The sequence below is a fragment of the Littorina saxatilis genome, linkage group LG4 (genome assembly GCF_037325665.1).
Source record: "Littorina saxatilis isolate snail1 linkage group LG4, US_GU_Lsax_2.0, whole genome shotgun sequence".
NCBI lineage: Eukaryota > Metazoa > Mollusca > Gastropoda > Littorinimorpha > Littorinidae > Littorina > Littorina saxatilis.
The window spans coordinates 58454269-58515216 of record NC_090248.1 but is presented as its reverse complement, the minus strand read 5'-3'; the positions used below and the strand labels follow the sequence as shown (position 1 = coordinate 58515216).

General features: G+C 41.7%; 2 protein-coding genes across 5 annotated transcripts; one reads left to right on the top strand and one right to left on the bottom strand.

The window, feature by feature from the left end:
* The first annotated feature begins 2966 nt into the window (after positions 1 to 2966).
* On the top strand, positions 2967 to 20991 carry LOC138965653 (muscarinic acetylcholine receptor M2-like). The gene is made up of 5 exons (XM_070337828.1): positions 2967 to 3149; positions 12849 to 12888; positions 14225 to 14555; positions 16463 to 16661; positions 19039 to 20991. The coding sequence occupies exons 1-5, from the start codon at positions 2967 to 2969 to the stop codon at positions 20389 to 20391; spliced, it is 2106 nt and encodes a 701-aa protein (XP_070193929.1). The 3' UTR covers positions 20392 to 20991.
* Positions 20992 to 28560: 7569 nt separating this feature from the next.
* Positions 28561 to 51802, bottom strand: LOC138965204 (protein sll1483-like). 4 transcript variants are annotated; one of them, XM_070337336.1, is made up of 7 exons: positions 50857 to 51802; positions 44545 to 44730; positions 43636 to 43841; positions 41222 to 41408; positions 40506 to 40604; positions 32495 to 32608; positions 28561 to 30658 (listed from the first exon to the last, which is right to left on the bottom strand). In XM_070337336.1, exons 2-7 carry the CDS (start codon positions 44711 to 44713, stop codon positions 30501 to 30503), a joined length of 933 nt encoding a protein of 310 aa, XP_070193437.1. In that variant the 5' UTR covers positions 44714 to 44730; positions 50857 to 51802; the 3' UTR covers positions 28561 to 30500. The 4 variants fall into 4 exon arrangements, with proteins under 4 accessions (XP_070193437.1, XP_070193435.1, XP_070193436.1 ...); XM_070337334.1 differs by lacking the exon at positions 50857 to 51802 and adding an exon at positions 48091 to 48160; XM_070337335.1 differs by lacking the exon at positions 50857 to 51802 and adding an exon at positions 47576 to 47745.
* Between the last annotated feature and the right edge of the window lie 9146 nt (positions 51803 to 60948).

The following is a 60948-nucleotide window of genomic DNA, read 5'->3' as shown; positions in this document are numbered from 1 at the left end:
TGACAGTGCCGCCTCAACTTTCACGAAAAACCGGATATGACGTCATCAAAGACATTTATCAAAAAAATGAAAATAACATTCGGGGATTTCATACCCAGGAACTCTCATGTCAAATTTCATAAAGATCGGTCCAGTAGTTTAGTCTGAATCGCTCTACACACACACACACACGCACACACACACACACACACACACACGCACGCACATACACCACGACCCTCGTTTCGATTCCCCCTCGATGTTAAAATATTTAGTCAAAACTTGACTAAATATAAAAAGTACACGCATTTCAACGATTAAGTATACTAAAGTATGCCAGTGCAAGGCAATCTGAAGCACTGATTCTGATGACGCAAGAAGCAAGCAAACTGACGCTTTAGAAATCATTAACTTTTGACCGTGAGCGTATGATTTGTAAATGACAAATTTAGATGACAAACAGACGGTACTAGAGGCGCTAATACAAATCGTGGGCCAGCGTCAGCGTCTCTCGCCGCTGATCTCTAAATACACACCAAGGGCTAATTCTCTACACTTATATATATTTACCCGACCCTTGGTCTCTGCCGTCCATTACACAGACAAATGGGTGTATGACAACACTGACAGGCCTACTTTTTTCAGGTCAGTCTCCATCTGTACCGCCTTCTGTCCTATCATTTGTCAATTATTGATGGCACTCTATCGAAGACAAATTGATGCATTACAACAATGATAGGTCTACTTTAAAAAAAATCTCAATCTCTCCCCTCTTCTTAACTATCTTTTGTCCATTTCTGCTGGAAAATGTAATGGCACTCGACCAGCCTTGCAATTTTGTATCGATGTTAACCTTGACGCATTCCATTTTTCTCTCGCCCGCTTTTTCACGGGAATAAACACTTCTGTCGCTCTATCTGTTACCATGGTTTCTTGGAAATTAAGGTTATTCTGGTGTGTAATTACAGCCTTAGCTAGACATTGATTTAATTTTTGTTTCATTACTTCATTCCTGTTGCTGGGAAATTCGGGTGTTTTCTTACAAGTGCCGGGACATTTTCTACCTGTAGCAGCTGTGTGCGTGTTCAGGTGTGGTCAACTAACTGTATTCGCACGCAAACCCATTTTCACTTCACTGTTTTAAGTGGGTATTCCCTCTTGTTGTTTACCTATTATTAAAAACTGTTGTTCAAATTCAACTATTCGTCAGTTCACTGATATATTGGAAACCCATGGTCGTTTCCGTGTGTGAGAGAGAGTGTGTGTATGTGTGTGTGTGTGTTGTGCGTGGTGTGTGTTGTGCGTGCGTCATGCATGTATTGTAGATCCACTTCAAGCCTTTTCCACCAGTGTTATAATTGGTAAAGCACTCTGTCCTTCTTTCCATATCTCAGTACTTTACACATTTCAACCATTATATCTTGACCTGATTTTTTTTATCCGGGCATCGTGTTAACATACAATAAACTGAGCCTAATAGCCTTGCTTTATAGCCTTTCATTTAAACTCAACACTGATTTGTATTTAAAAATATTTGGTATTGCTTGCTGCAATTTATCACTCACGACAGAGGATTTCTTTCTTTATTTATTTATTTGGTGTTTAACGTCGTTTTCAACCACGAAGGTTATATCGCGACGGACGACAGAGGATAGAGAGGAAAGGCCGCATGCGTACTGGCCTTGAAAGGCCTTCCAGGTATCAAAGGAAGAAAAAGTCATGACTTATTCAATCAGTCAATTATTTATGACAAACGACACACACCAATGTCACATAAAAAGAGAATAAAAGAAACTAAGAATGTATTTTCAGTAACTGTCATGCAGTCATTCATTAAAAAAAACAACAACATACTTCCTGATGTCCGTAAAAAAAAGTTCATTCATATTCTGAACAGGAAGCAGTCAAGATGTTGGTGTTTGATATGTGTCCAAGTCGATGAATGATCTTATCCATTGCAATGGCCTGGTTAGATCTGAGACTGGTGAGTCGAAATGTTTACACGGAATTGACTGTGCCGTTAACGTTTCTTCTCACAGTATCATAATAATACAGTCAGCAGTATAAACGCAAATCCAGACCCCCCGCGGGTTAGGGGGAAGAATTTACCCGATGCTCCCCAGCATGTAGTAAGAGGCGACTAACGGATTCTGTTTCTCCTTTTACCCTTGTTAAGTGTTTCTTGTATAGAATATAGTCAATTTTTGTAAAGATTTTAGTCAAGCAGTATGTAAGAAATGTTAAGTCCTTTGTACTGGAAACTTGCATTCTCCCAGTAAGGTAATATATTGTACTACGTTGCAAGCCCCTGGAGCAAATTTTTGATTAGTGCTTTTGTGAACAAGAAACAATTGACAAGTGGCTCTATCCCATCTCCCCCGTCGCGATATAACCTTCGTGGTTGAAAACGACGTTAAACACCAAATAAAGAAAGAAAAGCAAATCCAGAATGTCACTGTCCGCTGTTAGGTAAACTCACTATAACATGCTTTCCGAATTGTTTTCACGCTAACAGCTGTGCCTTTAATCATTCTCCTCACAGTAATAATCAAAGATATGAAGTTAGTAGAATAAACGCAAATCGAGAATTTCAATAAGTACGGTATAAAAGCAAATCTAAAATTTCACTGTCTACTGCTAGAAAAACTCACTATAATTAAGATGCTGTCCGAATTGTGTCACGCTAACAACTGTGCCTTTAACATTTGTATAGTCAGTAGTATTAACGAACATCCACATTTTTACTGTCTACTACTAGGAAAACTCACTAAAAATTAAGATGCTGTCCGAATTGTTTCCACGCTAACAACTACAGTCTGTAGTATAAATGCACATCCAAATTTTCACTGTCCACTGTTAGGAAAACTCACTATACCTTGACCGTAGTTGTTCCAGTCGACTTAGTGGATCCTCGATGCGTCAGTGGACAGGTACGTGTGTATAAAAGCTCGGGGCGATAAAGTCACTCCCCGCGGACAACACCGATGATGGCAGTGACAAATTCCACCCGGCTACCCGAGGTGAACAGTACGGGGTGGCCTGAGAACCACAGTGTTTCCTGGGATTCCCCCGCAGAGGGAGAAGGAGGAGGGGGTATTGGTGTGACGAACATCGTTATTGGAACGATTCTGTACATCCTCGTTGCGATGACAGTGACTGGAAACGCTATGGTGAGTTTTGCTGTTGCGTTGTTGAATTTTTTGTGTGGGGTTCTCTGTATCTTCTTCTTTTTCTTGCTCTGTCTGAGTGTCTGTCTGTCAGTCTCAGTGACGAGTGTGTGTGTGTGTGTGTGTCAGTGTGTGTGTGTGTGTGTGTGTGTGTGAGTGAGTGAGTGTGTGTGAGTATGTATGTGTGTCTGTGTGTGTCTGTGTGTGTGCATGTGTGTGAGTGAGGAGTGTGTCTGTCTGTCTGTCTGTCTGTCTCTTTCTCTATTTTTGTCTTTGACAGACAGACAGACAGACATACCGATAGACAGACAGACAGACATACCGATAGACAGACTGACAGATAGTCAGACAGACAGACATACAGCCATACCGATAGACAGACAGACATACCGATAGACAGACAGACTGACAGAGTCAGAGCCAGGGAGAGAACACATCCGTGTCTTCTTGCAGTTTACTTTAATTGGCAAACTATTTCCCAAAGAAATCAGACACGACATGGATTATTGGTAAACACGTTAGTCGAAATGCATCCACATCCATATATCATGGAACCATCAGACGTGTGAAGAGTAAACAGTGCTGTTCATTACAGGGGATTACCTTGGCTCAGAAAGCAGGAAGTGATTGTGTGTGTGTGTGTCACGTGTGTGTGTGTGTGTGTGTTACGTTCCATCAGGAATCCAAGATAGCAGGCATTGACGTTTTAAGTGATCAGCCGGTGAACAAATTAAATCGAGACCGAAGAGGAAAGTCTTAGAGGAGAAGATGCAATGCCGAGAGAGAGCGAGAGCAATCTGTTTGATAAACAAAAGACAAAAATAGCCATACGCAGCCTTTTTGGTTTGGTTGTTGTCTGTTGCTCTATTTTGAGAAATACTACCACGAACAAAAAGGGAAAATCAGCAAGTTCAGTTAATGTTGCATGCTTATGTGATTATAAGATGAAAGATACAGACAGACAGACAGACAGACAGACAGAGTTAGAAAGAGGAAGAGTACATGACAATGTCTACTTGCAGCTGACTTTAATTGGCAAAATGTTTCCCAAAGAAATCAGACACGACATGGATTCTTGGCTCACACGTTTGTCGAAATGCATCCACATCCATATCATGGAACCATCAAGCGTGCGAAGAGTAAACAGTGCTATTCCTTAGTGGGGATTTCTTTGGCTCAAAAAGCAGGAAGTGATTGATTGCTTGTGTGTGCGTGCGTGCGTGTGTGTGCCACGGTGTGTGTGTGTGTGTGTGTGAGTGTGTGTGTATGTGTGTGTGTGTGTTTGTGTGTGTGGGTGTGTGTGGGTGTGTGTGGGTGTGTGTGTGTGTGCACTGACTTGTTCGATTTCATTCTTTGATGTGCCATTATTTATGTGTTAAGACCAACATCTTTGATCCGCCCATGAAGTCTGCTTCTGATTCAAATTATAGAGATCGTTAAATAAAATCTTTTTGTGTCTGATATCTTTAATTTGTTCGGTTACTATGTATACGCAAGCAGGTGTCGATTTTCTAAAATAAAGAAACAAACAAACGGAATTTGCCAAGGACATTTTGTAATGTCAGTAAACGGAATCAAACTCATGTCATAAGGCAAACAGATTTTAATATCACAATTATTACATGAGTAAATAGAAATAAAAATGAATAATTAAACACAAACATATAAAATAAATACTTAAACGAATAACACATCAAGAAATGCTAAAAAAAAAAAGAAGGATATTAAAATACATCCATCGAACCGAATTAAAAGAAGGAAGAGAGAAAAAAAAACGAGGAATAAATGAACAAATATATGAACAAATATAAATAATAAACAAGTCAATAAATCAATCAATAAATACATAAATCACTTGACCATATTTTCAATTGAATATCGATCAAAGCGGTTTGTTATGCGTTTTTCCAGTTTTCTCCAATGCGCTAACTTACAGTACACTTTTGAAAATCCAACGCTTGTATCTCTTTTGTTGTGGACGAAGTGATGATGGAATTAGCAGCAATGAGAATTTAAGGACTTGTTTTGCAGACCGTAAAGAACGGCTGGTACGTCAATGGGTGTTGGCGCAAAGGTACAAGAAAGGCATGCATAGGCATTGAAACATGTAAAACTTTAATAAAGAATAATATCTTGTAGGGCACAGTCAGATGAATGGAGATGATAATTGCCGCCGGTTGTTCTTTTTTTCAAAACCGTTGCGAAATGTGAGTCCCGATTCACCGTTTCCCCAGTGGCCTCTCGATCCCCTTTTTTTTCTTCGCGATTCGCCGTTTCTTTGTTAGCCTTCGGCTCCCGATTCGCCGTTTCTTTGTTAGCCTTCGGCTCCCGAATCGCCGTTTCTTATTTCTCATTTTCGCGACTGATTCCCAGCTTTTTTTTTCGCTTTTTTTTTCGATTCGCCCTTCGCTTTTTTGCCTTTTTTCGTTTTGCCGTTTCACAAATGTCGCCTTTGTCTAATCTGCCTTTCTACCAGAAGCCGGTGCAGATGACTGATTACAACGAAACACAAACATACCTGGATAGCGCGACTCTGTTGCTGCTAGTTATCCACTGGGAGGAGGCGACCCGAATTTCACAGCGATGGGACATTGAAGTAGTTAAAATGTAAACAAAACGAAACAAAAAGAAATTCGGTGACATGAATGTTCAATGATACTTAATAGAGGTTTCCGGCCGGGAGAAGGACCAAATACTCGTCTTAGCCTTTGTAACATTCTGTTTGGCGTTACCAGCTCGCCCCCCCGGGAACAGATCGGGCGTTACACCGGAAGTCTGAGACCTGAAAATAGACGTCCTCTTTGGCTGGATTTAGGGGGGTTTCCTGTATTCTGGAACCCCCCCACCCACTTACCAAGCAAATGTACCTTTTTTTCTCTCAAAGAGAGACCCACAATATCCCTTTCAAATGCTAAATTTTAACGGCATCTGTGGGGCAATAATAGCTGTAGGGCAATAATAGCTGTAGGGCAATAATAGCTGTAGGGCAATAATAGCTGTAGGGCAATAACAGCTGTAGGGCAATAATAGCTGTAGGGCAATAATAGCTGTAGGGCAATAATAGCTGTAGAGAAAATTCGAGGTCGAAGAGGAAAAAGGAGAAAATCTAATGCCGATAGAGAGAGAGAGAGAGAGAGAGAGAGAGAGAGAGAGAGAGAGAGAGAGAGAGAGAGAGAGAGAGAGAGAGAGAGAGAGAGAGAGAGAGAAAGAGAAAAAGAGAGAGAGAGAGGGCGCACCGAGAGAGAGAGAAAGAGAGAGAGAGATTGACGGAGACAAAGAGAGAGAGAGAGAGAGAGACAGACAGACAGACAGACAGACAGACAGACAGACAGACAGACAGACAGGCAGGCAGACAGGCAGACAAACAGAGACAGACACAGAGATACACAGAAGAACAGAAAAACAGAGATAGAGACAGACAGACAGAGACAGATATACAGACATAGAGACAGAGACAGAGACAGATATACAGACATGGAGACAGAGACAGAGAGACAAAGACAGAGAAAGGTGTAAATGCATTTCCTTCGCAGGAAAGTTGCTCAGTGTAGAAGTCAGCTTCGTAAGAAATGGGAGAAAAGAAAGGTCCACACCCAGAGCAATTAAGCTGAAGGAGGAGACAAGAAGTACAAACATCTCAGGCATTATTCTACGTAATGTTAGTGTCTCTTCTTTCTTCTAGTTGAGATGAGTTCACGTCAGTGCATTAAGATCATTAACACTTTAAGCTTGAATCTATTTTTTATTCGAATTTTTTTTATATTGCGCAATTAAGTTACTTCCATTACTTCCAAATATACGGTAAAATTGTCGACGTAAACGAAAAATATCGTGCACAGAAATGGTCTAAGTGAAATGTTGTGAGAAAAATATGTTTACGATTATCGTTGACAGTTTTCACAAAGAACTCCCATTGATTATCCGTCTTCTTTTGCAAAGCAAAAAAGTAGTTTCTTTTGGTCCATCGACCTTTTTATGAAGAGCATGACAACGAAGAGGAAATTAAGGCTTTTAGAAGAAAACCCCACCAGCATCCTTCTTTCGACAAATGAACTACGACTTTAAATTACAATCATGTGCATTGCACAATTCGTTGGTTTAAAAAACAATACATTCACTCACATATGCTCAAAAAATGTCTCAACGGTCTCGTCCTTTCGCGAGAGATATACTCGATATTGATTATTCGGGATCTGACTGTTTGTGCTTGCCTGCGTGTGTGTGTCTGTGCGTGCGAGTGTGCGGACAAAATTAAACTGTAGCGGTTTCGCAGCATGAGTTTGTCTGACCAAGTTTGTTCTTTCCGACGAAGAACGCGTTAAAGACTAGAATGCCGTGTAAGTAGAAATTATAAGCTGATTATATTTTACTCGTAGTAAACCTTTTTGCCACTTTTTTTAATTGAGGTACAATTCAAACTGCTTTTCTAAGTACAGGAACTTATATCGATCAAAACGCCTTCCCGTATTACTAAGATTTACCGACAAAACGGTTATACTGGATGTTATGTCAGTCTTCAGGCAGGTTTCACGGTAATCAGACTCTTTGATGTGTGTAAACTTTGCCTTCAAATTACTTGCTTACTGTGTTGATTTTCATCATTTTTTCTGCTTGGCATGAGTAAGTATGGTATTTGCAATACAAAAAACAAAACAAAAAAGCTAAAATGTTTGTTTTTGAGCAATTATTTGGGCGAGTTTTTCGAAGCGAACGTGTGAATCCTGACAGACACCATTTCCTTCTGTCACATGACCCCATTTCAAAATGTGATTCAAGCAGACACGAAAATAACACACAAAACTTATGATAATGGGGTTATTAATTCAATTAATACACAAGGTTAGTCTCTGACTAGATAAAATGACGAAAAAAATATCAAATAGGAGCATAAAACCGTTTCTGGAAAAATGTTCAATCGCCACCGAAAGCGTCTGTCGGAAAAACCCCCACGTGCTTTGTTTGAAAAGCAAAGCCTAATTTTACACATCGCGTGCTTTTGTCTTTGTTATTCTTGCTTGTCAACATCATTTTATTGATGTTCTTCACTGGAAAGCAGGTGTATCATCAACAGTATCACAAAATCGCAAAGAATGAACATTTTTGTTGTGATCCGACCGGTGTCTGTAGACTGAATCACACGTTCGGCAAACTTCGTTTTTAACGGAAATAACAGAGCCTTTCATCGGAAACGACGTTTCAACCGCTTCAGATTGTATGCAGGAAGAAAAAGAGGAATGCGATACCCAGTGAGTAAAACATTTAATCGTTTTTAGTGCCTTTTGATCAAGTTTTGTTGCGTCTGTCAGCAACGTTCGTCAACCCAACGTTCGACACAGCGACGCACGCATAAGGATTTCCAGCGTTTGCATTAGGAAAGTGAGGGATTTGTGAGTTCGTTTGCATAATTTCAATCGCTAGTAGGTTTTCCCTTCGTCTCCCATTCTTGTGTGTACATGTTATTGGCATTTCATTGTGTAAATTGAAAGTTTGTGAGTAACAGTAGTACAATCTGTCGAACGTTGGCGACGGTGACAGACGGAAATATCGAACGTTGCCTTCAATGACAGAAGGGCTTGGCGATCGTACTTTCGATTCGTAGGAACACAATATAGAGACAGCAATATGCGCTCGTTACCACAACGGTCATGAACCGGTGTAACACGACATTTTTACTCCACGAAAAATTGACTCCGGGCAGGTTTCACGGTATTGAGACATTCTGTTGACTGCACAATGTGCTCTGATTTCTAACTTGTACCAATTTTTTTATATGCTATGCAAAAATGAGTCATTTTGAATAAAATTCTGAGAAAAAAATCGTTTGAGTTGTTTTTGTTGGCATTTTATGCACATGTGTATGGAAGCGAACGTGTCAGTGAATCCTGACAGACGCCATTTTCTTCTGCATGACAGCAGCCAACCTTTGATGTGAAAAGAGAAACACAAAGGCACTCAATTCACACTGAATGGTCATATTTGATAGCAGAGCTGCAATATCTAATCATACAAACAAACAAAAAAGCCCAAATATGAATTTTGCATTGCATATTTTGCACACAAAAAATCCAATCGAGAACCGGAAGCTGTCTGTCTGACACTAAGTCTTCACAGATAAACTAAGTAAGCTGCTTTGCCATAAGAAATGATAACATGATTTTATTTTGACATTGAAAACACACCTTCATAGTCTGTACTTCATTGGAAAGCAATTACAGTGACCGAAATTTCGCGAAATTTCGTGCCGTGTCCATTTTTGGGAATGTCCGACCGTGGTCGACCAACGATCGCTACTATCACTTACATTGTAATTTCCGGGAAATCCTATGCCGGATGTGACGTATTACACACTTATCAAAGTTGAGGCCCAATGCGGGATTTGTGCTAACTTTTTTCAGGTGCGATTTTGTTGTTTTTATTGCCTTTTTGTTGAGTACTACTCCGTCTGTCAGCAACGTTCGCTACCACACGTTCGCCACTGCTTCATGCTCGATCAGATTTTTGTTTTTAGCTTTTTTGAGTCACTTGAGAAAAAGTGACTATGTAATCGGTCAGTGTTAGTCTGTCCGGCCGGCCGTCCGTCCGGCCGGCCGGCCGTCCGGCCGGCCGTCCGTAGACACCACCTTAACGTTGGACTTTTCTCGGAAACTATCAAAGCGATCGGGCTCATATTTTGTTTCGTCGTGACCTCCAATGACCTCTACACTTTAACGATGGTTTCGTTGACCTTTGACCCTTTTCAAGGTCACAGGTCAGCGTCAAAGGAAAAATTAGACATTTTATATCTTTTCTCGGAAACTATCAAAGCGATCGGGCTCATATTTTGTTTAGTCGTGACCTCCAATGACCTCTACACTTTAACGATGGTTTCGTTGACCTTTGACCTTTTTCAAGGTCACAGGTCAGCGTCAAAGGAAAAATTAGACATTTTATATCTTTGACAAAGTTCATCGGATGTGATTGAAACTTTGTAGGATTATTCTTTACATCAAAGTATTTACATCTGTAGCCTTTTACGAACGTTATCAGAAAAACAAGGGAGATAACTAGCCTTTTCTGTTCGGCAACACACAACTTAACGTTGGGCTTTTCTCGGAAACTATAAAAGTGACCGGGCTCAAATTTTATGTGAACGTGACTCATTGTGTTGTGAATAGCAATTTCTTCCTGTCCATCTGATGCCTCATATAATATTCAGAACTGCGAAAGTGACTCGATCGAGCGTTTGCTCTTCTTGTTACAGATTATAGACGTTTGATTAACGTTTTCTTTGCAGTTCTGGATTTCTAACCGGTGTCTCTTTGCTGATTTTGCCGATTCACTTTTCATACACGAGCGAGAAGTTGCTGTCAGCTAGCAGACGTTGCAAACGTAGGCAGTACTGACAGGCGGAATTGTTTTTCACTTAAAGTTAAAATAAAAATAGATTTGTTTTACATTCTGTATTCATATATGTATGCAATAATCATTATTTTAGAATAAAACGAGCGAGTGTCTTTTAATGAAAAAAAAGTGTTCCTTGTTAATGAAACATGTACGAGGGGTATCTTGAAGTCCTTGGAATCTTATATTAGCGCACAGCCCACCGTTAATTTCACCACGCCATTTTCTCGAAAGATCCTTCCTGAGCTGTGACACACGTTGACATTCTGTAAAAATACCTTTCAAAGATTTCGGCGTGAGTGTTTTTGCCGATGCCCTAAATGACCCTCGTTTACTCTCGGACAGCAGCATCAAGGCTCTCGTAAGGGTTTCCTCAGAGCTTTTTCTTTAAATGTGAAAACAGGAAAACGTCAAACGGGGCATATTCAGGAAAATATAGTGAATGCAACTTCAGGCAGACATCCTAATTTGTAAGAAATTCGATTACGGGATATTTTAATGGACATAGCATCAACCCTCAAGACTCGTGTTTGGCGCCAAACTTAAAACACCACGGGCAGGCAATGATGCTTGTACTACTCTAAGGTAACCGTACGCTGCTCCCGGCCTTATATAATTGTGGCGATTTGTCCTTGTTTTCCAAAGAAATATGACCACCTTCTTCTTGCCAGTGTTCCGAGATGGGATCAGCTCGTTACTCCCCCGTATCGCTACTCCCCCGGCTCGATACTCCCCCGGCTCGTTACTCCCCCGGCTCGTTACTCCCCCGTATCGCTATTCCCCCGGATCGTTACTCCCCCGTACACAGAAAATGACTGGATAACCCTGTGATACTAAGTTGGCATGAAATATTGTTCCGTCCCCCCCCCCCCCCCCCTGTCCAGCTGTTTTGTTTGTTTCCTTGTTTGTTTATCCAGACAATTTCTCCGGAAAAACAATATTTCATGCTAACTTACTATCACAGGGTTATCCAGTCATTTTCTGTGTACGGGGAAGTAACGAGCCGGGGCAGTAGCGATACGGAGGAGTAACGAGCCGGGGGAACATGATAACGAGCCGGGGGAGTATCGAGCCGGGGGAGTAGCGATACGGGGGAGTAACGAGCCGGGGGAGTAACGAGCCGGGGGAGTAGCGATACGGGGGAGTAACGAGCCGGGGGAGTAGCGATACGGGGGAGTAACGAGCCGGGGGAATAACGAGCCGGGGGAGTATCGAGCCGGGGGAGTAGCGATACGGGGGAGTAACGAGCCGGGGGAGTAACGAGCCGGGGGAGTAGCGATACGGGGGAGTAACGAGCCGGGGGAGTAGCGATACGGGGGAGTAACGAGCCGGGGGAATAACGAGCCGGGGGAGTATCGAACCGGGGGAATAGCGATACGGGGGAGTAACGAGCTGAGCATCTCGTTACTCCCCCGTATCTCTTCTGCTTAAAATATATACTTTTTTTTCAAAGATGTACTGTACACGAATGTACAGGAAGATCTGACAGTTGTAAGTTCTTTAAACATGCTCTCTCTCTCTCTCTCTCTCTCTCTCTCTCTCTCTCTCTCTCTCTCTCTCTCTCTCTCTCTCTCTCTCTCTCTCTCTCTCTCTCTCTCTCTCTTTCTCTCTCTCTCTTTCTCTCTCTCTCACTAACTCTCTCCCTCCCTCTCTCTTGAAAATTCAATTAAGTAATAACTGCATTACTTAAGTGTAATAAAAAGGCACGGGGGGGGGGGGGGGGGGGGGGTAACGATACGGGGGAGTAACGATACGGGGGAGTAACGATACGGGGGAGTAACGAGATGCTCCCTTCCGAGATCACCAATAGTTGATAGGGGTGGAGCCGTTTAGGAACATCACAACGGCTGATCGATGTGTTGCCAGGGGTCAGATTGATAGACCCAAGTCCCCATCGCCTTCGACAACATTCATAAAACCCTTTACACTCTCTAGGCTATAGTGACAATTGGAGAATATTTGTATGCACATTCCGAGACATACCCCCTTTTGTGCAATAAAAGAGCACGGGCACCCACTGTCTGCAACGCTCGTGTACCCGCAAAGGCTTGTGCTAGATCACATTCAATTACCTATGTGTCCTTTGCCTCCGTGTGTGTCCTTTGCCTCCGTGCATCATCTCTCTTCAAGGTTTCAGCGACAGCAACGTTTCTTGCAGTAACAGCATTCAACTGTCAGTCTGGCCGGGTGTCATCTTTGAAGACGTGTCTACCCGATTTAAATTCATTGTACCAGTTGTAAGTACTAGTTTTGAAAGCAGCATTCTTCCCCAAAAATTCCCACAATATTCAGTAGCTGTTAGAAACGTAACAATCCTTTTAGAGATGTGTATACATCATTGTTGTAAACTCCCTTTTTGGGAGCTCCATGACAGGCAAATATACATGGACGGGTAGTGTTCTTCAAGAGCTGTTTTCTTTGAAAAGGAAACTTTGAGATACATGAACATTTGTGTCATCGCCGATGAAAGGTTGCCGTATGCATACGTCATTGTAAATATCATGAGGTATTACCAGGAGCTTGGAGTCTAAGGACTTCCAGAGAACACCCTAGGTATCTTGGCTTTTCTTGCTGTTTTCGAAATTAGGGGGTATATATACTATAAGTTGATTTCTGCCATTAAACAATTGATAAAGAAGTATTTATCTGTTTTTATCTTGTACACACATAAATACACTTTCAAAACATTTGACTTTTGTTAGTCTATGGAGACCTTGATATGTGAAAAAGACCATTTCCCTGGCCAATTTAGGTAAAACTCGCGTTCGGATCGAGGACAGCATCATGCAAACATATAGACAGCCCAAGACAAGTAACTTTGTAGTGAATATCTGTTATATGTTTGAAGTTTATTTAAACCATTTAGTATTAGTGGTTTGCTGTCTTCTTTCTGGAGTCAGGCTTGCATCAAGTTTGTTTGATCGATTTTCACGTTTTGAGGGCAACTTTTGTTTCGCTTGATTTTCTATGGAAAAACCCCACTGCGTATAATATTTTTCTTTGTTTTGTGTTGTACTGAACCTAATTAATTAAAATAACATCCATTTTCACAGTATTTCACAGTTTTATTTTTGACTGGAAGTGTGAGAGAATGGGAAATGACTGAAATCAATACCGTGAAACCTGCCTTTAGACCTCAGCCAGATACTTTCACGCCAGCTCATGTAGTTGTGGAAGAAATGTTATGTCCAGTGACTGGATCTTTTTCATGGATGTCTTCAAGAAATGCTTTTCCTGTCGACAGACAGACAGACACACACACACACACACAGACACAGACACACGCAGACACACAGACACACGCACACACACACAGACACACACACACACACAAACAGACACACACACACACACACACGCATGCACGCACGCAATCGCACACACACACACTCACACACACACACACACACACACACACACACACACACACACACACACACACACACACACACACTCAAAGTAATGATGATAATAATAATAATAATGGACATTTATATAGCGCTTCTCCACAGCTCGAAGCGCTGTGCAAGTTCAATTTATTCAATTTACAAGTTCAATCAAAAACACAACACGATATATACACAACGGCACACACACACACACACACACACACACACACACACACACACACACACACACACACACACACACCTCCCTCCCCCTATCTCTCCTTCCTCTGTCTCTCCATCTCTCACAAGACGTGTATCACGTGCAGGTACTACTAGCCGTGGCGCGCAACAAACGCCTGCAGACCGTGTTCAACATGTACATCGTCAACCTGGCCGTCACCGACATCCTGGTGGCTCTCCTCGCCATGAGCTTCTACACCACGGAGAACATGCTGGGCTACTGGCCCTTCGGCGAGTTCATGTGCGGCGTGTGGATCTTCTTCGACTACGGCATGACCTTCGCATCCGTCTTCACGCTGATCGCCATCTCCGTGGACCGCTTCTGGGCTGTCAAGTGGTCCATGCACTACCGCAGCAACAAGACAAAGAAGAAGACGTTCCTTGGTATCGCTCTCACTTGGTAGGTGTATGCTTTTTTTTGGCAAGTGGCATTTTGCAAGAGAAAAGCCGCGGTAAAAATTCCGCTCTCCAGTGCTCGAGACTTTACAAAAAAGCAATCATTGTTTGCGGTTAATCAAAAAACAACGCTAAGCGAAGCACGAGTTCAAGAAACAATTCTAAGACCAGACAAATGATTTGATCAAGAAAGAGAGAGAGAGAGAGAGAGAGAGAGAGAGAGTAGAGAGAGAGAGAGAGAGAGAATTTGTGTGTGTGTGTGTGTGTGTGTGTGTGTGTGTGTGTGTGTGTGTGTGTGTGTGTGTGTGTGTGTATGTGTGTGCAGCCGTGATGATGCGGGTGAATGCGTGTATTGTTATCCCCAGACCATTTACCTTGGTCTGCGTTAGGGAAGCATCGATATCGGATTCGCTCAAGTCAAAATGGGTTCATGTATGGGTTCATAAGGATTCAAACAGCCGTTAAGTAAAAAGAAAACTTGGACTTGCATGTGCTTTAGTTAAAGAATTTGATGAACAGTTTTATCTGAATTATACCCGGAAGTCGGCCTACTACGGTCTTAGCAGCGGCGAGAGATCAGACGCAATCGTATTTATCCATCCATCTGATTTACCCCCTGCCCCCCCCTCCCCTCCCCTCCACACATTCCTCCCCCCCCCCCGTCCCCGCCTCTCACCCTCTCCACACTTGTATCCCAATCTGCTTCGTACTCCTTCAACCTTCTGCACCGACAATGTCTTCTTTCTCTCCGAGAACTCGCTTCCTTCACAAATGATCTCTTACATAAATACGACTTGAATACATTTTCAAGCTCCAGGCTTTTCGAATCATCTCCCAGAACAGCCTTTGATCTTTTCTGGTCTCTTGTTGTATTGCTGTATTTCTGGGATCAGTGCATTGAAGCGGGCACAGTTTAAATGTCAAGATACACTCTGTATTGAATGGCAGATAAAAGACTACGTTTGCAAAAGAAATCCAACCCTATTGAGGTTGTGTAATCATTTGCACTGGTATCTAATCTCGGTAAGTGAGTGTGCTGTCATTATTTTCTCTGCCCTCCCACGAGTGAAGTTGGCTTTCAAAGTTTTATTTTGGAATGAAAACATTCGGTCTGTATCGATTTTTCTTGTATTCGGTGCTGAACCCATCGAAGTCCATTTAGTTTTTTTTATTCACGTTTTGCTCTCAGTCTCTTCTCTGGTCATCAGTTCTCTTGAGTTGAAATTGATGGCTGGTGTATTGTCTGCCAGTCGGTGTGTCCGTCCGTCTGTCTGACTGTACATTTGTCTGCTTGTCTGTGATTTCATGGCTTGTGTCCGCTTTAATACCTGTCTATCTGCGTTTTTGTCTAATAATAATAATAATAAATAACTTTTCTATAGCGCGAGTCCCATCAATTGGCTCCAGGCGCTTTACAGATTCCTTATAGAATAAACTAGCACAAATCAACAAGCATAATGTCTTTCTCTCTTTCATCTCTACCTTAACCCCCCCCCCCCCACTCACCCCCTCCCACGTTGTCTTTGCTTCTTTTTTTTTTACTGTAGAGTTTCTTTGCGAAAAATCCAATATTTAAGCCCTCACGGCGCAGCCATTGGGGGCATGTTCCCGGGTTTACCCCGACTTTAGATGAGATACACAAGTGTATGAGTGCCTAGGTGGTACTTACACCGAGGTCTTTTACGAACCACTGTGGTGACACGGAGGTGGGACATGGATACCGTATCTGGGTCTGCACAAAAAGTTGACCCGACCCGGATTGGAACCTGCGACCCTAGGATCACAAGTCCAGTGTTCTAACGCCGTACCTGAGCTACATAAGCCCCCCAGAGATGCTGTAGCTTGTCATCAGCATATATACTCAAGATTAATGACTTGTGTAATGTCTGTATGTCCGTCTGTGACCCACAGGGTGTGCATGCTGGTGCTGTGGCTTCCACCATGCATCACGGACCGCTTGGCCAACAGTCGGCCCGGGGAGTGCATCTGGGAGCCCTCCAACAACAAGGAGTTCGTCGTCGTCGTCGCCGTCATCGGGCATCACGGCTCATGCTTCAGCATCCTCTTCTGTTATGTCAGCGTCCTCGTGCTATTGCGTCATCGCGCTAAGGTGGGCGTAAGCAATCTTATTGACTGTGAACATCTGTTAGATAGTTACACACACACACACACAGACACACACACAGACACACACACAGACACACAGACACACACACACACACGCATACACACACACAGACACACACACACGAAGAGGCACACACACACACACACACGCACACACACACACACACACATACACACACACACACACACACACACACACACACACACACACGCACACACACACACACACACAGTCAGTCATACCATTGGAAAAAAACCGTAATGCATGTACATTCAGGGTAGACAGGTGCAGAAACAGTGTTGTGGAGAGTCCAGAGGCGGGATCTGAAAAGGATCCGGAATGATACTTGAAGTACGTTTGGTATGTAGGTGTAACCGAGTGCCAAATGTAACTTACCCTGATCACGGGGTCAAATGTAACCGAGTGCCCCTTTCTCTCCAAACTCAGGCAATCAAACAAACTGACACAGGTTAAATTACCAGGTTCTTTATTTCCATATGATGGTGAGGGGAAATGTGTGGGAAAGCGGGGGTTTACCTTCAGTACAAAACTTCCAATATATTACTCTCTAGAACTGGAACAACCCCAAACAACACTCTAAATCCTTTAATCTAAAGCTATGCTCTAGATTCCCACTCTAGAACTATGCTTTAAAACAACACTTTAAATCCTCCCTCCAAACTACACTCTAGAACTCTACTCTGAATCCTCACTCTCAACTTTAGTCCAAAAAAATCAAAAGACACAATAAAACTCTAATCTAAAACAAAGTCTAAAAAACAACCTAAAAACAATTCCCCAAAAAACCAACCTAACAAAACCTAACTGAACCCCTCTAACGAAACCTAACTGAACCCCTCTAACGAAACCTAACTGAACCCCACTAACGAAATCTAACTGCACCCCTCTAACGAAATTTAACTGCACACCTCTAACGAAATCTAACTGCACCCCTCTAACGAAACCTAAATGCACCCCTCTAACGAAATCTAACTGCACCCCTCTAACGAAACCTAAATGCACCCCTCTAACGAAACCCCGTCGCACATTCCGCCATTCTGTAAATCACAGAATGCACGTCATAAGCATACATAAACAACTCAACAATTTCAACCACCACAAACTAAATCCTTTAACAACAACAAAACACATCATTCCTTCCGAATAACATGCCTACAATACGTTCTCTCAAACACTCAAACGGTTTTCTAAAACATTCAATAAACAAAAGGTTTCCCGAACATTCAACTCACAAAACAATCTACTTGAACATTCAAATAAATCCTCCCAAAGCAGGTCACAACCCGCATACTTTAACGCTGTTTTACCCATTATATAAAAAGAATAGCATATGAATAACATACCCGTCTCAGAAAAGTCACATTACTGTTCCCTTTCTGCTCGTAGCAAACCTGCCACGCGACCGCTCACTGGATACGTCTGTTCTGTTCAAAGCACCAGCGAAAAGTAAATGCCCCAACCCACAACATCCCGCGTGCCTACGTCACAAGGTTAAAACAAATTCAACTCAGAGGGGTGTCGGGTACCGAAAAGCGATCATTTTACCTATGCAAATTAAAGGATCGGCTCTTCCGCCAGACCATTTCAATACAGACAAAACACAGTCTCGGAAACCTTAATTGATCCCCGATAGTACAGGTTTGAATCCTCGATAGTACAGAGGTACCACGAGTTCACAAATTCAAACAGATGCACAAAAGTACATGTGTACCGTAACTGTCGTCGGTCACAATCTCACATCTAGGCATAACACTATAAAAGTTTAGAAGCAATTCGCCTTATTTTTCTTGAAAGCCATCGCTTCCTGTTGTGCAATTCCACCAAATTGACGTCGAAACATCCGGGTTTCGACCTTTAACTCGGCTGACACCTTCTTTAGTCGGAATTGAGTAATAGTAAAAGCGCATACGAATGTACAGGTAATTGATGGGCCTTTTTGTGTGTGCCAAAGTTGCTTAATTTAGACTATTATGAATGTTTGTCGATTCTCTAAACTACAACTTTCTGCGGTCTTTTTCTTCTGCGTTCCAATCGGGGTTGATTCTGGGGGTTCTCTCATTTGAGTGGCTGTAACGTACCCATGTAAAGTATATTTTCAGTCTGAAAAAAAAGCCAAATTTACAAAGCCAGTGCCTCAAATTGTCAAAATGTCACGGGTATCTATTGTGAAAATTGCAGCTGAGGAACAAAACGTGTCGCAATATTGTTTGGCACAGTTTATCTCATCATCTGAATTTTGATTTGCGCTTAGAAAGATTCTTGTTGCGATTGATAAATTCATTTTTCCACAAATATTGTGTTGTATGTAGTGTAGATTTGTTTCCTTTTATTATCCCAGGCTCTAATATCACTGACTCTTGTTTTTGTGTGCGTGTTTTGCTTCTACCCCTTCCCATTGGTCGTATTCCTAAGTAATAAGTTATTTTCTTATCGTGTCAAGGTGGGCATCTTCACCGTGAAAAAGACGGACGCCGTCACGGTTGCTGAAGCGTCCAGCTTCCATCCACCCGTGAAAGGCCCCTCCACGCGAGCTGTACCTGAGACCTCCATCACTGTCGACCTTGCAACAGAGGCACGTGACTGCGGTAGAGGTCAAGGTCATCGGGGAGTTCCTCACGTTGGACCTTGGCCTGCAACAGCTAACGGTCTTCTGGCGGTACAACCTGCTCCTAACAAGCATCGTAGTGAAGCTGAACCGGCGACAACTAACGGTCATCTAACAGAACATGCTGGTTTGAGCAAGCACCACACTGATGCTGTGGGGACAAAAACAACAGCATTGACACCCGATGATTCTGCATCAACAGATACTGATCTTTACAATGGTTCAACTGCAGTTCAACTAGACACACAGTTGTCCAGAGTGAACGGGCCTAAGTCAGAGAAAACCGATATTGTGATGCAGCCTTCCTCAAAAGATTCCGAGGACATTTCTCAAAGGAACACGTCGAAATACAACGATTCTGTAGAAACTGGCGAAACGCAACAAGAAAGCAAATTCACACACAACAACGAGAGGACCCCTGCTACTGATTCACATGCGAAGGGGCAAGCTGAATTAAATGGTACACAACGAGAACATGAAACCGTATCCAGCAGCACCGAAAAACAGACACCAAACACAGATGGAAAGGAAGGGATGTCGACAAATCTCAATCTCAAAGTCAATGGTGAAGCTGAGTCTGTGTCAAAAAGGCCTCAAAACAACGAAATCAGTCCCACCGATGAAACCAAAGCTGCACCAATATCCTCAAAAGGCAACAACGAAATCACTCTGCATGATGACATTAAAGATGTACCCAAATCCCCCAAAAGCAACAACGAAGTCACCTTCAAACGATCGGAATTTACAGAGGTGACACTCAAAACCCCAGACGAGCAACCACCAAAGACGTTGGGGAAGAAGACGAAGAAGGAGGGAGGCAGCAAGGACAAACAGGAAGGCAAGTTCGGCAGCAAGGAGATGAAGGCCTTCGTGACGTTGTCCTACATCGTCATCTCCTACTTAGTGTGCTGGGTCCCGTTCCACGTGGTGTTTGACGTCAGTGCGGTCAGACCCGATCTGGTTCCGGACATTGTGTTCACCGTCACCTTCTGGATGACCTACCTCAACTCAACTATCAACCCCATCCTCTACAACTTCTCCAGCAAGGACTTCAGGAACGCCTTCAGGGACATGTGTAAGAGATGAGCGTAACTGGTGTTTTTCAATCTCGTACTTCAAGTGCTTTTGTTGAACTGCACAGCTTCTCTGCGGAAGACTTCAGGATGGCATTCAGGGCTTTTGTGACAGACAATTAAATGTGACCCTCCACCACGAAATGAGTCGCATGTCACCTCGCGCGGTTCTGCGCTAGGCTTAAATATAAGTCCGGGGAGTGTCTGGCAACAGTGTGAGGGTCACCTTAGTCACAGGCTTATAACTCAAATAGTTTTTGCTCTTTTCTAAAACGGTTTTCACCACTGGATAGAGCATAAACAATTCTTTAGGAAAATGTAAAAATATGAAAATCATGCAAAGGTGACATGCGACTCATTTCGTGGTGGAGGGTCACAAATGTGAAGATTCTGAGTCAAAAGAACCCATCCTCTTCTACTTCTCCAATAAAGACTTCAGGGGTATGTGCAAGAGAAAAGTGTGTTCTTTAAACTGCACATCCCCAATTGGGAAGACTTTAGGGCTTTTGTAGGAGACACATTGGGAAGACTTTAGGGCTTTTGTAAGAGACACATTGGGAAGACTTTAGGGCTTTTGTAAGAGACACATTGGGAAGACTTTAGGGCTTTTGTAAGAGACACATTGGGAAGACTTTAGGGCTTTTGTAAGAGACACATTGGGAAGACTTTAGGGCTTTTGTAAGAGACACATTGGGAAGACTTTAGGGCTTTTGTAAGAGACACATTGGGAAGACTTTAGGGCTTTTGTAAGAGACACATTGGGAAGACTTTAGGGCTTTTGTAAGAGACACATTGGGAAGACTTTAGGGCTTTTGTAAGAGACACATTGGGAAGACTTTAGGGCTTTTGTAAGAGACACATTGGGAAGACTTTAGGGCTTTTGTAAGAGACACATTGGGAAGACTTTAGGGCTTTTGTAAGAGACACATTGGGAAGACTTTAGGGCTTTTGTAAGAGACACATTTGGAAGACTTTAGGGCTTTTGTAAGAGACACATTGGGAAGACTTTAGGGCTTTTGTAAGAGACACATTGGGAAGACTTTAGGGCTTTTGTAAGAGACACATTGGGAAGACTTTAGGGCTTTTGTAAGAGACACATTGGGAAGACTTTAGGGCTTTTGTAAGAGACACATTTGGAAGACTTTAGGGCTTTTGTAAGAGACACATTGGGAAGACTTTAGGGCTTTTGTAAGAGACACATTGGGAAGACTTTAGGGCTTTTGTAAGAGACACATTTGGAAGACTTTAGGGCTTTTGTAAGAGACACATTTGGAAGACTTTAGGGCTTTTGTAAGAGACAAATTTGGAAGCACCTACATCATTTTCAAGCTTGGTCCGTTCCTGAGGGTCAATTTTGTCCCCTGTACTGTAGATAGTTTTTCACGTATGTGCTTTGCGCGCGTGAGTGCGTATGTTTGTGATAATGTATTATTGTGCAATTTGTGTTATGTAGTGCGTGTGTGTGCCCGTGCGTGTGTTTGTGATAATGTTGTATAGAGCAATGTGTTATTCATTCGCAATGTGTTATTCATTGATATGTGTGTGATTGCACGCTACGTACAGTTTACGCCAACATCAAGTTCGTTATAGATAGAATACACTTTAGTATCGCCTTGATATGTCAATGTGATTTTTATTGTAACAGCTCCATGTGATAGTTAAGTAAACATATAGTGCAATATTCAACCACACGTGTTTTATGTGCCTCTTTTGAATGTTCTTGTTCTTGTAATTCTATTTCGGTGTGTATTTTATAATCGTTGACAGGCAGGTTAGATGTGTCGAAGGAAATTTTCCGTTTAATGTATTCCTTTTAATGGACAATAAAGTGCTGTTATTGTATTGTTGTTGTATTGTTGAGGGACTACCTTGAACCTTGAAGTTACTGTCCTCGTGGTAAACGTCGCTGTCCTACGGTCTCGCGGGGCTAAACACTATTGACCTCTTTTCTATGAACTTAAAGTAACTGTCCTTGTGTATGGCGAGACGTACGTGTAGGACAGCGACATGTTTATTACCTGTATATTTATGTTTTTCTTTTGACATCAGCGTAGATGTGCACGAGCGTATCAGAGACGTTTGCAAAAGTACAGTTTACTCCACTTCTTTTGCATTAATGTTTTAGCAGAACTGGACACATACAAGAAATGAGTACACAAGGGCTCCCGCAACGACTTCAGAATTTCCGTCAGGGTCATTTGACAAAGCTGAGTTGTTTTGATGTGCTGTAAGAGTTTCCTTTGTGAAGACTTTAGGTTGGCCTGTATAAATATGTCAGAGTCAATGTAGAACCCAAGATCTCTGGCCTTCCCTGACAATGCGACAGATGCTGAGCCTCACTGAATGGCAGATGGAAGGAAGATTGTGACGAGAAGAAGAGGTTGAAGAGGCAAACAGAACTGCTTAACAAAATGTGCAAAGTGTTCGACATCAAGTTGTCTACAACTTGTCTAGCAAGGATTTCAGGAATGCTTTCAGGGACATGATTGCGTGAGAGATGAGTAAGCCACTCTTCAGGCAAGGGCTTGAGTAATGTCTTTGTGGGCCTTAGAAAAGCGTCAAGGACATGCGGCTTAGATGACTGTGCAAGAAAAGAGAGTACACAGTTTACTAAACATGTACACAATTTATCCAGCAGACCCTTGAGAAATTCCTCTTAGAACATTCACGTAGAAGAGATGAGAGCGCAAGTGTTCATGTTCATACACGGATTTAAATATGAATGTATCATGATATGTCAAAAAGATGAGTTTACCCAGTGTAGTGTACAACTTCCTGGGAAAGACCTTGTTAATCCCTCGTGGATATGTGCAAGAGATAGGAATACAATTTCTCCAGCAAAGATTTGAAGAATAGCTTCAAAAATCTGTATGAGTAATGTATACATGAATATCTTCTTCAGCAAAGACTTTACGAACGTCTCCAGTGCAAGAGATCAGTATCTAATGAACGGTACATCTCTAAATTCGTTTAGAAAGCGCGCAGAAATATATGTAAGAGATGCTTGCACACGGCTTACTCAACAACATTTCCAGTAAATACCTCATAAAAGCCTCCAGAGACACTATATACTTCAAATCGCGTATTGATTGTCAAATTCGCTATTCACTGAGCCAGTGTGGATCCAGTCTTGACCCAAAGCCGACATGGCCTGTCAATATCCCATATATTTTTTTTCAAACCTCATTCAGCAGAATTAAATTCAAGGTCAAAGGTTCACACGCAAGGAAGCTTTTAGTTTTCTAAAGTTAGTAATATTCCTTTCGGCGCCCTGTCTCTTTGGAAGACACATGGATACGCAAAAATAGTCACTACATAATATATCCAACTAAGATTTATGAAGGAAAACAGGAACAACAAGAAATTCCTGCGAGGTAGGAAAAACACCCCCGTCAAAGGGAAATAACCTTCTCAGTTGGTGGCAGTGACTGAGTGAGAATGGTTATTTCCCTTTGACCATTAAGATGTGCCTCTATAAGTCCTTGTATAATTTTAATCCACCAATAACTCCCTAACCGTGTGTTTGACTGGTCCCAATATTTGTAAGGACCGTCTCAGGAATGTATAGAACCTGTTCACCAAGTTTGGTGACGATCGGTCCGTTCATTCTTGAGATCTATATGCGAACACAAACATACAAACACACAAACAAACACATCGACCGAAACCTATACACACCCCTATACCGGGGGTGTAATAAATAAAGCCGAGTCTTGTAACAAACTAGGGACAGTGGTATATCTGCATTTCACCTTCACATTTGTGTTCATGGAGTAGAAAGAATCAAAACTTGAATTCAATAACAAGAGGAAAGAAAGTGTCATCAGTTTTTAAATGTGGATCGAATGCAGCGTGCTGCATGCTGATAACAGAAAATAAAATATCGAATATTCTTGTTTACGAAGAAATAGGAATCCTTGTGTTTAAATGAACCGTCCTTCCCGCGAGCACTGCCATGTTCACTGCCACAAATCTGGCCTGTTTTTATTTGTTATTGATTGATTGATTGATTGATTGATTGATTACATAGGGGAAGAGCCTTCTTTCATTTGAACACAATCCAACAGTCTAAACCCTGTCTGATTTCTGTGTAGAGTGGCAATTTATTCACTTATTACATGGGAGAAGAGCCTTCATTAAGTTGAACACCAGCCAACAGTCTAAACCCTGTCTGGTTTCTGTGTAGAGTGGCAATTTATTCACTTATTACATGGGAGAAGAGCCTTCATTAAGTTGAACACAAGCCAACAGTCTAAACCCTGTCTGATTTCTGTGTAGAGTGGCAATTTATTCACTTATTACATGGGAGAAGAGCCTTCATTAAGTTGAACACAAGCCAACAGTCTAAACCCTGTCTGATTTCTGTGTAGAGTGGCAATTTATTCACTTATTACATGGGAGAAGAGCCTTCATTAAGTTGAACACAATCCAACAGTCTAAACCCTGTCTGATTTCTGTGAAGAGTGGCAATTTATTCACTTATTACATGGGAGAAGAGCCTTCATTAAGTTGAACACAAGCCAACAGTCTAAACCCTGTCTGATTTCTGTGTAGAGTGGCAATTTATTCACTTATTACATGGGAGAAGAGCCTTCATTAAGTTGAACACAATCCAACAGTCTAAACCCTGTCTGATTTCTGTGTAGAGTGGCAATTTATTCACTTATTACATGGGAGAAGAGCCTTCATTAAGTTGAACACAAGCCAACAGTCTAAACCCTGTCTGATTTCTGTGTAGAGTGGCAATTTATTCACTTATTACATGGGAGAAGAGCCTTCATTAAGTTGAACACAATCCAACAGTCTAAACCCTGTCTGATTTCTGTGTAGAGTGGCAATTTATTCACTTATTACATGGGAGAAGAGCCTTCATTAAGTTGAACACAATCCAACAGTCTAAACCCTGTCTGATTTCTGTGAAGAGTGGCAATTTATTCACTTATTACATGGGAGAAGAGCCTTCATTAAGTTGAACACAAGCCAACAGTCTAAACCCTGTCTGATTTCTGTGTAGAGTGGCAATTTATTCACTTATTACATGGGAGAAGAGCCTTCATTAAGTTGAACACAAGCCAACAGTCTAAACCCTGTCTGATTTCTGTGTAGAGTGGCAATTTATTCACTTATTACATGGGAGAAGAGCCTTCATTAAGTTGAACACAATCCAACAGTCTAAACCCTGTCTGATTTCTGTGTAGAGTGGCAATTTATTCACTTATTACATGGGAGAAGAGCCTTCATTAAGTTGAACACAAGCCAACAGTCTAAACCCTGTCTGATTTCTGTGTAGAGTGGCAATTTATTCACTTATTACATGGGAGAAGAGCCTTCATTAAGTTGAACACAAGCCAACAGTCTAAACCCTGTCTGATTTCTGTGTAGAGTGGCAATTTATTCACTTATTACATGGGAGAAGAGCCTTCATTAAGTTGAACACAATCCAACAGTCTAAACCCTGTCTGATTTCTGTGTAGAGTGGCAATTTATTCACTTATTACATGGGAGAAGAGCCTTCATTAAGTTGAACACAATCCAACAGTCTAAACCCTGTCTGATTTCTGTGTAGAGTGGCAATTTATTCACTTATTACATGGGAGAAGAGCCTTCATTAAGTTGAACACAATCCAACAGTCTAAACCCTGTCTGATTTATGTGTAGAGTGGCAATTTATTCACTTATTACATGGGAGAAGAGCCTTCATTAAGTTGAACACAATCCAACAGTCTAAACCCTGTCTGATTTCTGTGTAGAGTGGCAATTTATTCACTTATTACATGGGAGAAGAGCCTTCATTAAGTTGAACACAAGCCAACAGTCTAAACCCCGTCTGATTTCTGTGTAGAGTGGCAATTTATTCACTTATTACATGGGAGAAGAGCCTTCATTAAGTTGAACACAATCCAACAGTCTAAACCCTGTCTGATTTCTGTGTAGAGTGGCAATTTATTCACTTATTACATGGGAGAAGAGCCTTCATTAAGTTGAACACAATCCAACAGTCTAAACCCTGTCTGATTTCTGTGTAGAGTGGCAATTTATTCACTTATTACATGGGAGAAGAGCCTTCATTAAGTTGAACACAAGCCAACAGTCTAAACCCCGTCTGATTTCTGTGTAGAGTGGCAATTTATTCACTTATTACATGGGAGAAGAGCCTTCATTAAGTTGAACACAAGCCAACATGCTAACCCTGTCTGATTTCGGTGTAGAGTGGCCATTGTTTTGTTTGTTTGATTTCGATGCTGACATCAGTGTCCATTTGAATTGTTAATTCCGCAATCAATTCCCACTCTGTACAGATTGGAACAACACTATGGATTGTTGATATGTGTCCATGTGGAATGGTGCTTTTATTCCACGTAGAGAACTAAACAAGTGATCCTTGGGTCAGGGGTTCGAATCCAAGCCGGGACATTTTGTTAATAAAGAACAGAAATAAGAGAAAAGCTTTCGCATGTAGTGCTCACGCGAAGGAATGGAGGTTTAAGAGGTTGAAGTTGACCTTTCTGGCTGGAGAGATATCGGAGTTATTTAAATGACAACCTCCATCAGACCATACGGCGAAGTTTGCGTAGAGCAGCAGGATTGGTGTTGATGGGTTGGGGGGTATGAGGAGGGAGAGGGATGGGGAAGGGGGGGGGGGGGGTAGTGCACCTAAGGAAGTCATGATGGTGCACATATGTCCAAGTGCAATGGGACCAGTCGCGTTAGCTGTACAGCATTAGGCCAAAAAAAAATTGTCTGTTTACGGTAACATAGGCACACAAAAAAATAGGGTCGGTAGGTCGGGATTTTTATTTTTTTTATTTGTTTTCAACATATTTTTAAGTTATATTGCCAAAAAAATGATTTTTTTTAAAAACATTTCCCAAATGCCAAAAAAAAGTCTAGGGTCGCGCGAAAAAATAGGGTCGGTCGGGATACAGTAAACAGACTTTTTTTTGTTGTTGGCCTTAGCAAGTTATTTGTCATTTGTGGGGATTTGATGACCTTCTTTTCCATTTCCACCAAGGTCAGGAACACAGCACGCACGCACGCCACACACGCACGCACACACGCACGCACAAACACGCACGCACAAACACACACACAACTGACGTATGCACGTACGCACATACGCGCACACGCATACACACGCGCGCGCGGACAGAAAAACGGACAGACAAAACAGACAGACGGACAATCAGACAGACAGATACACAGAGCTGAGCGTGAGGCATAGAAGACGCTTAGGTGCAAACTTTCACGAGTTATTGAGTTTACAAGTCGCCATAGAACTGGTTGTCTATTGTCTTTGGTTAAACAGTTTGGATGAAACCGCAACTCAGGCCGGCTACATGCAGTGCAGACTGTGAAGTATAAGCGTAAGAACACTTGTGACGTTCACTGTTGATATCGCAATGCATGTGGAACACTTTGATGAGGACGATATCTTTTGTTATCAATCTCAGTAAAGTTTATTGCCTCAGTAAAGTGGATCTTGTCTGTTTCTCAGTTGCTATAAACATTGATGTAGGAAGCCTGGAGAGAATCAATATGTTGTGTGTGTGTGTGTGTGTGTGTGTGTGTGTGTGTGTGTGTGTGTGTGTGTGTGTGTGTGTGTGTGTGTGTGTGTGTGGAGCTGTTCTTTCTTTGTTTCTCTCTCAAAATGTTATATCAACACTTCATTTTCTAAAGGGTTTGTTCTGTCTGTAAATCAATTGTTTCCAGTGAATACATTATTGTCAGAATGTAAAAAAAAAATCTTTTCGAAGTTAGTCCATATTCAGATGGGTGCAGTGGCGTAGAAGATAAGACATCGGCCTCCTAATCCGAAGGTCGTGAGTTGAAATCCCGGCCGCGGCCGCCTGGTAAGTTAACGGTGGAGATTTTTTCGATCTCCCAGGTCAACTTATTTGCAGACCTGCTTGTGCCTTATCCCCCTTCGTGTGTACACGCAAGCAAAAGACCAAGTGCGCACGGAAAATATCCTGTAATCCTTGTCAGAGCTCGGTGGGTTATAGAAACACGAAAATACCCAGCAGTCTTCCCCCCAAAATCGGCGTATGCTGCCTGAATGGCGGGGTAAAAACGGTCACGGTCATACACGTAAAAATCCACTCGTACAAAAACATGAGTAAATATGAGAGTTGCTGTCCGGCGTCCATGTACACAGAAGAAGAAGAAAAAGAAAAAAAAAGTCTTTTTTTTTATCACATTTATTTTTCTTCCAATGTAGCTTCAGTGAGAAAGATCAGGGCGGCTGGAGGTGAAGCAGAACCAACAATAAAACAGACTTTGACCTGTTCAATGAATATTCACATTCCGAAAAAAGGGAATATGTTGATGGGAATGTCTTCATAAGGGAGTCTACCTAAAAAAGTAAGTGAAATAATTCACAGCCACTTTTTCTGAGTTGCTGGACCGTTTACATTCGAGAATTCAAGATTTATTCCAAAATTCTAAAAAAAGACAAAATCCCGCTTCAATCTTGTTAGTTTGTAATGCAAGCAGCTAAGTTCTGATACTTCAGATGATGGTCTTTAAATGTTGTCTTTTGTCCGAGAACATTCAACATTCAGTTCAATATTCTCACGAAAAAGTTGAAAGTCTTTATAAGGCTTTAATCTGTTTGCGATGCAAACGCCCAGTTTGTGTCAATTTACAAATAGCCAGGTAGTATAATCATGGTCTTAAAATACTGTCTTTTCTCTGAAACAATTTTAAATGTCCTGCAGGTGGACAGTATTCCTTCAAGAAAACATTCAACTTGGAAAGTTAACAGTCACTTTTTTCTTCTTTTTTTTTCTCTTTTTTTTTAAAGCTGAAATTGAAAGTTATAAGATAAACAAATTGATATTTATTTTGAAGTAATTTCAGATTGTTATATTTTTTTTAATCTATTTTGATTTTCTTTATTTTGATAAAAAAAAAGTGTGACCATTTGTTTTAAAATTATATAAATGTAATGAAAATTTAAAAAAACAAGAAGAGCAAACGCTCGATCGAGTCACTTTCGCAGTTCTGAATATTATATGAGGCATCAGATGGACAGGAAGAAATTGCTATTCACAACACAATGAGTCACGTTCACATAAAATTTGAGCCCGGTCACTTTTATAGTTTCCGAGAAAAGCCCAACGTTAAGTTGTGTGTTGCCGAACAGAAAAGGCTAGTTATCTCCCTTGTTTTTCTGATAACGTTCGTAAAAGGCTACAGATGTAAATACTTTGATGTAAAGAATAATCCTACAAAGTTTCAATCACATCCGATGAACTTTGTCAAAGATATAAAATGTCTAATTTTTCCTTTGACGCTGACCTGTGACCTTGAAAAAGGTCAAAGGTCAACGAAACCATCGTTAAAGTGTAGAGGTCATTGGAGGTCACGACTAAACAAAATATGAGCCCGATCGCTTTGATAGTTTCCGAGAAAAGTCCAACGTTAAGGTGGTGTCTACGGACGGCCGGCCGGACGGCCGGCCGGACGGCCGGCCGGACAGACTAACACTGACCGATTACATAGAGTCACTTTTTCTCAAGTGACTCAAAAAATGGAATTTTGTTTTAATGAGGGCATTATAAATAGCTGCTAAGGAAAAAATGAATAGATAAGAAATAGTTATTAAGGAAAAATTAAATATGTAAAAAATTTTTGTGTGTGTGTGGATAAAATAGGCAATTTGTTTTTTACATTTAAAACAAAACAAAAAAACAAAACAAAAAAAACCCCTTTTTTATAAACTGATTGACAGTTTTATATTTTGTATAACATAGATATATAATGTATACTTAATATAATATATAATGAGCTGTTATTGATATTATAAGATGGTAAAATAAAGCATCTCCGTTTGTAAGCCCTAATATCTCATTGAAAAAAAAGCTGATTCAAAAAACAAACAAAAAACAAAAAAAAACCAGTCACTGAAGTACAGAAGAACCTCTGTTTTCAGAACCCCTTTTTTTCAAGATTTCCCCGCTTTAGAAACAAATATGTTGCACACAATGTCTGCAAACTTACATCCATTTTTAGACTTCCTCTCATATAGGACCTGACTTTCTCAGATTTGTCTCCGGTCTTAAACTTAAAGTTAAGTTCCACTGTATCTAAATCGTGGTGAAGCCTTAACGGTAGGATCCTCTAAACGACGCGGAAAGATGGCTTTTCGTTGTCCTGGTAACGCCGATACGAAACTGACGGCATGAGGACTGTATCGATGACGTGTACTACCCCGTTGTTGACGTTAATGTCTGCTGACGTCACTGTCGCGCCTTCAACTTGTAGGATGGCGCCATTTCCTGTGACAAAAATATTGAAAAACATGAACAACAACCTTTACAGATACCGCATACCAGAACGATAATAACATAAACAAAGGGAAGTAGGCGCTCCACAGCACATGAACAATAATTCCTATTTAGATGTAAATATGTAGCCTCACTTAGAATAAGCTTAGCTAGTTGTGTGGTCCCAATTGTCCCTGATGTACTATATATCTATACATATATCTATATATATATACGACTAGTGTCTGTGTGTCTGTGTGTCTGTGTGTCTGTGTGTCTGTGTATCTGTCTGTGCGCGATGCACGGCCAAAGTTCTCGATGGATCTGCTTCAAATTTGGTGGGCATATTCAGGTTGACCCGGTACAGGACACAACCTGGTCGATATTTCAACACGTGCTCTCAGCGCGCAGCGCTGAACCGATTTTGGTTCCACCTCAGCTATTTTGGTTCCACCTCAGCTACCCGGGCCCCCATACCGACACACCAAAGCCAAAGTTCTCGGTGGATCTTTTTCAAATTTGGACACCGTATTCAGCTACACCCCGGACACAATATCATCGATGAGATATTTCAACACGTGCTCTCAGCGCGCAGCGCTGAAATGATTTTAGTTTTTGTGTTCATTTCACCATTATAAGTAACTCTTCCTTATCTTCTCATCTTCTCCAGGTTTTCAGCGTTTACCTCCCTTCCTTCGTTTGGTGCACTTTTGTGTGACAAGGAGCGTCTTCGGATATTCCCGGCGTTCTGTTACTGTTACTATTTTTAGAAGGTCAACGCAGTGTACAGAACGTAAATTGGACCCGTAAATTATCCTCACTGTAAAAGTGCAAAGGTCGAATCAATTTATAGCCACGCGAAAAATACACTGTCATCTATCTCTCTATAGATACGGCTTCTCTGTGTTTTTGTGTGTGTGTGTGTGAGTGTGTGTGTCTCTATGTAAGCAACACCTGTGCATTGTTCAGTTCTGTTTGTGATGTGGTCTGGCGGCTTTTGCGTAATTTTATGTACTGGCCTTCCTTTGAGAAGCCATAACTTGCTCAGTCCTGTTTGAGTGGAGTTCGCCTCCAAAGGTGATTAACACGGTTACATTCGTCGACAAGGATGGGACTCGATATGGTCAGGAATGGCATTATGGCCACTGAATCATGTTCGTGCTGTTTTCATTCCACGAATCTGGGAGGGACCTAAGCTTGGCGGGTCCATTGTTCGGACCCGGCGAAGCCGGCGTACGGCTCTAAGTACTTCTTCCCGGCGAAGCCGGCTACCCGGCGAAGCGGGTATTCATTCTAGTATATATATATATATATACAACCCCATGTTCTCGGAATACAATCTTGTTTAAAGTAAGCGCTCTAAATGCATACGGCATGTGTGAAAGAGTAAGTGAGAGTTATGCGTAACAAGTCTCCTGGCACCTGAGAGAATAACAAGCATTGACTTAATTCCCTTTGTTTATCAGATCTTTAAATAGCGCTCTGTCTCATTTGTTTAAGAGTTGTGCTAACAACCACATGAACAATAATATGAAAACTACTGATGTTGAACGCCGCCTAAGAGATGCAGATACAGCAGCCGCTCCAAGATTGGCTGAAACAGAGACTGTAGAATACACAGACTGTGTACTCTACAGTCTCTAATTGAAATACACAAAACACAACAGCAAATCCTTCACACACAACGGTGAGACTAGAGACAATGTACAAGAAAGAGATCAATTTTGTCTACGTAATAACCATTTCTAAGAATAGTGAAACAATCAGTAAAGACCGAAGCGCTTTCCTTCTGTTATTTTCCACCCAACCTTCCTTTTGTATACATGTATATTGTTTAGAAATACCGACCTGCCACTGTGACGTTGAGTGTATGCCCGTTCTGTGTTTTCAGTATATCTCCTCCCTTGGCTTTCAAATAGGCTGAGAACACCACGCCGCTCACCAGGTGGTTCTGAAGGACCTCTGCACACACACACACACACAACAAGAGTGCTATTGTTAAAATGGTGGGGGTGGTGGTGGTGGTGGTGGTGGTGGTGATGATGATTATGATGAAGATGATGAGGAGGAGGAGGAAGAGGGGGAGGGGGAGGGGGGAGGAGGGGGGGGGGAGAAGGACAACGACGACAACGTCGATGATGATGATGATGATGATGATGATGATGATGATGATGATGATGATAATGATGATGATGATTATGATTATGACGACGACGACGCTACTACTGCTGCTGCTGCTGATGATGCTTAGGAAGAGGAGGAGGAGGAAGAGGAGGAGGAGGAAGTAGAGGAAATCAAACGATTTTGTATCTCTTGGCCGTCAAATTGGCCGAGGAGACCAGTATTCTCGCAACAGGCGCAACAAAGTAAAGATACATGAAAGTAGCTCGCACTACAATGATGGTTACGATGATAGCAAACAGTTACGACGACGAGGAGAATGCTGATGGGGATGGTGATAAAATCAGGTTGTGTGTTACGATGTAGGAAAGCACACAGGTGGATGGATGGGTGGGTGTGACGGGGAGGAGAGATGTTGGAATGTGGAACAAGTACAGGCTTATCATATCAGCGGAACAGAAACTGGGACTCTGTCTAAAATAGGAAAACAAATAATACAAAATAACTGTTCTATAGCGCGAGTCCCATCAATTGTCCCCAGGCGCTTTGCGTGTTCATTAAAAAAACGATCCAACAAAAATTTAACAAGCATACAAAACATTCAAATAACTGAGATAAAACAAGATAAACAACAAAAGCACCAAGCTAACTGGGCTTACATGACAAACGACGAGCGTGGTTATTGTGACGCGATCGTTGAGAAACAAGAGGCCGAGAATTAGACGTCTATTTGACTGTATTAGCAAGATCTAGATCAGCATTTTTTAGGACGTGTACGGGAACGTGTACGGGTAACGTCATCAAATCTAGTTTTTACGTCTCGCGTTTGCCAAGATCTGCAGTCTTGGTGGGAGCAAAACAACGTATGCATAAATTTGGAACATTGGAGAAAAGAGTGAGTCACGGGTGACGCAATATCTACACGTACACGTACAGGTCTTTGCTACACGTTCGACCATCTAGAACACTGTATTGACGAACTTAACGACCAGAATAGCGACATGAAATCAATCATCATTGAACCTTCACTGTCTCTATGTTTCTCTTGTGTTGACAAGAACAATTTGCCCGTGTAATTCAAGACATAGAGAAATCAATATTCTGAAACACAGAGGATCGTGACGACGAATTGATAAACTGGGCTTTAACACAGTGGCATAAACTCAGTCATCATTGATCCTTCGCCCACTCTCTGTTTTCCTAGTGTTCAAGAGAAATATTAGCCTGTCTAATTCAACTAAAACAATACAAGAATGTGAAACACAATTCAGCGTTCAGACACTTTGTCGAAAACAGCCAAATAAATTGTAGGATTAAACACAACTGCATCATCAACTCAGTCAACTCAATCATCATTGAACCATCGCCAACTCGCTGTTTCTTTGTGTTGGCAAGAAATGTTCGCCTGTCATAATTCTAGACAGAAACATCAGTTATGTTAAACACAATTCAACGTAAAGACACTTATTATAGGGGCAAATAAACACAGCAGCATTATCTACGAAATACGCCCTTACCACCCACGGATTACTGGCATTAGGATTTGCTATATCATTTCAAACGACAAAAATCAGGATGACGACCCTGTTTGAAATGTCAACAGCAAATTGTCATTGAACTTTTTTCGCCGTCCTAATAATGAGTTCAATGTAAAAAAATAAATGGTATAATAGCAGCAAGGCTGGGAAAAACCAACATGTCTTTGTTGTAATAATAATACCTTCTGTCTCTGAGTCAGACATTATCGCTGGGTTCTTCAGAAGATCGTTGAAAATGAACCATTGCAATTCTCAAGGACGAATCAATACCGATCACGTGATCTTCAGAAGTCCGTCAACCCAATTACAGAATGAATGCGTTTGTGTACTTATAGATTCTGTTTTTTTCCTACTGGCTATTATTAGTACTGTAAAACGTCATATAATCTTAAACCTTGCAGTTTAAATCGAAATTGCAAGGTTCAAGGTAATATGCCATTTATTCACCACCACCTCCTACACCGACTGACAACAACAACAACAACAACAACAACAACAACAACAACAACAACAACAACAACAACAACAACACTTCCTTGCTATTGTTTTCATTTCACATCATGCAATACGTCATTATTGTTACCTTGATTACCAGTTGAACTAAACAAAAAAGTTAGAATAGGAATTAAAATCGTAATCCAATCAAAAATGAGAGGTTCATTCCAGATTTGCTTCCACTTGTATTCTGATTAGAAAAATCAATACACAAATAAACCTGTACTGTATTAGCTGGAATAATCTCCATAACAATCCCAGGTTGCCAATAATAATTATGTGATCTAAATAAATCAGTAACGTTTCCGTGTGTGAGAGAGAGAGAGAGAGAGAGAGAGAGAGAGAGAGAGAGAGAGAGAGAGAGAGAGAGAGAGAGAAAGAGAGAGAGAGAGAGAGAGAGTGTGTGTGTGTGTGTGTGTGTGTGTGTGTGTGTGTGTGTGTGTGTGTGTGTGTGTACACTGGTGTACTTATTTTTTGTAAAATCGGTGTATTTGTTTTTTGAAAAAAACCTTGTTCTTCTTTCTTAAAACAGGTTGGCTCTATCCAAGAAAATTTGATTACACATGATGACGGCCGGCCTCATTAAACTCACTGGCTATTTGTTTTTGTTTGTTTGTGTGTTTGCTTTTGAAATGGAGCCCACAAATCTTTGAAGGCATTACTCGATTTTTGCTTCAGCCCTTGTTGTACTCATATGGCAATAACGGAGATAAAGGAAATCGATAACTTTATTAAGTTTCGACCTTCTGCGTCTTACGACATAGATACTCAAGATTGATAAAACAACATTACAACAACAACAAAACACACACACACCAACAACAACAACTTTTACACACACACACACACACACACACACACACACACACACACACACACACACAAAAGTGATTCCTATTACAAAATTGTTTGTTTCGACCACTTTGGAAGAGAAATCATTCACAAATAAGTTACCTTGACATTTAGTGATTTACGAGCACTATATAGTAGTCGAATGTGTATGCCTTGTTATTCCACTTTAATTATCGATAGGACGAACTTCTAGTGAATGTTTTATTAATTTTTGTCTATAATTAAACGTTCCATAAGATAACCTTTCTTGTTTTCTGATTTTTTTTATTTGTGTGTGTGTGTGTGTGTGTGTGTGCTTCTTACGACAATCGCTGTATACCATACTTTTGATATTTAAGTGAACCCCGCACTCACAGTCAAAGTTTTGAAAAGAAACCAAAATATCGGCTTGTTACTAGTTAGTGCTAAACACATTCTCGGCAATGTGTTTCAGGTAAATATTGTGACAGCACTGTCGGAATTTATCAAAGGAATCAAAAGAATAGCTTCAAAACTCTCCGAAGGATCAACTGTTGTGAGTCAAAAGACGTTGATGACACTTTCAGAAAAGATTCAAAGGACAAGAAAGCTAAGAGTATGGAACGATTTGTAATGGAGTAAAGGAAACATTTACTACTGTACTACCTTGATCTATCGACCTCTAAGTGAGAAAACAGGATACACACAAAGATTGGAAGATGCAATATTCTATACAAAATAAAGAACTGCATTATTGTTTGGCTCCTAGCAAGTGTTCAAAATATTCTCAAATATGTTGACTGGAAACATTTTATCAATCGGAAGTATTTTGACACTATTATTTTGTTTCCTCTGAGAAGTTCCTTCGTTGCTGTCCTAATATTTGTTAACAAAACTGTTGTGCTTGCTTCTATCTTTGTTAACAAAACTGTTGTGCTTGCTTCTATCTTTGTTAACAAAACTGTTGTGCTTGCTTCTATCTTTGTTAACAAAACTGTTGTGCTTGCTTCTATCTTTGTTAACAAAACAGTTGTGCTTGCTTCTATCTTTGTTAACAAAACTTTTGTGCTTGCTTCTATCTTTGAAAGACCACACTCAACTTCGGAACTGAAGTTGCCACCCTTTTAACATGAAGTGTCAGGATTTTTACGAGGTGTGTTCGTCCACTCTAAGGATCGACATTTCGAAGTCCTGGTGAATGTTTCGTGTTTTTTATTTTTTTATATCTAATATAGAACGTTCCATGAACTAAAATAAAAAAAAATAAGAAAAATAAAAATAATTTTTTTAAAAAAAAACGTTCTATAAACTAGTAACAGCCTTCCCTTTTGCGTTGATTCTTGATTTGTAAACACTAGCGGTCTATCTATTTAGGTTTTAGAGAAAAGGTTCCGACTGCATACAGTCCTTTGATGAAGAACTCGCCTGAAATACGACAACTTACACAAATCGTTTGAGGGCCATTGAAAAGCCCTCTGGGCCCAAAACAATAAAATACTTGACTTGAAAGCACCACCTCTTTGCACACATAACACGGAAGACTGTCAATGATGCAGTCTGAAAGTGGACCGGCACTTTTCAGAGAAAACCAACGTTTTGTTATAGCTTAAAGATACACAATACAGGAAAGTGTAAAGAAAAATTTGTATTTAATGCATCAAACAGCATCACGCTTCAGATGAAACAGCTAATTTACTTCACAAGCTACACTCAGAAAGTTGCATTGAATATTGAATATAAATTATGGCAGCGCTGTCTCGGTCGACGGGTTTCGGTCAGCAAGGACTCAGTCCCGGTGAAGCCTTATTAGTTCAATTTTGATGACTAGACCGATAGATTGGCTAAATTACTTAATACTTAAATTGCAAAGAACTTGAGAGAATGTGATGGAAGACATTCTCCACACACACACACGCACGCACGCAAGCACACCCACCCACACACACACACACACACTCACACACATACCCACGTACAGTCTCTCTCCCCACTCCTCCTCTCTCTCTCTCTCTCTCTCTCTCTCTCTCTCTCTCTCTCTCCCTCTCTCTCTCTCTCTCTCTCTCTCTAGGGGAACATAGGGGTCCTACCTCTGAAGTCAAGAATGAATTACAACAAAGGAATAATGATGCATAAAATTATGACAGAAAATGCACCCGAAACCATTTGCTCAAAGTTCTCTTTGAAGAATTCGCACCACTTTATAAAACTAAACACTCCTCTTCCTAGGATAGACCTATTTAAATCAAGTCTTGTTTATTCAGGAAGCAGCCTCTGGAACGCTCTTCCGGACGCCCTGCGGCAATCCACCAACACAGATTCTTTTAGAACCAAATATTCTTTCCATTTAATGAACTCTATGAACAAATAAACTTGATTGGTATGTTTTCTTTGTATACAGTTGTTCATTATCGGAATTATGGTTTATTGTGACAAAATCACGAAGATTTGGCTCTGTAATACATTGTTTTGCTGAGCTAATGTATTGTTGGGTTACTTTCCGTTTATCTTCATTGCTTTACACCCAATTTTGAACACTACCTTATGATCTACAATGCTTCTACATAATGCGCTTCATGTACACAAACTTATATGTTCTACCATTAATGTTTTTATGTAACCTTTTTTTTCCCTAGTCATAGTTATAGTAAAATAGTTTAGTCCCTCTTTAGGGCGAGGGCCAGATGCAAAAAAGCATACCTATGCTTATTCTTGTCACCCTCGAAAAATAAAGATTTGTCATTGTCATTGTCATTGTCATTGTCATTGTCTCTCTCTCTCTCTCTCTCTCTCTCTCTCTCCCTCTCTCTCTTTCTCTCTCTCTCGTTGTCGACATTTCAGTCAACACTAAAACTGATAGTAACAAAACAGTCAGACATGGACTTTCCACAGAAACAAATTGCCCGTAGGTTTTAGTTTTAAAGACTGGTGTCAAAGCAAAGTGTTCCGGATCAACATCCCCATAATCCTTTGTCCCGAACAAGTGATTGGCCTTTCTCTGAACTGCTGCTTTGTGGTGAAGCAAAGATTGGTGAACCAGAGATAGTATTCTGTGGAAACATGCAAGCTTACACGATGATTTGAAATTGAAAACATATTACTCAAAATATGACGCGTCAATCAATGCACAATGTATACATACACAGCACAGCGAATGTACCTTGGACAGTTACTGTTAGGGTTAGGGTTAGAAATTCTACGGTCAAATACACCAGAAAACTTTAAAAACAAGAAATTCCTAGGAGGTAGGAAAAACACCCCCCGTCAAAGGGAAATAACCTTCTCAGTTGGTGGCAGTGACTGAGTGAGAATGGTTATTTCCCTTTGACCTGTATAAGTCCTTGTATAATTTTAATCCACCAATAACTCCCTAACCGTGTGTTTGACTGGTCCCAATTTTTGTAAGGACCGTCTCAGGAATGTATAGAACCTGTTCACCAAGTTTGGTGACGATCGGTCCGTTCATTCTTGAGATCTATATGCGAACACAAACACACAAACAAACACACAAACACCCAAACACCCAAACAAACACATCGAGTGAAACCTATACACACCCCTATACCGGGGGTGTACCGGGGGTGTAAAAATGGTGTCCTACATGGTATACCTTTAAGCGTAAAGTAATGTCATGTGAAGGAACACGCCAGCATATAGTGTGGCATTTGGAGTTAGCCAATGTGACGGGCGTAATGGCCAAGTGGATAAGACGACGGCCTCCTAAGCGAAAGGTCATGGGTTCGAATCCCGGCCGCGCTTGGTGGTTAAAGGTGGAGATCCTGAAATCTAGAGTTAGATGGGTTATAGAAACACGAAAATAGCCCTGCATCCCCCGATGCCTACCTGAATGGTGGGCTAAAAACGGTCTTACGCGTAAAAACCCACTCGTGCAAAAAAACCACGTGTGTACGTGGGAGTTTCAGCCCATGAACGCAGGAGAAGAATGACCAAAGAGATTATCGTGTCCGCCAAAATACTCTTTGTGGACATGCCCTTCTGAACGATTTGTCGACCGGACAAAAGCTGAGGCGGTACCCAAGCTGACTATAATTGTGGTACTCAAGTGCCTTTCTTTAAGCCTCTATAATTAATAAAATAGGTCAGTCGGCTCTCCTTGGAGGCAAGGACATGTAGGGTATTGGTTCCACAATGTACTCGTCAATTATATCTTACGTAATTATATGTTAATGGTTCAAAGAGGGATAAAGCAGCGATTCTGGTAATCTACTAAACATTCAGTTATGAGAATTGCCAGGTTTGAGACCTATCATTTTATTGTTGAGAATGTAACACTTTATCAAGGGGGTCAATAGGGTATTGCCGACTGTTCCTTTCTCTCTAGGATTACAGTAATGAACAACAGAACAAACCGAAAATTAGCAGAATTTGATCACGAAAGTTCAAAATGTATTTCTACAGTGTATGCATTTAGGAAATCGAGAAAACTTAAGAGTACAGGGTTTTTACAGAGTAAATATTTTAGATTTATTTTCTAATTATTATATGTATAGTAGGCGCTACAACATCTGAAAACTGCTTCAAAATACGCCGCTTCCTTCTCGCGTAAGTAAGCTTGCCATCCACCATAGATATGTCTATAGGCTTTTCATTTTCACCACTTTGTTATCCCATCACTGAGAAATTATGGTCGCTTCCTCCCTGTTGAAAACTAGCAGCAACAGAGTCGCGCTACCCAGGTGCGTGCGTTTTTAGGTATAATCAGCCGCCTGCATTTTTGGCAGAATGACTGAGGTCTTTTACATGGACCCAAGTTTCTGAGTCTGCAGAGAAAGTTGGCCCGTGTCCGTCCTGGCCTATGTTCGAACCCATAACCCGCGGATCTTGTAACGTTTACGCAAATAACAATGAAATAAATAAGAATTTAAAGGGTTACTCACTGGTGAGTCGCGGAATGTCGCCCAACAGCTCTGAGAATTCTCCGGCGGGTAGTCTCTGGAAGGCATGGTCTGTGGGTGCGAACAACGTGAGGTCTGGGGCTGCAAGCAGACGTGTTTACGTCAAACATGCATTCCATCTTGTATAAACGACCACACAAACCGCGGGTCTTTTCATGGTTTTAATATGGATAAGATACTTGTGCAAAAGCTTATTTCCTTTGAGAAGGGAGGTAACTCCGGCCTTAGTGAGGGCAAAAGCTTATTACCTTTGAGCAGAGAGGTAACTCCCACCTTGGTGAGGGCAAAAGCTTATTACCTTTGAGCAGGGAGGTAACTCCGGCCTTGGTGAGGGCTAAAGATTATTACCTTTGAGCAGGGAGGTAACTCCGGCCTTGGTGAGGGCTAAAGATTATTACCTTTGAGCAGGGACGTAATTCCCGCCTTGGTGAGGGCTAAAGCTTATTACCTTTGAGCAGAGAGGTAACTCCCACCTTGCTGAGGGCTAAAGCTTATTACCTTTGAGCAGAGAGGTAACTACCGCCTTGGTGAGGGCAAAAGCTTATTACCTTTGAGCAGAGAAGTAACTCGCGCCTTGGTGAGGGCAAAAGCTTATTACCTTTGAGCAGAGAGGTAACTCCCGCCTTGGTGAGGGCAAACGCTTATTTCCTTTGAGAAGGGAGGTAACTCCGGCCTTAGTGAGGGCAAAAGCTTATTACCTTTGAGCAGGGAGGTAACTCCGGCCTTGGTGAGGGCAAGGAAGAGCATGCTGAAGGAATTGCCGCTGGAATAGGTAAGTGCGGTGCCAGCAGGGAGGGGGTACATCACTCTCTTCAACACATGCACCATGCCGTTACTAGCAGCGTTGTCTGCGAGCAACACCTCGCTGCCTGATATCGTGGTTACCTGAGAGAAGAAGAAGGGAAAGAAACACGATACAAATGTGGTGCTTGCTCAGACGCCAACACAGACAAATGTAAGCAATATTCTTGAGTTTTGTGGAACGATGAGCACTATTGCGTCACTTGCAGCGAGGTAACCTGTGAGAAGAAGAAGAGAAAACAAGTTGCGCGCGTAAAGCAAAATTAGTACATTTAGTCCATCTGTGGAACTCACAATAAAAGTGTATGCTCTTCATTTTTTCCCCACAAAGATTATTAAAACCATTGGTTGGCCGATACCTCGCAGCCGAGTGAGCTATGACACAATACTTCGGTGACACAAGCCCAACAGTGTTTGAATATAACTCAACATTTTTGATATGTGATTGAAGGGATTCTGCTCGGCATTGTGTCATTTTTTGGTTGAAATCCAAGGGATGCTTTAGGAAATATCTTCATGCGAATTGAGAAATTGATCTAATTTTAGCCTACGAAAACGTGACGTAATTACGCAATTTCCAGCCATATGGGGAAGGCACGTTACAATAATTCAAATAGAAACACATCATTACAACACGCGTAAACCAGGGCGTAGGGATTGATATCACCTCCAAAATAGGTCATGTGGTTGCAACAGATCGGGCACAAAGCACATACCCAACCCTCGTTTATCTGAATCTTGGCATGTTACCATTTTCAAACATATAAAACATGTCCGATTGATTTCTCTCATGTGTGTCATACTTGTTTCATCACGCTGTGACCAAGCTAAATATAGGCTTCGAGAAAGAAGCAATACACGGAAGTAAATGTAATTAGTAGAATAAAGTTAAAGAGTCCTTAGTGTGTGTTTGTATGTGTGTGCGGTTATGCTACCGAAGTCGGTCATAACACTCCTAAAATATCAGCGGCAAAGTATTAGCGAAATCGTTTCTTTTTTTTCTTCAATCGGTGTCCAATCTGGTTTTTTTTTTTTTTTTTCTTCTTTTTTTTTTTCGTCTTCACACCTGTTCCTTGTCCCGTTGTGCTCTCACACCGCCCCGTCCCTGCACTGACTGCTCCAACCACCTCTGAATTTCGTTCCGCTGCCAGACTTGTCAATTTTACAGACGCTCCAGGGGGGGATGTCGGGTCGCTGCGGTAGGCTACCCTCGGAAGATGACACTGCACTTCTGCTGAGTCACTTCGACGGTGTTCAGTAGTGGGTCTGTCCCGAGCTAACGGACGCAGCCCACTACCTACTATGCCCCCTACTAACGACATTGACTTTTTAGTCGCGGAGCCAGACTGAGTGAGCGTCCCCTCCAGAGAGCAGACCGCCACCACGTCCCTCCGTCGACCCCCCAGAACGTCACACGTTGAAGACTGACAGCAGAACTACTATTCAGGGAAGGATCGAACAGGAACACTGAGACCAAGGTCACCATAAGAGCTCCGGGCATGAAGGGCCACAAGAGCAAGGACAATTTATATTTTTGGATGATTAATGAGATGAGGATGATTATAATGATGCTTTGGATTTCCAATTTTGGTTTGAGACTACGTGACAGGGCAGCACTCTACGCTTACTGTCATAATATATCCTGGCATCAACCAGGCCCGAGAACTGCCGCACCTGCGGTGTTGGTCAGGTATACAGAACCTGAGCACCCTCAAAGTCGCATTCGTTAAGTGAATGACACTCGGCTGTGTGATCCCAGCCTTCCCATAGGAACCATAGCACTTCCACTCTGGGTAGGAGCCGACCGTAGCCCGAAAAACCCACATGACTCTGATGGGATTCGAACCCACGACCTCCCGGCCCGCAGCCCGATGCGCTAACCACTGCGCTACGGGGGCCGGTGTGTCCGATCTGTTTAACTTTATCTGTCGGTGGACAGAATGCGGTCTCTGGTTCACCAATCTTTCCTTCAACACAAAGCAGCAAGCCAGAGAAATGCCTATCACTTGTGGGAGACAAAGGATTGTGGGGATGTTGGCGGGGAACACTTTGCTGAGACACCAGGCCTTGACCCACTCATGCGAAAACATGAGTAAACGTATAGGAGTTTGACAATAACAATGACAATGTCAATGACAATGACAATGACAATTCTTTTTTTTAACGAGGGTAAAAGATTAAGCAGTGGTCTGCCTTTTTACATACAGCCTTCGCCCAAAAAAGGGACTAACAAAAAACAAACAAAACACTTCTACATTTTAACAGATTTGTAGTTTAAGCCCATGACCAAAGAAGAAGAAAAAGCGCTTACGTTGGGTGCTGTGTAGACATCAACCCTGGCGACTGTGGCGGCCATGGTGGAGAAGACGCCTGTGACGGAGACAAGCTGCAGACCCTTGGCTACGTGGAACGATACGAGTTGCTTGAGGAACGTGGCGTTGGTCTCCAGGCTCTTGACCACGTCAGAGCCCAGCTGAGCGATCGCCACGTCTGTGGGTGCGAACACCGTCAAGTTTTCTGTTGACACACACACGCACACGCACACGCACACACACACACACACACACATACACACACACACACACACACACACACACACATACACACACACGCACACACACACGCACACGCACACGCACACACACACACACACACACATACACACACACACACACACACACACACACACACACATTTCTCAGAATAGGAGTTGGTGATGTTTTTGTGTGACTTGGTGGTGCGTGTCAGATTGATTGAAAGCCGGAGATATGGCATGGAGAATTAACACTCACCTTATCCGGGGTAAATTGAGACAAACACGTTTACGGATACATACACGGAGGAATCCCCCTTCCTCCCCCTTTTACACAGGCACACAGAGACAGTTACAAATGCAGAGACGCATCCGAGAAAGAACGAACCAACCGGAACGAAAGATCGAGAGAGAGAGGGGAAGAGAGAGAGAGAGAGAGAGAGAGAGAGAATGAGAGAGAGGCAGAGACAGAGACAGAGACAGAGACAGAGAGAGACAGACAGACAAAGATAGAGAGAGGATGAGAGAGAGAGAGAGATGGAAAGAAAGAAAGGAAGAGAAAGCGCCAGTCAGTTTGTCTGTTGTGAAATCTATCATTTTAGAAGCACCATTCCGTATTGCAATACCACATAACGACGACCTAGATCTCAAGAAGTCCATCAAAGCGCAATGAAGCATAGCACAAACCTCTGGGGTCTTTCAATGTTTTGGTCAGGCCAGCTTTGTCCACAAAGGACAGAAATTTATCGCAGCCCCGAAAGTCCGCTTCGGCGTAGACATTCCTCACCACCGCCAGACCGCCAACCACTGAGGACAGCGTCGCGATGAGTGCGCCTATCATCAACACAGTCTTCATCTTAGAGGCTGTGTGATCTGTTGAGAAGAAATTATGGTAAAGTTCACTCCCGCCTAATAAATGGCTCCGATGAGCAGATTTTTGACAAAAAACAACCATCGTATCGATTGGACACTGCATAACATACACATCGGTGTCAGTTATTTGCTGCGATCGTGGCTTTGAAGGAACAGTGCGCCTCCCGTAAACCATTACAGATACTGTCAGGCTTTTACACACAGTACAAAAACTCTTGAATTTGAACGCTCACCAAACGGGAACATCCTAGGTGCCCTACGTAAAGAGCGAGCAATTTTCAAAGAATTAATTTTGCGGATTGTCTCAGTAGACAATCGGACCGTGCGTTTTGGCGCTAGACCTAACTTTTAAAATCTAAATAATAAATTGACAGCTTGTTACACAAACATTCTTAAATCATAAAAGAATTCTTTTTTCACCAAGACAAGATCAGTACAATTCGAAGTTTTGAAAGTTTGAAAAAAGATACGCCCGGAAGCAGGGTCACGCAAGGTCGTGGTTCTCGTAGCAGACGACGGTTTATGCCTATCGCCAGTTCCTTTGAACAGTCAAAAGCCATCGCGAGAGTTCTTGTGAACCACAGCCGTTTGTTTCGTGCATAGTCAGAGGTACATAATAACGTGCTATTGCAGATAAGCTCACAGCGAGTCGCATATAAATTACTAACTGACGACTGCATTGTGAAAAAGGGAAACTGGATCACACGGGTTCACAATGGCTCAGGGGTAAGATAAACCACGCAAAAATAAATTCTTTGAAAATTGGTCGCTCTTTACGGAGGGCACCTAGGATGTTCTCAAGCGGTGAGTGTTTAAATGAAAGGGTGTTTGTACTGTGTATAAAAGCCTGACAGTATCTGTGATGGTTTACGGGAGACTTACTGTGCCTTTATCAAATGTTTTGTGTTTTAATGAACAAACTAATGAATTAATTTTTAAGCCTCCAAGCTGAAATGCAACACTAAAGTCCGGCCTTCGTCAAAGATTGCTTGACCAAAATTTAAATAAATTTGCCTAAAAAAGTGAAGGCGTGACAGCGCCGCCTCAACTTTCACAAAAAGCCGGATATGACGTCATCAAAGACATGTATCGAACAAGAAAAGCAAATGCTTGCACACGACTCGCCTTCGTTACCCCTGCCCTCTCTGAACTACCTTACCCCTTAGAAGACGCCCTTTCTTTTTAAGACCCCTAACCCTGGAGGATTTTACTACCTATGACCCCACCCCCCCCCCCCCCAAAAAAAAAAAGAGAAAAAAAAAGACAAATAAAGAAAAAAGAGCTGTTTCAGCTTCATAAAATAATGTTAAAGAGAACTCCTTATGTGACCTGTTTCAATCCATTTACCGCTAACCTCCTCCCCACCATCATCACTAGCCTGACATACTTATCAACATCCACCAAATTTTGAAAAAGTCCCTTTTTTGATTTTTTTTAAAGAAGAAACATAACTATTACTGTATTGTAATTCAATCAAGTTTGCGTTTTAATGAAACAGATCTTGTGATTGGTCAGAATGCCCCAACTCATTAAAAATTACCGGTCATTAATTACACATTAACATGCTTCCATTTAAAACTTTGAGGTCGTCATCGTGGATTGACCCCCGACCAAAGCTAATTGAAGCCCGACGGGCTTCAATTAGACTTTGGGAGGGCGTCAATCCACGATGAAGACCGAGAAGTTTCAAATGGAAGCATGTTAATGTTATTGTAATTCAATCTGACAACGATCTCTTTCCTGCTTGCATGCGATGGTAAACAGACAGAATTGGTTCTGTTCTGTTCACACACTACTTTCAGTCCACCTACCTGCAAGGGTCAAGTCCCAAGAAATATGTCTCTGTATTCCTATCTTATCACTCTGCTCCTGTTTTGTTTTCTTTCACATACATTTTCCCTTCTTTTTTGACGGGTTTCTGGACAGCAAACTCTAAAACAAATTCTTTTCATCACAAAAGCGATCTTTGGAATTGACTGACGTAGTCCGGAAGAATTCATGCACCAACTTACGTCACGTATTCGACGTCATCACTTCGCATACCTTATGGTCTCGGTATTTCGTTGGCCTTCATATTTCCTACTTGTAAAATGACCCTCAAAGCTAACCGAGACTAGTTGAGGCTGTATCAATGCGTCTATGTTAAAACATTTAGTCAAAACTTGACTAAATGTAAAAAGGTTGTAGTTTCTTTTATCCTACATACGTGAGAGAGACACCCGTGAGATAATAATCGTTCAAATCACACGTGTGTATATCATGTAAATGAGGTCATGTCAAGCAAGTCTGGCAGGGACCTGTTTTTCCACTGCTTATGATGCCAAAGTCACCGAGACAAACGTCATTATAGAAACAAAACTTGTGCTCGCTAATTATCCTCGATGAATCTTTAGAACTAACACGTCACGCCACACTTTCAGAGTGACGTTTCTTTGCTTTGACGTAACTGATAGATTGCACGAGGCTTTAGAAGAGATCGAGGTTCCAAAACAAGCGTCTTCAATTTAGCTGCCTCGTCTGCAAGACATTTTCAGTAAAATACCCGTAAGTACAGTATGTAGGATAAACATAGTTCAATATTTAAAAAACCAACTCGTGTAAATCTGGTACGACACAGCAAGCCATGTAGTATTCTCTATATACACACTCAACAATGGGAAACCAATAGAGAGAGAGAGAGAGAGAGAGAGAGAGAGAGAGAGAGAGGGAGAGAGAGGGAGAGAGAGAGAGAGGGAGAGAGAGAGAGAGAGAGAGTTTGCCGACCAGGGACATTCCGGGCCAAGACAGCCAAACACAAAATTGTCACGCAGAATTTGTAATAGACAATCAGTCATCTGAAGCTTACCTTTTGGTTCCTTGTGTGTTTCTGAGTTCGGTAAGAAAGTCAAACAAACGAATCTACTTCAATTACGCACACATACCAGAAGAAATAGGTCCGCCAATAAGGTCAGTGTTCGGAATTAAGCAAGCTATCACAGGGCAGCCCAACCCTCATTCTTTTCAAACATAAACTGAAAGCAAAGACGTTGCTGATATCACTTCATCACCACACGCACATGAGTACGCAGATTCTTTTATAAGTCGTTTCCTGATGGATGGGTTTTAAATTCATGATGGAGATGAGAAAAAAGGCTTCATGCCTTCGCTTACTGCCAAACTCTCCTCCTGTGTCCCTCCAAAACACACACAGTGACACACATACACACACATACACACACACACACACACACACACGCGCGCGCGCGCACACACACGCACACACACAAAATGCTCGCACAAACACACATACGCACGCACGCACACGCACACACACACACACACCGTTAATCACAAAACGAAGCAATCAAAAGTATTACGAACCCACTTCTAAAGCAAGAAAACCATTAGACAAGTGGAAAATGCTACCTCTCATAATCTACTGCTAGTTTTGTGTGCCTGCCGTATGGAGAAGATAACAGCAGTCATGGGATAGATTTAATCTTATCTCTAATTTATCGCCTAACATGTGATGTTATCAATATGAAGTGCTTTCGTCGCTGGTTCTTCACACATTCCGTCTGGTCGGTACACCTGATATTCACGATGCGTGTTTGTTTAGGGTGATCTTTGCGCTGTATGGTGCCCGGTCAAGTGCCCCGTCTCTCTCTCTCTCTCTTACAAACACACACACACAGAAAGAGAGAGAGAGAGAGAGAGAGAGAGAGAGAGAGAGAGAGAGAGAGAGAGAGAGAGAGAGAGAGAGAGAGAGAGAGAGAGAGAGAGAGAGAGAGAGAGAGAGAGAGATCCAACATAGAGAGAGAAAAAAGAGAGATACAACATAGAGAGAGAGAGAGAGAGACTGAGAGAGAGAGAGAGAGAGAGAGAGAGAGAGAGAGAGAGAGAGAGAGAGAGAGAGAGAGAGAGAGAGAGAGAGAGAGAACAGAGAAAGAACGGGAGAGAGAATTGAATTGAACTTTATTTAACAAGGATTAAGATTTAAAGGCTACGCCTTTTCTTACAATCTGTCCTTGGGACGCACAGACACACAATAATAAAATTGAAAAATTAAAAATTAAAAAGTTAAAAAGTGTACGAACAAAAGGAGGTCAGAAAACTTCAGCACGTGATGATAAAGATGACGATGATGATGATGATGATGATGATGATGAGGCATGAAGAGCATACATATGTGGTTATTCATAAAATCAAATGCATACTATGCAAGTAATTATAAGTACAAGCTGGTAGCAATCGAACATGTAGCAATAGTACAACAAAAATATGTTCAGAATATACAATGCACAGCATATCTTTGGCGTTATACTAAGTGTGGTAAATCAAAACGCGTTAAACTACTTAGACATTAAGTGTTTTTTGACACATTTTTAAAAACTTTTTAATGACTTTAAGTGCTTAAAGGATGATGGAAGTGAATTCCAAACTGATGTACCCGAAAAAGCAAGACTGGTCTTATAAAGGTCAATTCGTGGAATCGGTGGGATCAAGTTGACCGACCCATATCTGTCGGTAGCTTTATTAAATAATGATGTAATGTAAATCGGCACTTTACCGTAATACAATGTATGCATGAAAATGGCTTTGTTTAACTTGAGATGGTTTTCCAGTGGAAGAAAGTTAAGTATTTTTAATTTCATATCTGTTGGGGCATTATCCTTTACGATGAGTTTAGCCGAGCGACGATAGAGAGTCTAACTTTTTCAAGTGGACATCACTGCTGCCATCCCAGAGCGTCGAAACATAATTGATGTGAGGCATTACATGAGCATGGTGGAACATTTCCAGAGTCCTTCTGTCCGTAAATTGCTTTAACTTGGATAGGAGGAAAACGTTCTTGGCTACTTTCTTGCAAATATGCTGTAAGTGAGAGAGTGAGAGAGAGGAGACAAGAGAGAGAGTGAGTGAGTGAGAGAGAGCGAGAGGGAGACAGAGAGAGCGAGAGGGAGACAGAGAGATAGGGCGGCAGAGAGAGAGAGAGAGAGAGAGAGAGAGAGAGAGAGAGAGAGAGAGAGAGAGAGAGAGAGAGACAAAATGAGAACAGAGAGTCTCAAAGAGGGAAAGTTGAGGCACGTTCAAATAGTCCAAAAACAACGATGGTATGGCGTTCAGATGGTTTCCATATTGAAAACAAAGAGACGTAAAACGGATAAAGGGACAGACACTATGTTACAATGATTCAGCTGATAGCGTAACTGTGTCAATCCTCCTCTTCATTAAAATGATAAGATTGTGTATTTGTTGTCTTTACATTTTTCAGAGAATGTTCCACGTACTCTTGCAGCTTGTGCATGCCTGTTACAGTAGATGCATACTACCTTCGGTCAGATAGCAACAGAAAATCAAACTAAGGCGAAACAAGAGATAAAGCCACCCCTCCACTCAGACTCTTAAACACATACCAAAATTTAATATCCCGACTGATCCCTGAGCAGAGGGGATATTTTTTTTAGTGAATTGATGTTTAGCAAATTGACACTAGTGTCTGTCAGGTAAAACAATCAAAAAGTCTTATTCTGCACAGAAAGCTAATACTCAGAAAGTACCCAGGTTGTTGACTTTTTGTATGCATCCATCCAGGTAGACGGACGGCCTTATGCCATGCAAAACCCTGTCAAGGTCAAACATGATGAACCGAAATGTTCACACTGGAAGGACTACTATGCCTTTTAAGAGTAGTAACATTAGCTGAGTATTACTGGCAAACAGAAATGACGATGTTGAACTAGAAATGATCACATTTACTTTTAGAAACCCTAGATTTGAAGTATAAAACAATTAGTTTGAGAAATTTCTTTGAATTTATTGAAAATGACCGTTTACGATTCTGTGTTATTTGTTATGTTTGCGTGTTTGTTTGAGTCAGTTCTTCAGCGTCGGAGTCCGAATGCGTCAATTACTTTCCAGTGCCTTCGAGGAGGCAGAAGTTCAGCAGTCGAAACCCTTTGTGACTTTTTGTTGTTCAAGTAAACAGTCCTTAAAACAAAACGCAACAAAACATCAATAATGGCTGATATTGATAGGAACAAATTAGATGTGTGTGCTTGAAAGTTCTAAACAAAATTGCCCCCAGAAATTGCAAAAGGTCAGGCTGATTTTCCTGGTACCATATAAAACTGAACAGACTTGAACCTTTAAAGGCAGAGCACTCTTGCAGGGTGAACCAGCATCAAGGAGAAGACAAGCAGAAGGGATGCCACTTGGTACTGGCGGGAGCTCCCTCCTTTCGCATCTGCGTCGCTCCCTCCTTTCCCCCCTGCGTCGCTCCCTCCTTTCCCCCCTGCGTCGTCCGCTGCGTCGCCCTTTTCGTCGTCCGCTGCGTCGCCCTCTTTGTCGTCACTTTGGTCATCGTCGCCCCCTCCGTCGTCAATTGGGTCATCGGTGCTCACTCCCTCGTCACTGGCAGAGCACGTTTTTTCAAGGTCAGCATGTTTGCATGGACCTTGAGAAAGAAACTGGGTAAACATCGGATCAGCGTCCAGATTGGGATTGTCGTCGCCACAGTCTGTATCTTCCAACACCGTTGCGGAAGCGGTCGTAATCTCGTACTGTCCGCAGATTTCAGACTTCTTCTCGGCAAGCAATACGCTGCAGTTCTCACTACCTCTTGTCATCCTGCCGAGCTTGAACATCTCTGTCACGGTCTTTTTAATTTGTTCCTCCCCATTCTCACATTTCGCCACATATCCCGCTGTTATTTGGTTTATCGCCATTTGTTCTCGTGCTGTGTCGTTGTTTACGCTTGAGTTTCCATATCCCGTATGGTTGGTGAAATCCGGGCGGCTGTTGCCAGCCAGGTCTCCGTGGTCTCCTAAGTCTCCTGAGCCTCCTGAGTCTCCGGCGCCTCCTGGGCCTTGCAAGGCGAGGCTCGGGCTTGCCAACATAAAAATGCCAACGACTGCACCCATCTCTGTGAGCATAAGTCCAACACGACTATGACAATGTTAACCGGGAAGCAAACAATTGGCGGTGCCCTGGCAGTGTCCTTGCTGGCGTTTGGAGCTCACAAACAGACGCTAATCGTTGCCCAACTCTAGCTAGCGATCGTACTGACGACGTTTTGTTGTGACGAAAAATTTAGCTGTGACGTAGTATTTCTTGTGACGAAAATTGTAGCTGGGACGTAGGTAGTTCCTCCAAGACCCGATTGGAAGCAGTCTCGGCGTGTCCAAACCGTCTGAGACTATTCCATGATTTGGTGTTACGAGTGTGTTCAAGTGGCAAAGTGCACGGTTCTTGCTAATGTTTTCACTCACTGAGTTACTTGCCTTGATTGCGCACGGTCCAGTGTGCATTCGACAGGGGGTGCCCAATATGCACGGCTAGAACTAAGATACTTCTTGATTTCAGTAAATAGTTTCATTACATGTCAACTAGTTTGTTTTTAAATGATTTTTTAGAGATCGCCAAATGGTTTTGTGTGAATAACATCATTCGGTCGATTGTACGCACGGCGCCGTGCTTCTAGCATTTAGGAACCTACGCTAACATGATGGCGCGAGCTTCCATTCAAATTTAGCTTAGGCAACGAAGGTTCGATGACGTCATCCAATAGTCTAAGTCACATCACAGAAGTATAAGTTACAGCTCCGTCCATCCATGGTACAGTGGACGCCGCTTAATAAAACCGCGGTTAATAGAGCCAGCCGCTTATAAAAGCCGATTTCAGACGGTCCGGATTTATCACTATATCTTATGTATTAGAAAAAGCCGGTTAATAAACCCAACCCGCCGCTTATTAAAGCCAGTTTTCTCAGAGAAATCACGTAGTTTGTGACTAAAAGTCACATTATCTTGTTCTGATGTGGAAGACGACCAACAAACAAACACTCATAAAATCGTTCTTCTCTGCTCTTCTCTGATTCGTGACGGTGACAGTGAAATTATTGATGTACCGAAGTGATCAAAGTACGCGTACATGTACATAATTAAAACAAAAGTTCAACATCCTTCGTGAAGTTTTGTTTAGATTCAAACAAGTGTAAATGACGAAAGAAAGTGACTGAGTGACGTAAACAAAAGAGAAGATTTTTTTTTTCTTCAAAAATGACGTATTCTGGACCGCCGGTTAATAAATCCGCCGCTTATTAAAGCCATTTATCGTCGGTCCAGAAGTGGCTTTATTATGCGGCGACCACTGTATCGCCTGATATTTTGTCGAGACTGGGTCAATGAATATGATGACGTCACTCGAGGCTCTGCCGAGAGTGACGTCATTATATTCTTTCACCCCGTCGAGACAAAATATCCCGCGATACCATGGATGGACGGAACTGTAACGTATATATGGCATGACCAAAGTAAAGAGAATTTGTCATGGGATGTGGAAACAAATCATTGGAAATTCACCATGGGCAATCAACCCAAGCCTAGAAGTTGTAGAACTATATTTTGTTTCAGTCTTGGCAAGGCCAGTTTTGTCCAGTTCCGGAAAAGACATCATGAATTCATTCACCCTGCCGAGACGAAAAAAACAATTCCATGGATGAAAACGTATAAGCTTATATCCCGTGACGCATCAAAGCTAAATTTTGTTTTGAAATGTCTTCACAACGTACAGATAACTTATACCGACATAATCGCCTTCACAAGACAGGATAAACGCACACTTTGTTTTTCGTCTGCTACAAATCTAGTCTTGTTGGTTGACGGAGAGACTAAAGCTTCAATCGTACCTTCATCAACAGGAATAAATGCTCAATCCGCTGTCAGTTCGCAACTGAACCTTGTTTTTTTTCTTTAACTTTTTGGTTAACATTGAAACGGCAATCCAAAAGAGTGTTTCAGCTGTTTCAAGACACAGGCTTGGCTCCTTCTTTTGAGTTTCTTTTCAGTCTAAAATGACACCGGAAGCGAACAAATTGTCGCGTATACTGTCGTCACAAAAAGACGTCATGACAAAGTTACACGCAAAGCGAAAGAGACTTTGACGTCATTTACTTTTGTTTGGAATTTTCCGTCTGTTCCTAGCTTGTCAGTGAAGACCTGACGTGAGTAAGCTTACCCTTTGCAGCTGTGAAATAATCAGTCTTGTGTCTCGGTCGTGTAGGTACAGAGTTTGCTTCTGCAATAATTGTGTTCGTGTTGATGACGGCTTCATAAGATTTCCATGTTCTTGTTTCTGCGGCTGCGCAAGTTATTTTGCCTAGGTCATGGCCGAACTTTAGGCCTACGGAGAAATATCGCTGGATATTTTCTCCCTAGATTAACAGAGACAAAGAAGGGAAGTCATGCTGTATGGAAATGTACAAAGGTTGAACGTAGCCCATTTTAGCTCGACTTATTAGACAGATAGGCTTGAGGAGAATGATAATAACAAAGTTATTACCAGAGTGCAGACCTCAATGATCGTAAGAACGCACAATTTATTGTTTTCTGATGGTTATAACCGGAAGTTGCTTTCGATAATGGGGCAGACAACTCCCGTAAACCCTTCGATGCTTACTTCCCTTCTTTGTTGTCGTTAGTTTAATGGCAGCGTAGAGACTTACCATTTTGCTCTTCGGCCATGCCATATGCCGCTCTTCAGACAAATCTGCTTCAGTTGTTTGTCTCCATCTAAATAACTATGCCACTTGAATTTAGCGGAGAAACATTTCATTTTGGCTAAGTGACGGCAGGCTGACGTCCGCTCGATAGCTGTATGTGAACGTAAGTAACAGTTCGTCAGCCATGAAACTAACGACAATAGAAGGGAAGTAAGCCTCGAAGGGTTTACGGGAGTTGTCTGCCCCATTATCGAAAGCAACTTCCGGTTATAACCATCAGAAAACAATAAATTGTGCGTTCTCACGATCATTGAGGTCTGCACTCTGGTAATAACTTTGTTATTATCATTCTCCTCAAGCCTATCTGTCTAATAAGTCGAGCTAAAATGGGCTACGTTCAGCCTTTGTACATTTCCTTCTGTGATGTGACTATTGGATGACGTCATCGAACCTTCGTTGCCTAAGCTAAATTTGAATGGAAGCTCGCGCCATCATGTTAGCGTAGGTTCCTAAATGTGCTTCTAGTAGCTCTCAGTCCATTCCTTCTTTCCGGTATGGAAACAGACGTGTTTCTGGCGAAAGAATCGGCGTTTTCAACTCACCATATCTTCATATTCATTCGGACTAGAACAACGAAATATAACTTTCTTGTAACAAATATCCCGAGCCTTGCGACTCTGGTAGTCATTTTGTTACGCTAAGCGGCCTTTGGTAGGTACGACAGTTTTAGTCACCCAAGTAAATATATCTAAAACGCACGTGGACGAGTTTTTCAATGGCGTATTTGAAGTCTGTGAATGTTGTGATTACAAATCATTTCGGGGCACCCCTCAGTCTATACGTACAGACAAACAAATTGCATGGAACGAAAGTTGAGAGGCTGGACTGTAAGTTGTTGTTTTGACTTCTACAAATCTCGCAGGTCTTTTATGCAAAACAGACTCAAAATTGCATTTTTCACGCAAGTGTAGATGACGAAACTATCGAAGGAATGAAATACACTTGCCTACAGATATAATAGACAGATGGTAGGAGCGGGGTTTTGGACAGGGAGGACATTTCCAACTTGAGACGGAGTTTGAGGTAACGTGATGCATTATAACTGAAATACACAATTAGTAGTGTCCCAATATGCAAGTGTGTTCGTATCACTGATCAACTGATAAAAAGTGTGTCCGTAGTTTTTGGTTACGGTGTTAGCTGTGTACGACCTCCCACAGTCCAATGCCGCGAATTGTTGTTACAGCCCCTGACTTTTTTATGTACGGAATCCGGTAGTTTTGTTGTTGTTGTTAAATAATTATATTTCCAAACGTTATGACATTTAGGGGTAATCTTGAACTTTAGTGTGTTAAATTCATAGCTCAGAATCCAGTGACATTCTTTACTTATTTTTGAGTCACTTGAGAAAAAGTGACTCTATGTAATCGGTCAGTGTTAGTCTGTCCGGCCGGCCGGCCGTCCGTAGACACCACCTTAACGTTGGACTTTTCTCGGAAACTATCAAAGCGATCGGGCTCATATTTTGTTTAGTCGTGACCTCCAATGACCTCTACACTTTAACGATGGTTTCGTTGACCTTTGACCTTTTTCAAGGTCACAGGTCAGCGTCAAAGGAAAAATTAGACATTTTATATCTTTGACAAAGTTCATCGGATGTGATTGAAACTTTGTAGGATTATTCTTTACATCAAAGTATTTACATCTGTAGCCTTTTACGAACGTTATCAGAAAAACAAGGGAGATAACTAGCCTTTTCTGTTCGGCAACACACAACTTAACGTTGGGCTTTTCTCGGAAACTATAAAAGTGACCGGGCTCAAATTTTATGTGAACGTGACTCATTGTGTTATGAATAGCAATTTCTTCCTGTCCATCTGATGCCTCATATAATATTCAGAACTGCGAAAGTGACTCGATCGAGCGTTTGCTCTTCTTGTTGATACAAGTCCATGTAAGCAAGCCAAAGAACATTTGTCGTGAAATTAATTGACGGATTGAGCTTCAAACTTAAGCATAATTAATTAATTTGGTTGTTCAATCGACGAAAATGCACCGAAAATGGCGTACGTTGTCAACCATGGGACATCATTTGCACGAAAGAGTTGTCTCCCTTGTTCGCTCATACGGATAATTCCTTCTTTGACCCATGTAAACGAAATGCATTCGTACAGTTCATCGGAGTTCATTCCGTAACTTCAAAAGGATCTAAAATGACTTGTTATGATTACAAGTGCTGGTTCATAAAAGTTGGAGACTTAAATGCCTCTGAATTCTGAGCTATGAATTTAACACGCTAAAGTTCAAGATTACCCATTTAGGGATAATTGAACGAGTTTCAATACACATTTGCTGAGCACCTGTGTGCTAAAAGGAAATGTCGCTTGTTTTTATCAAAACTCAAAACTAATTTTCAATGTTTATTCGTGCAAACCGTCACACAAACATGCGTGCCTCTATGAGTATGCGTGTGGCTGCTTTCGTAGTACAGGCTAGATTACAAGTCAGCTGTGTTAGGGTGCAAGCGTTTTGATAATTTACCCCACACCAAATCCCCCCCCCCCACACACCCCGATACCTGTCAAATTCCCTCAAAATGCATGAACAATTCCGTTACCTTAGATCATCACCAGAAAAAAATCCTCCGGATCCCAAAGATCAGGACGAAAACATAGCGAAACACTTTAGATATCAGATACCGACTTTATGTAATGCGCTTCAAAATCTTATTTGAGAGAGAGAGAGAGAGAGAGAGAGAGAGAGAGAGAGAGAGAGAGAGTATGCATGTATTCCAATTGTAAATAGTCAGAAATATAGTTATTGACTGTGTACTTATTCTTATCGCTATGAGGGGTCGGTTTGCTTGTGTGTGTGTGTGTGTGTGTGTGTGTATGTGTGTGTGTGTGTGTGTGTGTGTGTGTGTGTGTGTGTGTGTATGTGTGTGTGTGTGTGTGTGTTTGTGTGTGTGTGTCTGAGGTTATTGGAATTGTAAATCGCTTTGAGCTGTAAATCAGGACAGATGTTTATGAAACCTTGCAAACAAGTTTTGTGACCCCCACCCCTTCACCCGGATTCAAACACTTGGGTCAGTGCGCATGCTCTACGAACTGACCTGCTGGGCTCACGAATGATTTATTTCTTCACTTTTTTTCAGCCAAGATATGGGGTGGGGCGGGAAACATTTTTGAGTAAGAAAAAAGGAAACGCTTTAAAAAAAAATTCTTTAAAGGTATTGTGAACATTGAACTTATTTGTATTCAAATGTGGTTATAATTTGAGATGACATGTTGTGTTATAACGTTTTTACCACTAAATTAAAACAGTCTGGTTTTCTTCGCGTTTCCGATTTACACTCTTGATTTATAAATACTGACACTCATCTTACAAACTGTTTGATCCACCCTGGTGTGTGTGTGTGTGTGTGTGTGTGTGTGTGTGTTTGTGATTAGTGGGGTGGGTGGGTGGTGGTGGGTGGGTGGTATTGGATCGGGGGAGGGAAGGGGGGGGGGGGGGGTTGGCAGGTGGTATCGGTGCACTAAAGGCACCAAGTGTTTGGGTGTATGTGTTTGTATTGCGATTCAGAGAAAACTACTATACAGATTTTTATGAAACTCTGCACACTTCTCCCTACCACCTGACCTACTGGGCTCCCAAATGAATGTTTTCATCAATTTTTGTCAGTCAAGATATGGGGGTGGGGGTGGAGCGGGGATAATTGTGGAGTAAGCAATAAGGAAACACCTTATGGTTTTCTTAGGTATTGCAACGGTATATAGTGAAGTTAGCTGTGTTCAAATTTGTTTATGATCTGTCGAGCCAATTTTGTGTTACAACGTTTTTGAATGATAATTGTATGTGTACGCTCTCGCCAATCCTGGATAATTTTCGGCATGCACATTGATAAGTACCGTATTATAATAAAGTGATACTCTCCATTCTTTTATCTACACAAAGTAATGTTTTATTTATCTAAAGATAAAAATGTCAGTTAGGATGACGTTACGAATTACAGTGTTTTCCGTTAGGTCATATGTGTCCACCCGGTACCCCCAAAAACTGACAAAACTCTCATAATAAAAATGAATAAGAAAACAACGTTTTTTGTCTGTCTGCAGTTGTGGACATATAGCTTAGAGAAACATGTGCTCAAAATGTGTAATGGATTTCACGTGCTATTTTTTTTCCCTTGGGTTGAGGAGAGGGGGGGGGGGGGTATACCCCTTGATCAGTCTCTGGCGCTCTGCGACCTCGATTTACACTCTTGAATTCTAAAAACACCCCCCCCCCCCTTACAAACTAACTGATCTACCCTGGTGTATATATATATATATATATATAGGTGCCATTAAGTATATATATATATATATTTATATATATGTGTGTGTGTGTGCGTGTGTGTGTGTGTGTCTGTGTGTGTGTGTGTGTGTGTGTGGTGTGCGATTCATAGAAATTTACTGGACAGATCTTCATGAAACTGTGCACACAAATGTTCCGACCCCCAACCCTTCACCCTGATTCAAACTCATGTATCACAAGTCCAGCGCTCTACCAACTGACCTACAGCGCTCCCAAATTATTTCTTTTTATCATTTTTGTCAGTCAAGATATGGGGGTGGGGTTGGTACGGGAATAATTGTGAAGCAGACAATAAGGCAACAACTTATTTTGTTTACAGGTATTGTATCTGTATACAGTGAACTTAGCTGTGTTCAAGTTTAGTTATGTTCTGTCGAGCGAATTTTTTTAAATACGTTTTTACTACTAAAGGAGTGATATTTTTATGTGTACGCCCTCGAGAAACCTCGATCATTTTCTGAAAATGCACGTTGATAAGTACCGTTTTATGATAAAGTTATACTCTCTGTTCATTTATCTACACAAACTAATGTTTCATTTATCATTTGTAGAGCTAAATATGTCAGTTAGGATCATGTTAAGAATCGCAGTGTTTTTCGCAAAATCGTACTTGACAACCCCCAGTAAAAAAATTCTAAAAAAAAGGTTGATAAGGCTGCCACCTTTTTTCTTTGCACAGATGTGTCCATATTGCTTAGAGGAACCTGTGCACAAAATTAATGTGTAATGTTTCTGTCGAGCGATTTGAACACACAAGTAACCCCTTAACTGGACGAACTAGACCTTGAGTTCGCCGAACAAGTTCACCCAGAACACAAACCATGGTTCACGAACCTTAGTTCGGCGAACCAAAGGTTCGTCTGGTTAAGAACAGGCTTTAGGGTGATCTTTGCGCTGTAGGGTGCACAGTGAAGTGCCCTCTCTCTCTCTCTCTCTCTCTCTCTTACAAACAGAGAGAGAGAGAGAGAGAGAGAGAGAGAGAGAGAGAGAGAGAGGGAACAGAGAGAGAGCGAGAGAACAGAGAGAGAGAGAGAGAGAGAGAACAGAGAGAGAGAGAGAGAGAGAGAGAGAAAGAAAGAGAGAGAGAGAGAACAGAGAGAGAACGGGAGAGAGAGGGGACAGAGAGAACGAGAGAGAGGGAAAGGAGACAGAGACAGACAGAGAGAGACAGAGAGAGACAGAGACAAAGTGAGAAGAGAGAGTCTCAAAGAGGGAAAGTTGAGGCACGTTCAAATAGTCCAAAAACAACGATGGTATGGCGTCACTCAAATCCTTTATTCATTCAGATGGTTTCCATTTTGAAAACAAAGAGACGTAAAACGGATAAAGGGACACTATGTTACAATGATTCAGCTGATAGCGTAACTGTGTCAATCCTCCTCTTCATTAAAATGATAAGATTGTGTATTTGTTGTCTTTACATGTTTCAGAGAATGTTCCACGTACTCTTGCAGCTTGTGCATGCCTGTTAGTGTTACAGTAAATGCATATATTACCTTCGGTCAGATAGCAAAAGAAAATCAAACTAAGGCGAAACAAGAAATAATAAAGCCACCCCTCTACTCACACTCTTGAACACATAACAAAAATTAATATCCCGACTGATCCCAGAGCAGAGGGGATATTTTTTTTAATGAATTGATGTTTAGCAAATTGACACAAGTGTCTGTCAGGTAAAAAAAATCATTCATGAAAAAGTCTTATTCTGCACAGAAAGCTAATACTCAGAAAGCACCCCGGTTGTTGACTTTTTGTATGCATCGATCCAGGTAGACGGACGGCCTTATGCCATGCAAAACCCTGTCAAGGTCAAACATCATCAACCGAAATGGTCACACTTTTAAGAGTAGTAACATTAGCTGAGTATTATTGGCAAACAGAAATGACGATGTTGAACTAGAAATGATCACATTTACCTTTAGAAACCCTAGATTTGAAGTATAAAACAATTAGTTTGAGAAATTTCTTTGAAATTATTGAAAATGACCGTTTACGATTCTGTGTTATTTGTTATGTTTGCGTGTTTGTTTGAGTCAGTTCTTCAGCGTCGGAGTCCGAATGCGTCAAATACTTTCCAGTGCCTTCGAGGAGGCAGAAGTTCAGCAGACGAAACCCTTTGTGACTTTTTGTTGTTCAAATAAACAGTCCTTAAAACAAAACGCAACAAAACATCAATAATTACTGATATTGATAGGAACAAATTAGATGTGTGTGCTTGAAAGTTCTAAACGGGGCGGGGATGTAGCTCAGTCGGTAGCGCGCTGGATTTGTATCCAGTTGGCCGCTGTCAGCGTGAGTTCGTACCCACGTTCGGCGAGAGATTTATTTCTCAGAGTCAACTTTGTGTGCAGACTCTTCTCGGTGTCCGAACACCCCCGTG

What these genes read in the sequence shown, in the direction of transcription:
- LOC138965653 (XM_070337828.1), top strand. Translation starts at nt 2,967, where the DNA reads ATGGCAGTGACAAATTCCACCCGGCTACCCGAGGTGAACAGTACGGGG. An exon ending in CAGTGACTGGAAACGCTATG is followed by an intron (nt 3,150 to 12,848) that starts GTGAGTTTTGCT and finishes CAATCCTTTTAG; the next exon opens with AGATGTGTATACATCATTGT. An exon ending in CTTGGTATCGCTCTCACTTG is followed by an intron (nt 14,556 to 16,462) that starts GTAGGTGTATGC and finishes TGTGACCCACAG; the next exon opens with GGTGTGCATGCTGGTGCTGT.
- LOC138965204 (XM_070337334.1), bottom strand. Translation starts at nt 48,142, where the DNA reads ATGAGAGGTAGCATTTTCCACTTGTCTAATGGTTTTCTTGCTTTAGAA. An exon ending in ATGTCTACACAGCACCCAAC is followed by an intron (nt 41,409 to 43,635) that starts GTAAGCGCTTTT and finishes TTCTTCTCTCAG; the next exon opens with GTAACCACGATATCAGGCAG. An exon ending in ACTCAACGTCACAGTGGCAG is followed by an intron (nt 30,659 to 32,494) that starts GTCGGTATTTCT and finishes TTTTTGTCACAG; the next exon opens with GAAATGGCGCCATCCTACAA.